At 36.0% G+C, this 72,089-nt stretch overlaps 4 protein-coding genes, 1 non-coding gene and 2 pseudogenes across 5 annotated transcripts; 5 read left to right on the top strand and 2 right to left on the bottom strand.

The window, feature by feature from the left end:
• The first annotated feature begins 20,973 nt into the window (after positions 1 to 20,973).
• On the top strand, positions 20,974 to 21,081 carry LOC112745888 (small nucleolar RNA R71). The gene has a single exon (XR_003173795.1). It is a non-coding gene; the product is annotated as a small nucleolar RNA R71 (small nucleolar RNA).
• Positions 21,082 to 35,475: 14,394 nt separating this feature from the next.
• LOC112742226 (peroxidase 4-like) lies at positions 35,476 to 36,465 on the top strand (annotated as a pseudogene).
• A 2,045-nt stretch (positions 36,466 to 38,510) lies between these two features.
• On the top strand, positions 38,511 to 39,502 carry LOC112742225 (peroxidase 4-like). The gene is made up of 4 exons (XM_025791463.1): positions 38,511 to 38,729; positions 38,811 to 39,002; positions 39,088 to 39,253; positions 39,372 to 39,502. Exons 1-4 carry the CDS (start codon positions 38,511 to 38,513, stop codon positions 39,500 to 39,502), a joined length of 708 nt encoding a protein of 235 aa, XP_025647248.1.
• A 2,056-nt stretch (positions 39,503 to 41,558) lies between these two features.
• LOC112742224 (peroxidase 53-like) lies at positions 41,559 to 42,545 on the top strand. The gene is made up of 4 exons (XM_025791462.1): positions 41,559 to 41,778; positions 41,858 to 42,051; positions 42,137 to 42,302; positions 42,415 to 42,545. Exons 1-4 carry the CDS (start codon positions 41,559 to 41,561, stop codon positions 42,543 to 42,545), a joined length of 711 nt encoding a protein of 236 aa, XP_025647247.1.
• A 2,058-nt stretch (positions 42,546 to 44,603) lies between these two features.
• LOC112742222 (peroxidase A2-like) lies at positions 44,604 to 46,944 on the top strand (annotated as a pseudogene).
• A 2,445-nt stretch (positions 46,945 to 49,389) lies between these two features.
• LOC114925183 (protein FAR1-RELATED SEQUENCE 5-like) lies at positions 49,390 to 50,592 on the bottom strand. The gene is made up of 4 exons (XM_029292431.1): positions 50,340 to 50,592; positions 50,105 to 50,148; positions 49,749 to 50,034; positions 49,390 to 49,625 (listed from the first exon to the last, which is right to left on the bottom strand). Exons 1-4 carry the CDS (start codon positions 50,590 to 50,592, stop codon positions 49,390 to 49,392), a joined length of 819 nt encoding a protein of 272 aa, XP_029148264.1.
• A 7,985-nt stretch (positions 50,593 to 58,577) lies between these two features.
• On the bottom strand, positions 58,578 to 59,083 carry LOC112742220 (protein FAR1-RELATED SEQUENCE 8-like). The gene is made up of 2 exons (XM_025791460.1): positions 59,027 to 59,083; positions 58,578 to 58,937 (listed from the first exon to the last, which is right to left on the bottom strand). The coding sequence occupies exons 1-2, from the start codon at positions 59,081 to 59,083 to the stop codon at positions 58,578 to 58,580; spliced, it is 417 nt and encodes a 138-aa protein (XP_025647245.1).
• Between the last annotated feature and the right edge of the window lie 13,006 nt (positions 59,084 to 72,089).

The following is a 72,089-nucleotide window of genomic DNA, read 5'->3' as shown; positions in this document are numbered from 1 at the left end:
GCGGGAAGTCGGGGCACACGGCTCGAGACTGTCCACACAGGAAACGCCGGAATGTAACCGAAACCGATTCTCAGACCCGAGGTAACCATGAATTAGCCATTGAATTTTGAACTTCCTTACATATCATTAATATATGATATTTATTCGTTATGTGTGACGCGCGTTGGTAATTGTAAAGCCCAAGTCGATGATTGGTCGAAGGTTATTAGTTGTTAAGACGGAGTAATGTTTAGTTAACTTAGAAGGGTGAATCGGTTTAGAGTGGCGTTAGGTTTAAAATAGATAAGGGTTAGAGATGAAGATATTCCAAAAAATGTTTTCAGGACGCGTTATGATCATTATGAGTATACAGTGATGTCTTTCGGATTAACTTGATGCTCCAGCAGTATTTATGGATTATATGAACAGGATTTTCCGACCGTATTTGGACAAGTTTGTTATTGTCTTTATTGATGATATTCTTGTTTATTCTAAGATTGAAGAAGAGCATGCTGATCACTTGCAAATTGTGCTATAAATTCTAAGAAACAGGAAGTTATACGCTAAGTTATCTAAATGCGAGTTTTGGAAGAGTGAGGTAAAGTTTCTCGGTCACGTGGTGAGTAAGCAAGGAATAGCCATGGATCCTGCTAAGGTAGAAGCAGTGATGAAATGGGAGTGATTAACTTCAGTAATAGAGATTAGGAGTTTCCTAAGTTTGGCGGGATAGTATCGGAGATTCATTAAGGGACTTTCATAGCTCTCCTTACTTTTAACTAAGTTGACTAGGAAGGATACGCTTTTTATTTGGACCCAGACTGTGAAGAGAGTTTTTGAGCATTAAAGCACAGATTGACTACTGCACCCGTGTTGGTGTTGTCTGAACCAAGTGAGCCGTTTGAAGTGTACTGTGATGCATTGCTGAAGGGCTTGGGGTGCGTTCTGATGCAGCACCAGAATGTTGTAGCATATGCCTCACGGCAATTAAGGCCGCATGAAATGAACTATCCGACACATGATTTGAAACTTGCTGCTGTTGTGTTTGCTTTAAAGATCTGGAGGCACTACCTCTATGGCATTAAGTTTCATGTTTTCTCAGACCATAAGAGTTTGAAGTATTTTTTTGAGCAGAAAGAGTTGAATATGCGTCAGATGAGGTGGATGGAACTTCTGAAAGATTATGATTTTAAATTGAATTATTATCCAGGAAAAGTGAACGTTGTGGCGGACACTTTAAATCGGAAGTCTTTATATGCAGCTTGGATGATGCTACGGGAGGAAGAGTTACTGAAAGGCATTTCAAGGTTTGAACTTGGAAGTTAGAGAAGAATCTGGAATCCTGTGTTTGAGTCAGTTGCAGATTTCAAGCGATTTTAAATTAGAACTTCTGAAGGCTCGTCGGGATAGTAAAGCGTTACGTAGGGTATTACCAGCAGTTGAACAGGAAAAACAATGGAGAGCGTCAGAAGGTCAGGATAGTTTGTGGAGGTTCAAGAATCGAATTGTTGTGCCAGATGTTGGAGACATGCGACAGAGTATCTTGAAGGAAGCTCATAAGAGCGGGTTCTCAATTCATCCAGGAAGTACTAAAATGTATCAGGATCTGAAAACAATGTTCTGGTGGCCAGGCATGAAGAATGATGTGGCATTGCATGTATCTAAATATTTAACGTGTCAAAAGGTTAAGATTGAGCATCAGAGACCAACAGGGACCCTTCAGCCTTTGGAGATTCCACAATGGAAATGGGAAAGTATCGCAATGGATTTTGTGATAGGGTTGCCTAGAACCCGATCTGGTTGTGACGCTATTTGGGTGGTTGTGGTTCGACTGACGAAATCAGCTCACTTTCTTCCTATCCGAATAAGTTGTACAATGGAAGAATTAGCTCGAATATATATTAAAGAGATTGTCAGGTTGCATGGCGTGCCTTCTACCATTATATCTGACCGGGATCCTCGCTTTACATCAAGATTCTGGGGAGCTTTTCAGCGCGCATTTGGGACTCAGTTAAGCTTGAGTACTCTCAGACAGATGGTCAGTCAGAGAGAACTATTAAGACTTTGGAGGATATGCTAAGGGCTTGTGTTTTGGACCAGCCGGCGAGCTGGGATCGGTATATGCCATTAATAGAGTTTTCTTATAATAATAGCTATCATGCGAGCATCGGAGTGGCTCCATATGAGGCTCTGTATGGAAGGAAATGTCAATCTCCATTGTATTGGTATGAAACTGGAGAAATGAGTTTATTAGGGCCTGAGATGATAGCTGAAACGACTGAGCAGATAAAGAAGATTCGTAGTCGAATGCTTATAGCCCAGAGCCGCCAGAAGAGCTATGCTGACTAAAGGCGGAAGCCTTTGGAGTTTGAAGAAGGAGAGCATGTCTTTCTGAAGGTTACACCAACCACTGGAGTGGGAAGAGCTATTAAGACTAAGAAACTGAATCCCTGTTATATTGAACCGTATGAGATCCTGAAGAGAATTGGACCAGTGGCTTATAGAATTGCCTAACCGCCGTATCTTTCGAATCATGTGTTCTATGTTTCACAGCTTCAGAAGTATACTCCTGATGCAAGTCGTGTTCTAGAACCATAACCAATCCAAGTAAGAGAAGATCTAACACTTCCAGTAGTTCCGGTGAGAATTAATGACACTAGTGTTAAACGATTACGCGGAAAGGAAGTATCATTGGTAAAAGTAGCTTGGAGTCGAGCTGGTATCGAGGAACATACTTGGAAGCTCGAATCAGATTTGCGAAAGGACTATCCACATCTCTTTTCAGGTAACTAGATTTGAATTTTGAGGGCAAAATTCTTTATTAGGTGGGTAGGATGTAAACCCCGGTTAAATTAGTAGATAATTAGTCAATAAATTAGATTTTAATAAGGAAGATTAGAAATGTGAATATTATATCAAATTAGGATAGAGCTCATCGAAACGAGAATTTTGACACCAATTTCGAAGAAAACGGTCCAAGATTGGACCAAACGGGCCGAACCGGTTGAACTGGACCCAAACCGGGCCATCACATTAAATGAGCCCAACAGCTCTTCTCTCCCAAATTTTCACCTGAATGTAGCGTGAAGCACCCAGGGAAGAGAAGTAGCGTCAAACCCTTACGACAATCTTCCGTACGCCGTAACTTCTCCGTCCGAGCTCCGATTGCCGCACCGTTTGCGGCCACGCGTTCACCGCGTTGAGCTCTACGTTTCTATTGGAACAATTTTATAGGATCCAATTAGCTTGAGGTAAACATTCACTCTTGCTTATGTGAAGCTTGGGTAAGGTTGTGAATAAATAATTAGAGCTTGAAATTGTGAATACTGGAACTTGGAGGAAGCTGATTAGTTGAGGTTTTGAGGGCTGTGTTCTTTAGGAAAATTATCTTGGAATAATACTTGGGAATCGGCTAAGGTATGGTTTAGCTTTCTTGCATTTAATATATAATGTTCTGTGAAAACTTAGGCTAGATGACCACATGATAAGTTGGAATGCAGGTGTATATTTAATGTTTAGTAATGGGTTAATGAATATGCTTGCTTTGGTTTGGTGATTTGTTTGTAAGATGATATTGCTGCTAGTTAGATCTTTGAAAGGATATGTGATTGAATTGTTGATTATATGGCTATATTTTGGTTTGGTTGAATGATGATTGATGAAAAGATATGGAGCTTGTTGAGGATTATTATTGGCAATTTGGATTGGTGGTAATAGGTTTGAAAATAATTGGAATGGAGGGGTATTCTGCTAAAAATTTCTCTAAGTTAAAAGCTGCAGAATTCACAAATTAAACCCCCAATTTTCCAACGGACATAACTTCATCGTTTTAAAACGTTTTTTGTTCGTTCTTTGAATGGCATAACCACCTCGAATCCAATTTCTGTTTTAAATAGATTTGGCACAAAATGGATATCCGGATTTCAAGTTACGTCCCAACAAAGTATGCCCAAAAACCACATTTTCATTCAAAACCACAAAGTGCCATTTTCAAAACAAGCCATTTGCAACCCTTTTCAAAATCAACCAAAACATGCCAATTTCATCCCTTTTTGAAATCAATCAAAATATACCAAAATCAACATCAAGCCATCCTCAAATCACACATGAACCCTTTACCAAAAATTCCCAAAACCACCATCCAACCATTTTAACACTTCTCAATCAAATGGCTAAAGGACAAACACAATAATATGTCATACATCCTTCCTCATCCCAATTTCCAATAATACCATTTCCAATCAACCATCATTATACATAATCAATATCATACTCACCATCAACATAGTTCCACCCACCAATTCAACCTCAATCATTCATCAAGCATATATCACAACATGCATTTTCTCATACATCACACAATCAAGGCATCAATATTCATAATTACATATATGACCACATCATATATCTCAACCATTCCACAATATCAATAATTCAATGCCTATCTTAGGGCCTCTAGCCTAAGTATTTCCTACCACATTACATTTTAGATACGAGAAACCGAGACCATACCTTAGCCGATTTTCCAAGCTCAATCGGAGCACTTCCAAATCACTTGTCCACAAGCTCTCAAGGTCTCAACACCTCCAAGAACAGATTTTTACCACCAAAATCCTTTTTCAAGCTTTTCAAAGTCTCAATCAAGCTCCAATATTCATATATACACAACCTAAGCCACAATCATCATACCCATACACAACATCTCAATACCCAAACATCATAGAACAACAAATTACACTAAAATTGAGAATCTTACCACACCAAGGTCCAAAGAGACAAGATTAATCTTCTCCTTCAAGAGAGTTGGGTCCTATAACATCAAAGAGCCCAAAATCTCAACACTTTTGTTCATGAAACTCGAAAACAAGGGCTGAAATTTCGAAGAGCAAAACGTGGCTTACCTCAATATTGATTGTATGGGTTTTGTAGAGCTTTCCGCAGTGAACACGTGGCCGCAAACAATGCGGCAATCGGAGCTCTAGATCAAAAGTTATGGTGGTTTGAAGATCAAAGGAGAGAAAGAACTTGAGAAAGTGTTCTTCCCCCTTTCCCTTCCATTTTTAGCGTGAATAGTGTATTGTGAGGAGAGAGAGTGCTGAAAATTAGGGTTTTGGTTTAGTTAGGTTGGGCCAAGGGCCCAATATGGGTCCGGTTGGCCCAATTTGGTCCGTTCGGTCCAATCTTGGTCCGATTTCTACAAAATTAGTACCGAAATTCTCGTCTCAATCTCCTCTATCATATTTAGCCATAAAAATCACATTTTTGGCTTTCTAGAATAAATTCTCATTTATGGGTTAATTAGCCGTTAATTAACCGGGTTTTACATTCTACCCACCTAATTGGAAATTTGCCCACAAAATTCAAATTCAATTACCTAAGAATAAGTGCGGATAATCCATTCGCATCTCCAACTCCAACAAGCCTTTCTCTCCCGCTTTATACCAGCAAAGCGGAGATTAACATTTCCTCCCATACAAAGCCTCATATGGAGTCATTCCGATGCTTGCATGGTAGCTATTATTGTATGCAAACTCCACTAACGGCATATATCGATCCCAACTCGCCGGTTGGTCCAAAACACAAGCTCTCAACATATCCTCTAGTGTTTGGATCATCCTCTCGGATTGACCATCTGTTTGAGGATGGTAAGCCGTACGCAAGCTTAGTCGGGTCCCGAAAGCCTTCTGAAATACATCCCAAAACCTCGAAGTGAAGCGAGGATCTCTATTAGAGATTATAGTAGCCGGTACACAGTGAAGTCTCACAATCTCTTTTATATACAGCCGTGCTAGCTCCTCAAGGGTGTAAGTCATCCGAATGGGTAAAAAGTGAGCTGACTTCTTGAGTCGGTCCACAATCACCCAGACAGCATCAAAATTGCCCCTAGTCCTTTGCAATCCAGACACAAAGTCCATCGCAATGCTTTCTCACTTCCATTGCGGAACCTCCAAAGGTTGCAACATCTCGGAAGGTCTTTGATGTTCAATCTTTACCTTTTGACAAGTTAAACACTTCGAGACATACTCCGCCACATCATTCTTCATACCCGGCCACCAAAACATCGCTTTTAGGTCATGGTACGTCTTAGTACTCCCCGGGTGAATAGAAAATCCGCTCTTGTGTGCTTTTTTTAGGATATCTTGCCTCAAAGTGCCAACATCCGATACAATAATCCTATCCTTGAATCTCCATAGTCCGTCCTTATCCTCCGACACTCTCCACCGTTTCCCTTGCTCAATAGCTGGTAACACCTTCCATAACGCGTCATCATCTTCATGAGCCTTTAGGAGTTCGGATTTAAAGTCACTTGAGATTTCTAATCGACTCAAACACAGGGTTCCAGATACTTCCTGAGCACCAATCTTCAGGCTCTCGAATCCCTTGAGTAACTTCTCTTCTTGAAGCATCATCCAAGCTGCATACAACGACTTCCTACTTAACGCATCCGCCACTACATTCGCCTTTCCTGGATGGTAATTTAACTCAAAGTCGTAGTCCTTCAGTAATTCCATCCACCTTCTCTGCCGCATATTGAGCTCTTTCTGATCAAAGGGGTATTTCAAGCTCTTGTGATCTGAGAAAACTTGGAACTTAACCCCATAGAGATAATGCCTCCATACCTTCAAGGCAAACACAACGCAGCAAGTTCCAAATCGTGTGTAGGGTAGTTAACTTCATGAGGTCTCAACTGCCGTGAGGCATACGCCACCACATTATGATGCTGCATCAGCATGCACCCTAGACCCTTTAGTGAGGCATCACAGTACACCTCAAATGGTTCGTTCAGCTCAGGTAACATCAACACAGGTGCAGTGGTCAACTTTTTCTTCAACGCCTGAAAGCTTTCCTCACACTCAGGAGTCCAAATAAATGGCGCATCCTTCCGGGTTAACTTTGTCAATGGCAAAGCTAATTGCGAAAAGCCTTTGATGAATCTTCGGTAATAGCCAGCTAAGCCTAGAAAACTCCTTATCTCAGTTACTGTGGTTGGTTGCTTCCATTCCATCACTGCCTCCACCTTAGATGGATCAACTGCTATCCCTTGTTTACTCACCACGTGACCCAAAACTTCACCTCACTCTTCCAGAATTCACATTTAGACAGTTTTGCATACAGTTTCTTTTCCTTCAGTATTTGCAACACGGTCCTTAAGTGTTCCGCATGCTCCTCTTCGGTGTTGGAATAAATCAGTATGTCATCAATGAAGACAACAACGAATTTATCCAGAAACGGATGGAAGACTCTATTCATATAATCCATAAACACCGCAGGAGCGTTTGTCAACCCAAAAGACATTACAGTGTGCTCGTAATGACCATAACGAGTCCTGAAAGCGGTCTTAGGGATATTCTCTCCCCTCACCCTATCTGGTGATAACCGGATCGCAAATCGATCTTGGAGAAAACCCCAGCTCCTTGTAACTGATCCATGAGATCATCAATTCTCAGCAACGGGTACTTATTCTTTATTGTGACCTTGTTCAGCTGCCTGTAATCCACACAGAGCTGCATACTCCCGTCCTTCTTCTTTACCAGTAACACTGGCGCACCCCACGGAGAAACACTTGGTCGGATAAAATTCTTACCCAACAGATCCTCTAACTAAGACTTTAGCTCGGCCATTTCCAGTGGTGACATCCTATAAGGAGCACTCGAGATTGGTCCAGCCCCAGGCACCAACTCGATAGCAAACTCAACCTCTCGGTTAGGTGGAAATTCATCAATATCATCGGAAAACACTTCCAGAAACTCACACACAACCGGAATTTGTTCCAATCTTTGATCATCACCCGAAACACCCACGGTCAACAACAGAATACCCTGATATTTGGTCCCAGAGCAATTCACCGTCATGGAATTCAAGTAGTAACTATTCGCCACAACCGGCCTTTCCGTATCTTCCGGCATGAAAGACACTGTTTTTGTAGAACAGTCGAGCAGGACATGGTTCTTAGATAACCAGTCCAAATCCAGGATAAGATCAAGACCGATCATTGGCAAGCAGATTAAATTATGGACAAAATCATGCTGCTTGAACCTAAAGGAAACTTGCGGGTATCCTAGCCTAGTTACCATGGCTTCATGGGTGGCATTATACACCTTTAGGTCATAACCTAAGGTTACAATCTTCAATCCTAACTCATGGGCTTTTTCAAATGCAATGAATGAATAAAGCATTTAAAGTTTGACTAGCCATTTCACAGTTACCTCGGATAAGTGCCTCAGATCCCTCAGCATCTATAGCTGAAGTGGTGAATACCCGACTAGTCTGCTGTGCCTTCCCGGCACCTTGTTTTTGCTTCTCTGGACAATTCGCGGCCTTATGTCCCACCTTACCACAAGAATAGCACAAACCCCACCCGGCCTTGCACGGGACTCCCGAATGGTGACTTCCGCACCTAGTACATGCTTGCTCACTCTGAGGCTGCTTCCCAAATCTCTTTCCTTGGGAGTTGTTGTTGTTGGACTTCCTGAAGGAGCCTCCCCGCTTGAAAGGCAGACCTCTGGGTGCAAAGTTCTTCCCTCAATTCTGTGGGAATGATCCCTTGTGACTTCCCCTCTCAGCGGCTGCCTTCTTCACACACTCTTCAGCAACCCTACACTTGTTCACCAATTCGGAGAAAGTCCTGATCTCCATTGGTCCCACTGAGCTAAAGATATCGCTCTGGAGTCCTCCTTCGTACTTAACGCACTTCCATTCCTCATAGTCTCTCGGAGTCCCCTGCCACATACGGGAGAACCTGAACAGCTCCTCAAACTTGTCAGTATACTCAGATACGGACATAGTGCCCTGCTTCAGCTGCAGCAACTCAAGTTCCTTGGCCGTCCTAGCAGAAGTCGGAAAGTACTTCTTATAGAACTCCTTCCGAAAGACATCCCAAGTGATATAGTCATCACCCTGCTGCAGGAGACGTCGGATTCCCTGCCACCAGTGCGATGCTTCACCAGTGAGCAAATAGGTAGCAAACTCAACACGTTGCCCCTCAAGTACCACCTGCGCTTGCAGTGCTCGCTCCATAGCCTAAAACCAGGTATCGGCTTCAGTCAGGCTCGTAGTTCCCTTGAACTTAGGTGGATTAACCTTCAAAAAGTTTGCCAGTGTCATCGAGCCCTGAGCTCCGCCTCCGTCATTGCCATGGTGGTTCATTTGTTGCCCAAGAGCTTTAGTAGTAGCCTGCATAGCACCAGCCATGTTCTCCAACGTAGCCATAAAGTTCACCAGGTCATTAAGGTTAACCTCCGGTGCACGAGCATTAGTACGACCTCTCCCACGGCCTCTACCACGTCCATGAGTCGCCATCTGGTTCCTATACACACCAAACAATCGATATTAAGTTGATCAGTCTCAATATCAGAAGTCTAGTGCTTCAAAGTCCCAAATGCATGCTCATGAACGTTTATGCCAGTTATATCAAGTAGATATACTAATAGCACATAACACACATACAGAGAATGCACAGAAGCATAGTCAGTCCATCCCTCAGGCTCTATAGGAACGAACTGCTCTGATACCATAATGTAACACCCTATCATACAGATTTTTATGCTTAAGTCATAATTCAGCAAGGTATTACAACCTTTAAAAATTAAAATTTAGTACATATAGTAGTGTGAATAAAGATTATAACTAGGAGCCTTTGAAGAAAAAGGGGTAAAACAAAATCGCAACTCGAAAGCGCAACACTCCGATTGGAAACGTGACGAACAAGGATAAACCAACGCGAGATTATATATATACAAAGGAGTGTCAAAAACAGGAATATCAAAACTCCTAATCCGGTTGCGAAGATAACCGGTCCGAGCATAGCAATATATACAAGTAAATAAAATAGGAAACCCCAAAGGAACCAAAGGGACATAAATACGAGAAAAACCTATTCTCTAAAATCCCCTCTAGAAGGAGTCATCACAGTTGTATTATTCAGTGGAGATAAAAGTATCTAATCAAAATATATAAACCAAAACAGAGTCCCAAGAAAAAAGGATCTTCGCTAATCCAGAAGTCTCTAGCATGCTTCAGCGAGAAGCCTCACGTCCTGCATCTGAAAACCACAAAATCCGCATGGGTGAGAACCAGAGGTTCCCAGCATGGTAACAGTTCCCACATATATAACATGTAATATCAGAGGAAAGGCGAAGGCAATCCTAGAACTTCCTCCAGATAAGATCAAAGCTTATAAACAAGCTAAACCATAAATGGCATCTGACTAAAGATCCTTCAATCTAACTAATACTTCCCATTCCAAATCCTTCAGACCTCCCAACCACCAACAGGAGTATAATATGGAAAACACAGTTATATCAGACAAGAGATATTCAAATAGGAATAGATACGGCATTTAGACAATTAGCAGGTAATATGCAGTCAAATAGGCAATCTCAAACAATTCACATAATATGCATATGATGAATGCCTGTCCCTACTGGCTGATGATATCATCTGTCGGTTATATAGCCAACCCGATAAGTCCAAGTAGCTAACCATTGGACTGTCCCTCTGTCGTGCATCCCCTACTCGAGTTATACTCAACATAATCGTGATCATAATCATGATCCATATCCAACACCCTCACTAGTGTATATTCACGCGGGCGAGCTCATCCAGGGCTTTCACAGTGCCCGGCCACCCTTACGATATAGGGTCAACAGAGTCTCGAGTCTCCACCTGGAGCACGTGGTAGCTAGCCACTGCTTTCTTCCAGGAAAAATCGTGTCTCAGATAGTAGAAGTGCATCATTCACATTTCATTCAATAGCATATATGCATTTCATACTTGGCCATAATCAATAATGGCACCGCCATAACACGGCAATAACTCAGCCATCCGGCTCATGGTTAAATCCATAACCAGCCAATTTATCAATAAATACAGCCCTTCAGCTCATGGCATACACAACACTTCCACCGCCATCCTCCGTATCTCAATATAATCATCTTGATCATCATTGATCATAAGTTTTCCCCTTGCTTCATCCGCAAGTTACCACATCACCTAGCTCCTTTCTCATTGCTAGGCATATCATAATGATTTAAGACATATGGGGTGAGATCGAAGGCTTAAAAGTATGAGATTTGGCTTTTAAAACTCAAAAATCAACTTTGGGATGAAAACAGGGCCACGCGTACGCGTCCTCTACGCGCACGCGTGGATGGCCAAAAAGTCACATTGACGCGTATGCGTCGCCCACGTGCACGCGTGGATGGGAAAACAGTCAAGGGACGCCTACGCGTCAGCCACGCGTACGCGTAGGTGTGTTTGTGCCCCACGCACACAACTCACACAGTGCTCGTGCAACTCTCGTAAAATCTGGCTGGGCAACCATTTTAGCACATCGACGTGTACGCGTGAGCCACGTGCACGCGTGGATGGCAATTTTTCAAAAATGACGAGCACGCGTCAAGAACTCCTACGTGTGGAGGGGTATTCTGCTAAAAATTTCTCTAAGTTAAAAGGTGTAGAATTCACAAAATAAACCCCCAATTTTCCAACGGACATAACTTCATCGTTTTAAAACGTTTTTCGTCCGTTTTTTGAACGGCATAACCACCTCGGATCCAGTTTCAGTTTCAAACATATTTGGCACAAAACGGAGATCTGGATTTCAAGTTACTTCCCATCAAAGTATGCCCAAAAACCACATTTTCATTCAAAACCACAGAGTGCCATTTTCAAAACAAGCCATTTGCAACCCTTTTCAAAATCAACCAAAACATGCCAATTTCATCCCTTTTTGAAATCAATCAAAATATACCAAAATTAACATCAAGCCATCCTCAACTTACACATTAACACTTTACCAAAAATTCCCAAAATCACCATCTAAGCATTTTAACACTTCTCCATCAAATGGCTAAAGGACAAACACAATAACATGTCATACATCCTTCCTCATCCCAATTTTCAATAATACCATTTCCAATCAACCATCATTATACATAATCAATATCATACTCACCATCAACATGGTTCCACCCACCAATTCAACCTCAATCATTCATCAAGAATATATCACAACATGCATTTTCTCATACATCACACAATCAAGGCATCAATATTCATAATCACATATATGACCACATCATATATCTCAACCATTCCATAACATCAACAATTCAATGCCTATCTTAGGGCCTCTAGCCTAAGTATTTCCTACCACATTACATTTTAAATACGAGAAACCGAGACCATACCTTAGCCGATTTTCCAAGCTCAACCGGAGCACTTCCAAATCACTTGTCCACAAGCTCTCAAGGTCTCAACACCTCCAAGAACATATTTTTACCACCAAAATCCCTTTTCAAGCTTTTCAAAGTCTCAATCAAGCTCCAATATTCATATATACACAACCTAAGCCACAATCATCATACCCATACACAACATCTCAATATCCAAACATCATAGAACAACAAATTATACTAGGATTGAGAATGTTACCACACCCAAGGTCCAACGGGACAAGATTAATCTTCTCCTTCAAGAGAGTTGGGTCCTATAACATCAAAGAGCCCAAAATCTCAACACTTTTGTTCATGAAACTCGAAAACAAGGGATGGAGTTTTGAAGAGAAAAACGTGGCTTACCTCAATATTGATTGTATGGGTTTTGTAGAGCTCTCCGTGGTGAACACGTGGCCACAAACGGTGCGGCAATCGGAGCTCTAGATCAAAAGTTATGGTGGTTTGAAGATTAAAGGAGAGAAAGAAACCCAAGAAAGGGATGCATCATGGACAAGCCCAGGAAGGGAAAAAAACCCAAGGAAGCAGCTAGTAGTAAGCAAGATAACGAATAAGCAAGGTGTAAACGGCCTCGCAAGGACTCCGAACAAGCACCATCTACCCGGTGCAGGACTAAACTTCAGCAAAGAGATATGGATGCGCAGAAGGTGATCTCATTTCATTAAAATTACTCGTGTTATTATCATGGATGCTTATTTTAGTATGTATCCAACTGGTTATTATTTTGTTAGTACATTTCTCCTTGTGTGGTGTGCAACGTGTTGTGATGTGCATGTAATTGTTAATTCTTGGGTCATGCCAGCAGTCTGGCAAGGTCAGCGATGGAAGTAAACGGCTGCGCAAGGACTCCGAACAAGCGCCATCTACTTAGAGCAAGACCAAATCTCAACATAGGGATATGGATGCGTAGAAGGTGATATCGGTTCATTAAAATTACTTGTGTTATTATCATGGATGTTTATTTTAGTAAGTATGCGACTGGTTTGGGTATTTATCATGCATATGACGATATCTGGGAATATAGACGCGACTGTAGTTATAAATATTATTCCTCTCCTCTCCAGTATGATAAAGTGTTTTATATATGTTGTTTTTCATATCCTGCTGTGTTGCTTATATCTCTTGATCTATTCAATGTCTACACCATAGGAATGCAGGCCTGGTACGAGGAGAAAGTTGCCCATTCCAGAAGCCGATCAAGCAACGGCATAAAAATAGCACGTCCAACAGAGACTGTCCCAAAAATCAAGGGGACACTTATGGTTGTCTCGGACTCTGATGATGAAGATAACGTGCCACTTGTTAGAAGAAGGCAACGATTATTCCAACAAGAGCCTCCACCACAGGATGTCCATCAAGCAGAGCCTGTGGTCATGGACGATCATGAATGTGCTCAAGAAGATCACTCTGGCCACAAGAAAGCATCTCCACGTACGCCGTATGCGGCACTTGTCCAGCTTACCGAGTACAATTTTGACAGGTAAGTTGTTTGTGGCTTACTTTGCTGTCTCTTTTTCTTTTTTATCTTTTTTTTCCTGTGTGGTGATTAGCGGTCCTGGTAAGCATAACTGGTCAATTTAGCTAACGTCATATGGCATTTGTTTGCAGTGAATTTGATGTCTTCATCGTACAGTGTCTTGAATTTGAACAAGTGCTGGCAAATATTGAATAAGGGCGGCACACAAGGCCCATAAGCATGTGGCCCCTGCAAACGGTGAAGCCAAAGAATTCATGCTACCATACACCGAGTCCAAGAAGATCCAGCTTTTCACTAGGTTTAACTCAGTTTGAAAAGAGCCCAACCTCGTCCTTTATCCATTCAATTCATCGAGGCTTAGGAATATAAAGAAGGGAGAGAATAATTACACTACAAGAAAAAGTAATATTTGTAACAAAAAAAAAATTGTTACAAAAAATCGAAATTTTGAAACAAAAGAATTTTGTGACAAAAAAGGGGCCGTTGCAGTATGTCCCGTTACAAAAAGTTTTTGTAACAAAAAAACGAAACTGTTACAATTCAAAATGATATTTTGTAACAAATTTTTGTGATACAAAAAACCAGAAGCCATTACAAAAGTGGTAACAAATTTTGATCTTCAAGGTATTTTTGGTGACAATCTATTTTTTCCTATCATAAAATTTTTGTTACAAAATGTAACTTAATTTTGTAACATTTTTTTCTTTAGTTACAAAACACTATTTATTTTGTAATAATTTTTTAATACAAATTACACACATAATTTATCAGATTATATTATTTTTTTAATTAAAAAATATATTAACTAATTTACTCAACAAGTCAACATTTATATAATATATAATAACATAGATAGTTCAAATATCTTTCATTAACTAAGATTGTTTTATAAATCTTCAACATATAAACTTTAAAGTACAAACTAACAAGACACATTGAAGAACCCTAATGAACTAGATAGATACATAGGACAAGAAAAACAAGGAATTATAAATCTCCAAAATGTAAACTACAAATTACAAACTCCATCATATTCATACAGCTCCTTTCTCATTTCTCATGGAGAAGTTCTAATAAGTGCCACACACCTGAAAATCTGAAATAAAAAAATAATAATATAAATTGTCTAAGAAAATCTTAAATAAATTGAAGTGCCATACAAGAACAGGAAAATCTTAAATAATGCAAACTCACTCTAAGAAGTAATTAAGAACTTAGTATTTAGAAAGGGAACGAATACATTGTATTGCAAATATGAGTTTAGATATAGTGTCAAGTATTGAAACCGAACTGCATGCATGAAGAAACAGAAATCCAGCACAAAGTATGAAGGTACATGAAACTAAAATCCATCCAATAACTACTAGGCTGCAACCACCATAGAATTTAACACAATCATGATTTGAAATGCAACAAAAAAAAGTAGCTCAATATAATATAATGACTAACAGTCAATGAACTTACAAGTATACAAGGCACTGCATCCCAAGTAAGGAACATTCTGCATATTCAAAAGGAATTTCTGAATCAAGCTAGGAAGAAGCACCCAACTTCAATATATAACTGGTATGCGAAATTGTTACTCAGGTTGTAAAATTTGTTGTTCGTTCTCTCCCTGGCAATGGCGCCAAAACCTGGTGCACAATACCATGGTCCAAACATAACTTCACAACTTCGCACAACTAACCAGCAAGTGCACTGGGTCGTCCAAGTAATAAGCCTTACGTGAGTAAGAGTCGATCCCACGGAGATTGTTGGTATGAAGCAAGCTATGGTCATCTTGTAAATCTCAGTCAGGCGGATATTAAATGTTATGGAGTTTTCGAATAATAATAATAAATAAACAGAAAATAAAGATAGAGATACTTATGTAAATCATTGGTGAGAATTTCAGATAAGCGTATAGAGATGCTTTCGTTCCTCTGAACCTCTGTTTTCCTGCTGTCTTCATCCAATCAGTCCTACTCCTTTCCATGGCAAGCTTTGTGTAGGGCATCACCGTTGTCAATGGCTACTTCCCATCCTCTCTGTGAAAATGGTCCGATGCGCTGTCACTGCATGGCTAATCATCTGGAGGTTCTCGATCATACTGGAATAGGATTCACCCTCCTTTTGCGTCTGTCACTACGCCCAGCACTCGCGAGTTTGAAGTTCGTCACAGCCATCCCTTCCCAGATCCTACTCGGAATACCACAGACAAGGTTTAGACTTTCCGGATCTCAAGAATGGCCATCCATGGGTTCTAACTTATACCACGAAGATTCTAATATCTCGGACTCAGTCCTCTGTATTAGATATCTAAGAGATACTCATTCTAGCTTGTTTGCATGTAGAACGGAAGTGTTTGTCAGGCACGCGTTCATAAGTGAGAATGATGATGAGCGTCACATAATCATCACATTCATCATGTTCTTGGGTGCGAATGGATATCTTAGAATAGGAATAAGCTTGAAGTGAATAGAAAAACAGTAGTACTTTGCATTAATTCATGAGGAACAGCAGAGCTCCACACCTTAATCTATGGAGTGCAGAAACTCTACCGTTGAAAATACATAAGTGATGAAGGTCCAGGCATGGCCGAATGGCCAGCCCCCAAACGTGATCTAGAATAGCATAAAACTGATCAAAGATCGATCCGAAGATGGATCCGAAGATGAAAATACAATAGTAAAAGGTTCTATTTATACTAGACTAGCTACTAGGGTTTACAGAAGTGAGTAATTGATGCAGAAATCTACTTCCGGGGCCCACTTGGTGTGTGCTTGGGCTGAACTTGAAGTTTACACGTGGAGAAGTCATTCTTGGAGTTGAACTTCAGTTTGTAACGTGTTTCTGGCGTTGAACTCCACTTTGCAACTTGTTTCTGGCGCTGAACGCCAGACTGTAACATGAAACTGGCGTTAAATGCCAGTTTGTGTCATCTAAACTCGGGCAAAGTATAGACTATTATATATTTATGGAAAGCCCTGGATGTCTACTTTCCAACGCAATTGGAAGCGCGTCATTTGGAGTTTTGTAGCTCCAGAAAATCCACTTTGAGTGCAAAGAGGTCAGAATCCAATAGCATCTGCAGTCATTTTTCAACCTCTGAATCTGATTTTTGCTCAAGTCCCTCAATTTCAGCCAGAAAATACCTGAAATCACAGAAAAACACACAAACTCATAGTAAAGTCCAGAAATATAAATTTATCATAAAAACTAATAAAAACATCCCTAAAAGTAACTAGATCCTACTAAAAACATACTAAAAATAATGTCAAAAAGCGTATAAATTATCCGCTCATCACAACACCAAACTTAAATTGTTGCTTGTCCCCAAGCAACTGAAAATTAAATAGGATAAAAAGAAGAGAATATACTATAAATTCCAAACTATCAATGAAACTTAGCTCCAATCAGATGAGCGGGACTTGTAGCTTTTTACCTCTTGAATAGTTTTGGCATCTCACTTTATCCATTGAAGTTCAGAATGATTGGCATCTATAGGAACTTAGAATTCAGATAGTGTTATTGATTCTCCTAGTTCAGTATGTTGATTCTTGAACACAGCTACTTTATGAGTCTTGGCCGTGGCCCTAAGCACTTTGTTTTCCAGTATTACCACCGGATACATAAATGTCACGGACACATAACTGGGTGAACCTTTTCAGATTGTGACTTAGCTTTGCTAAAGCCCCCAATTAGAGGTGTCCAGGGTTCTTAAGCACACTCTTCTTTCTGCTTTAGACCTTGACTTTAACCGCTCAGTCTCAAATTTTCACTTGACACCTTCACGCCACAAGCACATGGTTAGGGACAGCTTGGTTTAGCCGCTTAGGCCAGGATTTTATTCCTTTAAGCCCTCCTATCCACTGATGCTCAAAGCCTTGGATTCTTTTTATTACCCTTGCCTTTTAGTTTTAAGGACTATTGGCTTTTTGCTCTTGCCTTTTGGTTTAAAGAGCTTTTGGCTTTTTCTGCTTGCTTTCTTTTTCTTTTATTTTCGCCATTTTTTCTCTTTTTTTCGCATTTTTTCTGCAAGCTTTGTATTCACTGCTTTTTCTTGCTTCAAGAATCATTTTTATGATTTTTCAAATTATCTAATAACATGTCTGCTGTTCATCATTCTTTCAAGAGCCAACATATTTAACATTCTAAAACACCAACTTCAAAAAGACATATGCACTGTTCAAGCATTCATTCAGAAAACAAAAAGTATTGTCACCACATCAATATAATTAAACTAAGTTCAAGGATAAATTCGAAACTCATGTACTTCTTGTTCTTTTGAATTAAAACATTTTTCATTTAAGAGAGGTGATAGATTCATAGGACATTCATAACTTTAAGACATAGTTACTAAATACTAATGATCATGTAATAAGACACAAACATAGATAAGCACTTAACATAAAGAAAACGAAAAACAGAAAATTTAAGAACAAGGAATGAGTCCACCTTAGTGATGGTGGCATTTCCTTCTTGAGGAACCAATGATGTCCTTGAGCTCTTCTATGTCTCTTCCTTGTCTTTGCTGCTCCTCCCTCATTGCTCTTTGATCTTCTCTAATTTCATGGAGAATGATGGAGTGTTCTTGATGTTCCACCCTTAATTGCTCCCAATAATTGTGTGGAGGAAAATGTATCCCCTGAGGTATCTCAGGGATCTCTTGATTTGCAGTCAAATGTTCTACCACTGAGCTATAGACCCTTGAGATGAATCTCTCCATCTCCTATGACTCGGAGGTGGAAGCTTTTGTCTTCCCTTTCCTCTTTCTAGAGGTTTCTCTGCCCTTAGGTGCCATTAATGGTTATGGAAAAACAAAAAAAAGATATGCTTTTACCACATCAAACTTAGAATGTTACTCGCCCTCGAGCAAAAGAAGAAAGAATAGTAGAAGAAGAAGAAGATATGGAGGAGATGGAGGGATGTGTGTATTCGGCTATATGGGTGGGCTTGGGTGGTAAAGAGATTTTGAATTTTGAAGGTAGGTGGGGTGTATGGATGTGAATGGTGAATGGAAAACAGAAGGGATGACCGTGAATGAAGAGAGAGAAGGTGAGGTAGGTGGGGATCCTGTGAGGTCCACAGATCCTGAGGTGTCAAGAATTTACATCCCTGCACCAATTAGGCGTGTAAAACGCCTTTGCATGAAATTCTGGCGTTTAAACGCCGAATTGATGCTTGTTCTGGGCGTTCAACGCCCAGATGCAGCATGTTTCTGGCGTTGAACGCCAGTTCTATGCTTGTTTCTGGCGTTCAGCGCCAGCTCTTCTCAGGGTGCATTCCTGGCATCTGAACGCCAGGATGTTGCTTGTTTCTGGCATTCAACGCCAGATCCATGCTCTGTTCTGGCGTTGAACGCCAGCCAGATGCTCCTTACTGGCGTTTAAACGCCAGTAAGTCCTTCCTCCAGGGTGTGATTTTTCTTCTGCTGTTTTTGATTCTGTTTTTAATTTTTGTATTTATTTTGTGACTCCACATTATCATGAACCTAATAAAACATGAAAGAACAATAAAAATAAAAATAAAATTAGATAAATAAAAATTGGGTTGCCTCCCAACAAGCACTTCTTTAATGTCAATAGCTTGACAGTGAGCTCTCATGGAGCCTCACAGATGTTCAGAGCATTGTTGAGACTTCCCAACACCAAACTTAGAGTTTGGATATGGGAGTTCAACACCAAACTTAGAGTTTGGTTGTGGCTTCCCAACACAAAACTTAGAGTTTGACTGTGGGGGTTCTGGTTGACTCTGTAGTGAGAGAAGTTTTTCATGCTTCCTCTCCATGGTTACAGAGAGAGATCCTTGAGTTTTAAACACAAGGTTGTCCTCATTTAGTTGAAGGATCAATTCTCCTCTGTAAACATCAATCACAGCTCTTGCTGTGGCTAGGAAGGGTCTTCCAAGGATGATGGATTCATCCTCATCCTTCCCAGTGTCTAGGATTATGAAATCAGAAGGGATGTAAAGGCCTTCAACCTTTACTAGCACATCCTCTACTTGTCCATAAGCCTGTTTTCTTGAATTATCTGCCATCTCTAATGAGATTCTGGCAGCTTTTACCTCAGAGATTCCCAGTTTCTCCATTACAGAGAGTGGCATGAGGTTTATTCCTGACCCAAGGTCACATAGAGCCTTCTCAAAGGTCATGGTGCCTATGGTACAAGGTATTAGGAACTTTCCAGGATTCTGTTTCTTCTGAGGCAATCTTAGTTGATCCAATGCATTTAGTTCATTAGTGAACAGGGGAAGTTCATCTCCCCAAGTCTCGTTACCAAATAAATTGGCATTCAGCTTCATGATTGCACCAAGGTACTTGGCAACTTGCTCTTCAGTAACATCCTCATTCTCTTCAGAAGAAGAATACTCATCAGAGCTCATGAAGGGCATAAGGAGGTTCAATAGAATCTCTATGGTCTCTAGATGAGCCTCGGATTCTTTTGGTTCCTCAAAGGAAAACTCCTTGTTGATTACTGGATGTCCCAGGAGGTCTTCCTCACTGGGATTCACGTCCTTCTCCTCCCTTGTAGGTTCGGCCATGATGGTTATATCAATGGCCTTGCACTCTCTCTTTGGATTCTCTTCTGTATTGCTTGGGAGAGTACTAGGAGGGGTTTCAGTGATCTTCTTGCTCAGCTGGCCCACTTGTGCCTCCAAATTTTTAATGGAGGACCTTGTTTCATTCATGAAACTCAGAGTGGCCTTAGATAGATCAGAGACTAAATTTGATAAGCTAGATGGATTCTGCTCAGAGCTCTCTGTCTGTTGCTGAGTGGATGATGGAAAAGGTTTACTATTGTTAAACATGTTTCTTCCACCATTATTAAAGCCTTGTTGAGGCTTTTGTTGATTCTTCCATGAGAAATTTGGGTGATTTCTCCATGAGGGGTTATAGGTGTTCCCATAGGGTTCACCCATGTAATTCACCTCTGCTATTGCAGGGTTCTCAGGATCATAAGCCTCTTCTTCAGAAGATGCCTCTTGAGTACTGTTGGATGCAGCTTGCATTCCATTCAGACTCTGAGAAATCATATTGACCTGCTGAGTCAATAGTTTGTTCTGAGCCAATATGGCATTCAGAGCATCAATTTCAAGAACTCCCTTCCTTTGAGGTGTCCCATTACTTACAGGATTCCTCTCAGAAGTGTACATAAAGTGGTTCTTAGCAACCATGTCAATAAGTTCTTGAGCTTCTGCAGGCGTTTTCTTTAGGTGAATAGATCCACCTGCAGAGTGGTCCAGTGACATCTTTGATAGCTCAGACAGACCATCATAGAATATATCTAGGATGGTCCATTATGAAAGCATGTTAGAAGGACACTTTTTGGTCAGTTGATTGTATCTCTCCCAAGCTTCATAGAGGGATTCACCTTCCTTCTGTCTGAAGGTTTGAACATCCACTCTAAGCTTACTAAGCTTTTGAGGAGGAAAGAACTTGGCTAAGAAAGCCGTGACAAGCTTATCCCAAGAGTTCAGGCTATCTTTAGGTTGAGAATCCAACCATATTCTAGCTCTGTCTCTCACAGTAAACGGGAAAAGCATGAGCCTGTAGACCTCGGGTTCGACCCCATTGGTCTTAACAGTATCACATATCTGCAAGAATTCAGTTAAGAACTGAAAAGGATCTTCAGATGGAAGTCCATGAAACTTGCAGTTTTGTTGCATCAGAGAAACTAGTTGAGGCTTAAGCTCAAAATTGTTTGCTCCAATGGTAGGGATGGAGATGCTTCTTCCATGTAAATTGGAATTTGGTGCAGTAAAGTCACCAAGCATCTTCCTTGCATTGTTATTATTTTCGGCTGCCATTTCCTCTTCCTTTTCAAAAATTTCTGTAAGGTTGTCTCTGGATTGTTGTATTTTAGCTTCTCTCAGTTTCCTCTTCAGAGTCCTTTCAGGTTCAGGATCTGCTTCAATAAGAATGTTCTTGTCCTTGCTCCTGCTCATATGAAAAAGAAGGGAACAGAAAATAATAATAGGGATCCTTTTTGCCACAGTATAAAGGTTCCCTTGTGTGAGTAGATGAAAAGGAGAAAAAGAATGAAGAAGAGAAGGATTCGAACTCAGAGGAGAAGAAGGGGTTCAAATTTTGGGTGAGGAGAAGTGTTAGTAGATGAATAAATAAATAGAAGGAGATGAGGGAGAGAAAATTTCGAAAATAAATTTTGAAAAAGGTTAGTAATTTTCAAAAATTAGGAATGAAATAAAATTAAAAATAAAAATTAAAATAATTAGTTAATTAAAAGAATTTTGAAAAAGAGGAAGGTAATTTTCGAAAATTTAGAGAGAAAAGATTAGTTAGGTGGTTTTGAAAAAGATAAGAGATAGTAAATAAGTAAAGTGGTTAGTTGAAAAAGATTTGAAAATCAAATTTGAAAAGATAAGAAGATAAGAAGTTAGAAGAGATATTTTAAAATCAAATTTTTGAAAAAGATATGATTTAAAAGATATGATGGAAATATATAATTAAAATTAGTTTTGAAAAAGATTTGATTTTTAAAATCAAAATTAATGACTTGACTCACAAGTAATCACAAGATATGATTCTAGAACTTAAAGTTTGAATCTTTCTTAACAAGAAAGTAACAAACTTGAAATTTTTGAATCAAAACATTAATTGTTGATAATATTTTCGAAAATTATGAGATAAAATTAAGAAAAAGATTTTTGAAAAATATTTTTAAAATTTTCGAAAATGAATAAGAAAAATGAAAAAGATTTGATTTTTGAAAAAGATTTTGAAAAAGATAAGATTTTCAAATTGAAAATTTGATTTGACTTATAAGAAACAACTAGATTTTAAAATTTTTGAAAGAGTCAATCCAAATTTTTGAAATTTATGAGTGAAAAAGGGAAAGATATTTCTTTTTATTTTTGAATTTTTATGATGAGAGAGAAAAACAACAAAAATACTCAATGCATGAAAATTTTGGATCAAAACAATGAATGCATGCAAGAATGCTATGAATGTCAAGATGAACACCAAGAACACTTTGAAGATCATGATGAACATCAAGAACATATTTTTTAAAAAAAAAAATTTATGCAAAGAAAACATGCAAGACACCAAACTTAGAAAATTTTAATGTTTAGACACCATGAATGCAAAAATGCACATGTAAAACAAGAAAAGACACAAAACAAGAAAACATCAAGATCAAACAAGAAGATTTACCAAGAACAACTTGAAGATCATGAAGAGCACTATGAATGCATGAATTTTCGAAAAATACATAAATTTTTTTAAAAATGCAATTGACACCAAACTTAAAAATTGACTCAAGACTCAGACAAGAAACACAAAATATTTTTGATTTTTATGATTTTATTATTTTTTTTTTATTTTTCAAAAATTAATTTGAAAAAGAAAAATAAGGATTTCAAGATTTTTAATATGAATTCCAGGAATCTTGCACTGTTAGTCTAAAGCTCCAGTCCAGGAATTAGACATGGCTCACTAACCAGCCAAGCTTTCAATGAAAGCTCCGGTCCAAAACACTAGACATGGCCAATGGCCAGCCAAGCTTTAGAATACAAATCAGTCATACAACAGCAAATTTGATTAGCAATAACTAGCTTGCTCTTGTGATGATGGTTTGGAAGCCTCAGTCCAAATGAATTTAGACATGGCTTTCCAGCCAGCCAGGCTTCAACATTTTTCATGAAACTCTAGAATTCATTCTTAAAAATTCTGAAGAACGTAAATATTTTTTTTCGAAATTAAAAAGCTTTAAAAATAAAATAAAATAAAATTACCTAATCTGAACAACAAGATGAAATATCAGTTGTCCAAACTCGAACAATCTCCGGCAACGGCGCCAAAAACTTGGTATGCGAAATTGTTACTCAGGTTGTAAAATTTGTTGTTCGTTCTCTCCCTGGCAATGGTGCCAAAACCTGGTGCACAATACCATGGTCCAAACATAACTTCACAACTTCGCACAACTAACCAGCAAGTGCACTGGGTCGTCCAAGTAATAAACCTTACGTGAGTAAGGGTCGATCCCACGGAGATTGTTGGTATGAAGCAAGCTATGGTCATCTTGTAAATCTCAGTCAGGCGGATATTAAATGTTATGGAGTTTTCGAATAATAATAATAAATAAACAGAAAATAAAGATAGAGATACTTATGTAAATCATTGGTGAGAATTTCAGATAAGCGTATAGAGATGCTTTCGTTCCTCTGAACCTCTGTTTTCCTGCTGTCTTCATCCAATCAGTCCTACTCCTTTCCATGGCAAGCTTTGTGTAGGGCATCACCGTTTTCAATAGCTACTTCCCATCCTCTCTGTGAAAATGGTCCGATGCACTGTCACTGCATGGCTAATCATCTGGAGGTTCTCGATCATACTGGAATAGGATTCACCCTCCTTTTGCGTCTGTCACTACGCCCAGCACTCGCGAGTTTGAAGTTCGTCACAGCCATCCCTTCCCAGATCCTACTCGGAATACCACAGACAAGGTTTAGACTTTCCGGATCTCAAGAATGGCCATCCATGGGTTCTAACTTATACCACGAAGATTCTAATATCTCGGACTCGGTCCTCTGTATTAGATATCTAAGAGATACTCATTCTAGCTTGTTTGCATGTAGAACGGAAGTGTTTGTCAGGCACGCGTTCATAAGTGAGAATGATGATGAGCGTCACATAATCATCACATTCATCATGTTCTTGGGTGTGAATGGATATCTTAGAATAGGAATAAGCTTGAAGTGAATAGAAAAATAGTAGTACTTTGCATTAATTCATGAGGAACAACAGAGCTCCACACCTTAATCTATGGAGTGCAGAAACTCTACCGTTGAAAATACATAAGTGATGAAGGTCCAGGCATGGCCGAATGGCCAGCCCCCAAACATGATCTAGAATAGCATAAAAATGATCAAAGATCCATCCGAAGATGGATCCGAAGATGAAAATACAATAGTAAAAATTTCTATTTATACTAGACTAGCTACTAGGGTTTACAGAAGTGAGTAATTGATGCAGAAATCCACTTCCGAGACCCACTTGGTGTGTGCTTGGGCTGAGCTTGAAGTTTACACGTGGAGAGGTCATTCTTGGAGTTGAACTCCAGTTTGTAACGTGTTTCTGGCGTTGAACTCCACTTTGCAACTTGTTTCTGGCGCTGAACGCCGGACTGCAACATGGAACTGGCGTTCAACGCCAGTTTGCGTTATCTAAACTCGGGCAAAATATGGACTATTATATATTGCTGGAAAGCCCTAGATGTCTACCTTCCAACGCAATTGGAAGCGCACCATTTGAAGTTCTGTAGCTCCAGAAAATCCACTTTGAGTGCAGGAAGGTCATAATCCAACAGCATCTGCAGTCCTTCTTCAATCTCTGAATCTGATTTTTGCTCAAGTCCCTCAATTTCAGCCAGAAAATACCTGAAATCACAGAAAAATACACAAACTCATAGTAAAGTCCAGAAATGTGAATTTATCATAAAAACTAATAAAAGCATCCCTAAAAGTAACTAGATCCTACTAAAAACATACTAAAAACAATGCCAAAAAGCGTATAAATTATCCGCTCATCAATAACAGAACTAACACTTTTCTCCCAATGTTACCAATTCATGAGAGATACAAAGAATCTTCAACAAAAGTAATCAAAACACGCTAGTGTCAGTGGATGGTGCTACTATATGCTCCTTTATTAGTTCAAAGTTTTAACACTTTATAATAGGTTTAACTAAACCTCAATCTTCTTTTAATTATAAGTTGATAGTTTCTATATATAAAGCAGTCAATAATTAATGTGCCAGAAATATGATATTAATTAAAAATAATAGTAATAAAAAGAAGTGATGCACTCATCACAAGGACACTTGCAGATTTTTATTTTATTATTATTTTTTTCTAAATGGCATGTAACACATTTTCTTTCTAAAAAAAAATAGTTTAAGCTTTTAAAAGAATTGGCCCATACCAAGTGTGTTTTTCCCACCTTGTAGTTCACAAAAAATTTCAAATAAAGAATAAGCAAACAGAACAGTAGTAATTGAGTTAGTAAAACATTAATCTTTAAAATTTTCCTTTCTTTGATTGCGGGGGGTGTTTTAAGTGATGGATTTCCTTTCTTTAGAATGGATAATTATAAATATATAATCCTCCAAGACTTATGGTACTTTAAAATGTTCATACAAATGGATAGTTAGATAGGAGTTTGGAGGATCACATTAAAAAAGCCCTCACTATCTAATCCCCAGACTTCCAAATAAGATAATGGTTTATTATATGTAGATGCAGATTTTGATCAAATGTACTCCCACCAAAAGATAAATCTAGAAAAGTTAAGCTATTGTAATTCATCAAAAGAAGCAAACACCCGTTTCCATTGAAGTTTCATATCCATTAATGCTAAATTACTAAATTACAAGTAATAATTTAAAGTTCCAATAATACTAAATTACTAATCAGAACAAGTAAAAAAAATAAGTAACAAATCAGAAAAAAAAACTACACAGAACAATAAACAACAGCCCTAATATTCACAAGTTCTGATAATCAAAAACAATATCCCTAATCAGAAGTTCTAATAAATTAAATCCTAGACTTCCATGGCATTCATAAATTAAAATAGTTAATTTCAAAATAAAATTTCCTACCTCAATTAGCCAAAACTCGGTAATTAAATGCAACAAACCATTCGTTTGTTTTTAATTCCTAGTAGCAACAACTTTTCTCTTGGAGCAACAGCAACAATGATCTCAGCACCAATCATAATTGTTTAGGAGATAAATTAGCAACACTAGAATAAAATATGCTAACATAATTCGGACAGAAATATGACAGAGGAACAAAATGGTAACAAAGCAAGGAAGAAAATGTTACAGGTCTCACAAACGAAGGAATTGGAACTAGAACGGGAACAGTGCTACCGGCAACAACGGCAGTGACATCCCCTTTATCACAACCAGCTAAACATAGAATTTTCCAGCATTCTCAAACATTTAAGAAATCAAGCACATGTTCATAATAGTTCATCAGCTACCAACCAAGTTTTCAAGCATATCCTTATCATCATCAAATCACATAACCAATAAAAACCATCCTCAAACACAGCAACAAATCAATCTTATCACAATAAATCATATTCGCTATTACCAACAATTCTGACTTTCATCAATTAGCCATACATAACATTTATAAGTTATTTGCATTACTGAATAAAATCTTTGAGCATTCTTAATTTAAAAGCTTTCATTTTACAAACGGACCCCCTACCTCGATGTCGCAATAGCAAGATTTGACGCAGGAATCCCCTTTATCCCCAATTCGTGGCAGCAGCAGCGATTCTAGTAATATTCTCGCAGCAGAAACATTCAATAGCTCTAAGCAAGGGTGGCAACACCGAACAATGACAATAATGACTCTGAAAAACTAAATGAATCAGAAATAATTGTAGAGCAAGGTGATACAGGGCAGAAACAGAGAAATTTCTTCATAAGCTTACCAAAACGGAAGGTAATAGAAATAATGTCTCCAATTTGGTCATAGCTTGGTGGCTGGCTGGCGATGGAGGAACGCCTCCTTCCGCCTCTGGTTCGTGATTCCAATGACGATGAGGGACTTGGGCAGAATCAGAATCGGCAACGTCATCTCCTCCCCCCACATGCAATGGTGACGGTAGGGGCTCCGGTGGCTAGGGCTCCGATCGGAGGCAGCAGTGGTGGCAGAACACCGCGGTGGTGAAACCCTTTTTCCTTCCCTTCGTCGATCGCGTCTTCCCTCTCTCACGCGCCTCTGGTTCTCACAGCTGAGCCTTTCTCAGCTTCTCCTTCTCACCCACATGATGGCAATGGCGGTGGCTGAACGGAACGGACGCGGTCTGGGCGGCGATGGCGCGGCGCAGGATGCGACGGAGCTGGCAGCGGCCGAGCGCGACGGCTCCTCTCCTTTCTTGCGTTGTCCCTGGCTCGCAGCACTCTCTCCTCTCCGATCGCAACCTTCTTTCTCTCGTCTCCCTTAATCCCCGTTTTCTTTTCTTTCCTTTTTGGTTTGCTAAGGCTGTGTTGTGCGTATATGGGGGAGAGGGACTGGTAGTGGGTGAGTGAGTAACGAGGGCTAGGGTTAGATGAGTGGAGTTAGGATTTAATTTGGTTAAATTTCAGGTTTGGATTTAATTTAGGAATTAGAGTTTAATTTGGGACAAAAAGTAAAATTAGGAATTTTGGGTAAATTAATTTTTGGATTTATCTGAAAACTAATTAAATATATAAAATTATTCTAAAATATTATTTATTGTATCAAAATATTAATTAATTTAAAATCAAATACTCTAATTAAAATTATAAGATAATATAATTAATTTTTTATTTATAAAAATATTAGTATTAAATTTTGAAATCTCAATTATTTAAACCGAATCGTATAAAATTCTGCTTATTATTTTACATTTGCTAAATTTTATAATTTAAATATAGAAAATAATTCGAAAATTATTAAATTAGATAAAACTTTAAATTATTTTAAATTCAATTAATCAAAATTTGATTTAATTATCTTTAATAAAAAAATTTCAGGGATTAAAATACTTAATGATAAATAAATCTAAATTAGCTCTTAATAAGATCTTCTAAAATTTCTAGATCTTACACAAAGTCTTACATTTAGTATGTTGAAACAAAATTTTTTATTAGTTACAAAAATCTTTGAATTTTGTGACAAATAAATAACTTGTTACAAAAATATTGTATTTTGTGACAAATAGATATTTTGTTACAAATATTTAGAACTTTTGAAACAAATAGATATTTTGTTACAAAATATTTTGAATTTTTGCAACAATATAATCTTTTGTTACAAAACATTATAACATTTTGTAACAAAACAACAATTCGATACGAAGGCTAACATAATTTGCAACAAAATAAATCAAGTTGTTACAAAATATTGAAATATTTTGTAACGAATTTTTTTATTGTTACAAAATATTCTTATTTTGTAACAATAACTAATTATTGTTATAAAAAAAACTATAATTTGTAACAATTTTAAATTTGATACAAATTTTTTGTTACAAATGTTTCATTTTCTTGTAGTAAGGAGAAACAAATAAGAGCATGGATACTTAACTCGTCCTTGGACAAAGAGCAACATTTGGCAGCCTATGAAGGTCGGGAGCAACTAGTACTATGAAAGAAGGACTTATGGACGCTGAAAGCCTGTAGTTGGGTCAACGGCACGGTAAGTATCTGAACTTAATCATGCATTTTAATTCGCTACCTTTTTACCGGTGTTAAGTTTGTACTTGCTTACTCTATCGTGTAGATCATTCGATGGATGTGCTACACTTTCAACGACACCCAATCATCTAGATTCAAGCGAGATATTTATTGTGTGTCCAAAAATATTGGTAATTATACTCTACTGATAACAATATGTTTCAGATTGTGTTAGGATTCTTACTGGTTGTGGGTTTCCAGGAATCAGTCACACGAGATGATAATCTAGCATCATTCATTGACGGTGCAAGTCTGGTGTATGTGGGGCTAGGTCCAAGCTTTGGTGAGGATAATAGGTTCTTTGACAAAGTCAAAGCTGCAAAGAGAAAATGGGTCAGTTGTAATCTTTTTCAACTAGTCTGCATTTTCGCATGTATTAGACAACTTGTAAAATATCGAACATGCTTGTTCTGTTTTTCCTGGTTATTTTCCCTGTGTTGCATGTGATTATTTTGTTACCAGAAATAGCACCACTCTCTCTTATTGTATTCAAAATATACTTATCAAGATCTTCATGCTGGATGTTTACTTTAACATGGACCAGGATGGTCAGTTTGTGTAAGAACTGGAGTTTTCACGAATAAAATTATTTAAATACCCAAATTAGATTCTGGAGTGTTAGAATGAGAATTTAGAGATTTAAATATGATTTTTGGACTCAGTAGGTCTTTCCGAGTCAGAAAATGTGTTTTCTGTAAAAAACCGTAAAAAACTGCGAACCGGCAGTTGAATCGGCCGAACCGGTTTAAGTCTGTCCGGTACTATGAGAGGAAAGGTGAAAACAGTCGAAAACCTTAAAAAAATATTAGGAATGGAAAACCGGGCGTTAGTGTTAAAGGTTTGGCCCAAAGTTGGGCCGAACGAGCTAAAAACGCTAACGGGTTGGACCGGACCAAAACTGGGCCCAAGGTCCAACATATATAAGCTCATTTAATGAGCTTTGAGTTCATTTTCATTCCAAAAAGAGAGAGCCACGCGGTTTTGAGAGAGGAGAAGAGAAGGGGTGGTGTTACTATTTACCTCCACCTTCGGGGAGCGATATCTTGAGCTACGAAGCTCTGATTGACGAGCCGTTTACGGCCACGCGAAGCTCTTGATGAGCTCTTCCTTTCTATCTAAAGAAATCTGGTAATAGTTCGCATCTTACTCCCCAGTTTTCTGCCCTAAGTTTCTGCACAATTTTGGTTATGGGTTTTGAGTAGATTTTGTGATTTTGCTTGTTTAGGTGATCTCTAGTAGCGGGTAATTGTTGGATTTTATCCCTAATCACGTTGGATAAGGTAAGATTTCACTAAACCCTTGTGTTTAGTTGTTTTATGTATATTAGGTTTTGATTTTGGTGATATATGTGTTAGTTTGAGCTTTGGTGTTTGTTGGAGTTCGTTGAGGCTTTGGACCAAGTTTGGTGGTTTCGTTTTGGTGTTTGGAGCGTTTGGGAATAGGCCAAGGTATGGTTTCGATTTCCTTTATGTAATATGTAATGTTTCTGGACACTTAGGCTAGTGGATCCTAAGATAGGATTGAATATATTGATGTTTGCGATATATGTTTGATGATGAGATTGAGGGAAATCTATGTGTTGGAGTATGATGTGTGATGAATATGGATGAGAATTATTGTTGATGTTGTTAAAAATATTGATTATTGATGAGTGTGTGAATTATTGTATTTGAGGAGTGTTGTTGTCATTGTGGACGAATAATGATGGATATTAATGTGGTAGTAGTGTTGTGTAGAAAGAATTGGAATAATAATGATAACGATTATATGAAGGTTGATGATGAATGTTGAGATTTGTGTTGATTGTTGAGGTTGTGGCTGGTTGATGATGATTATGAGTGTGAATTTATGATTAAGTTGGAAATTATGAATTTGGTAGTGAGATATGGTATAATGGTTGAGTAATTTAAGTGAAATTAAGGAGAATGATATGAAGAGGTAAGGTGTTATGTATGGTAGTGGTTTGTGATGATTGGGAAGGTTTTGATTTGGTTTTGAATGGAAAGTTGGTTCAAAATTGAGGTTATGAGGTTTTGGGTAAAAGTGGAATTTTGATGAACTTTGCTTGATCATAACTTTTGCCTCGGTTTCCAAAATTGGTTGCAAATGGTTTAAAATTAAAGATCTTTGAAAACCCTTTTAAATCGATTTAAATTTTGGGAAATTTAGAATTTTGTAGAGGAAGTTATGATCATTCAAAATCTGGTGTTGAAAACTGGAAATTCTGCAAAGTTGCAGAATTCTGAGTTTTCTGATATGTGCGGACGCACAGCCTTGTGCGCACGCACACCCTGCGAGAATTTTGACCTGTGCGGACGCACATAAACTTGTATGCACGCACAGGCAGGGAAGTGTGTTCTGATGGCAGCACTAGCACAGCTGGTGCGCGCGCATATCTAAGGAAGAATTTCAACCTGTGCGGACGCACACGTTGAGGAGAACTGTCTGTTGGGGGCACTGGCACAGGTTGTGCGAGTGAACAGACCTTTTGTGTTTTGGCACTTGTGCGTACGCACACCCCTGTCCGGACACGCCCGCCCTGTTTTTCAAATTTTACTTTGTTTTCAACTATTTCACCTTCCTAACAAGGTTGTGAGCTTCTATAACACCATTTTAAAGCTTTTGGGCCTACTTTTGAGTATGGGAATATGGGAAAGGTCCTAGGGGTTTAAGTTGGGTTTTCTTTTGAAAGGATAGAAAATAGAGGTTTAGGTTTCTGGTGTATTGAGGATGAGTTAGTTGGGAGACAAGGAAAAGTGGTGAACTGGGTGATTGATGATAACGAATTGAGAGATTGATGAACTAAGAGTTCGGAATGGAACTTATGACTTGATGATGGATGTGAGGAGTATGAGTGGAAGTGTTAAGAGGAGTGGCCTCTGAGAATGAATATGTGATTACAATTTGTATTGTTCTCCGTCGTAGGGGTTGTGGCAGTATCCCGCCTACGTTCGGATGTGAGAGTTGAAGCTAGGCTTCTCACTCATATTTCTCGCAACCAGAGGAAGGTGGTAGGGCACTCTCCCTCGGAACATTTTCCTCTGACAGGAGAAGGTCGTTGGGCACTCATCCCTCGGAATTATTCCTCCTGAAAATGCGATTTCTCTCAAATTGCAAGGTGGTAGGGCACTAATCCACGGAATCATGCGACAACCAGAGGAAGGTGGTAGGGCACGCTCCCTCGGAATATTTCTCTCTGAAAGGAGAAGGTGGTAGGGCACTCTCCCTCGGAATTTTCCTCTTTATGCGCAATAGAGAGACTAATTCGGGAGTTGTCGACCGGATTTTCTGTCGGGTCTGGCATTAACCGACATGTGATATCACAGCCAATAGGACAGACATTTATCTTGTGCATCTTCTATATGCTTGCTTGCTTTGTTTACTTGAGTTTGCCTAATTGTATAACATGCCTACTTGCTCCTTGAACTACTTGTTGTATATGAAAATTATTATCTAGGTTTTACCTGTTTGCATTAATTGTGTTTGTCTGGAGCTGAGGAGGTTAGGTAGGCGGGGGCTAAGGGATTGCGTGGAGATTAGATTGGTGAGGGCTGTGGGATACAGCGGTGTGATTAGTATTAGTTAGAATTCCCCTAAGTTTAGATAACCCGGTTTATGGTTTAAGTTCGTTATATATTTATTTATTTTGTTCTAAGCTTGAATATCCATATGTGGTGTGAAGTTCTAGGATTGCCTTCGGCATCCCAGAGCCTTACATATTACATCATTGGGCACTGTTACCATACTGAGAACCTCCAATTCTCATTCCATACGTTGTTGTTGTTTTTCAGATGCAGGACGCGACCCACCGCAGTGCGTTGGGTGATGGTAGCAGAGCGGAGGATCTTATTCTATTTTTTTGTCTTCTTAGTTATTTTATCTTGTACTCTCACTTTTGTATTTTGTTCTGCCTAGAGGATTTTATTTGAGAGAACAAAACTTGTATAAGCCCTTTTGAACTACAGTCTTCTTGTTGTCTATATATGGCTAGCCGGCTTAAACTCCGCAAGTCATGGCTAGATTCTTATTATATTATACTATTATATTTTGATACATCTTATCTGTACCTTGTGTTTTATGTTATTAGCTTTGCTAGCACGATATGCGCTTTCCAAATCCTATTTTTGAGCTAAATGCTTCATCAGGCTTCTAGAATATACTATTTCTTTCTATATAAATATGTATAAGCCTTAGAATTGTCGTAACCTCTGATTAACCTTTGCCTTACGGCTAGAGGTACGGCTTAGGGTAATTGGGGTGTTACAGTTTGACTCTTAGAGACTCCTATTTTGTCTTACAATATTTATAGCCTGTTTGAATCAGGTGCTGGTTTATGCGTGTCCTTTTTTTAGCTAAGATTTAGGTAAGAATATGTGAATCAAATATTTATTCTATGGTTCATATGAAACGGATGGTTACTATTTCATACTATTAAGATGGTTGTTTTTATCTGTATATATTGCTCTTCAGGTGTGCCATGTTATTGCGTTGATTGAATCTACTCTTCTTTGCTGGTGGTTACATTCATAGTGGGTTGGGTGGGTCTCCTATACCTAGTAAATAGTTGCTTAAGACATCCTGTGTCTTCATGATCAGTAAACTAGGTTTTTTATTCATATTTTTCTTGGTACAAACAACAAAGTAGAAAATGTGCAAAAAAAATTGGGTTAATCAAGTGTATCACTCGATAATATGTTTAAATAATTGTTGGAGTTCGATCGCACAGAATTATGTTATGACTGTCATCTGATTCGATGATGTTCATGTTCTTTCATGGTCCAGGTAGTTGACTTGTTTTTTCTAGGAGACATATTCAATCTTGTGTACTATTTGCTGCAATGGTTAATTCCTAATTTTTGGAGGGGCCATTGGTGGGAGTATGCATTTTATCTCTTTCGTATTTCAAATTTGACTTGAATATGTTAAGTGTTGACATCATGATCACTGGTGTTGACACAAGATCCAGTGATTCATTTCGAATGCATGCTACACGTAGTATAGGTTCAATTACCCGAAGAATAACCATCTAGAAATACTGAGAAAATGAACATCCAATATCATACGAAAACGAACATCCAATGTAACTATGTAAAAATAACAATGTAATTACATTCTAAAACGACCAGCTACATACCAAATGACCATGTAAAATAACATTTTGAAACTTGTAACAAATTTGATAACCATGATAGTCAGATAAAGCATAACCAGCAAGCATCAAATAGTACTAAGCACCCAAGTATAACCATCCACGTTCACAACAAAAGTGAACATCCAATCACATACAGAAATGAACATCCAACGTATCTGAATAAAGATAACCATGTAGTCACTATCTAAAACGACCAGCTATGTACCGAATGACTATGTAGTATAGCATAAAGTAATTTGAAACAAATTTAATAACCTTACCTGTAAGATAAAGAATAACCATCATGTATATTCATTATGCATTCAATTCATTGAAATTAATAAACTAAAATGGTTTATTCCGGCAAAAGTAAAATGGTTCATTGGAATTAATCAAGTATAGACTCTTACAACAACTGCAGACAAACCTTAAAACTATATATTTATAACATAAACTCACCCTCTTCATCTAATCTTGATAATAAATGAATATCAATCGGAACCCTATATACATGGAAATAAAAAATAAACGCAAGCACACCCATGTCCAACATATTCTAACTTTTGTCGAAGGAGCTTAACAAAGACATGAAGCCACCAACTTGTTGGGGCTCATTCATGGCCAACAACATCACCGAAGTTTATATCTTGAGATGCTTCCGGACGAACCACCTGCTAAACAACACAAAAAATGACAACAATTAACTTCTTGCACAGAACTATACCAAGTAAACGTGCAAGGTCGAGATTGATACATACCAAATATGGTACCTTAAGATATGTGATAACTATTACTTAAAAAAATATCAGGTATATAATAAACAAACAAAAGATATATATTATTCAAATTATTCTAATACTCTGCATTATTGCAAGTATACGTACATCTATACGTATATCCAATAACCTTCATTATTTTGTTTTTGTTACTATTAATTACTGTTACTTTAATGTTATGTGTTGATGGCTATGAGTGGAATGCATGTTACTAATAGTTACACACATAAAAACTAATATAATAATTAAACATATTTTAAACAGCTAATTGAATTATTTCAAAACCAACTACAAGCTTATTTTATTTGAATTAATCCTATCTAAAATGAAATTATACTTCTTAATATATTATAATTAATCGTTCTCAAACTTGCACATGTATATTAGAATTTGTAAAATAATATTCATTAAACAAAGTTGCATATTAATTTCTATAAGGGATCTATGTCTTTTTAGCCACAATTATCGTACAATGATACTTCTAGAATTTTAGTCATACAAGGGTCTTTTGGTTTTTTCTAACTTAACACCTAATGTTTATTTCACTCTTTATACGAACGTATTATTTATAATTAAAACTGTTAAAATTTCCAAATTCTCTTTAATTAATTGGCAAACATTCTATATAAGAGCAAGCACGCAAACATTCTATATCATATACATGATGAAGTTCCTCTGTATTTTCCTATTTTCTCTGGTTCTCTGTGTTGTGCCTCCTACTCTTAGAGCACAATTAGATCCTCCTTTTTATAAACATACTTGTCCTCCCCTTCATTCAACTATTCATTAAGTTCTTCACAATGTCTCCAAAGGGCCTGTAAAAGATAAGCGGTTGTTTGCTAGTTTGATCAGACTTTACTTCCATGATTGTTTTATACAAGTAAGTATACAATTTTATTTATTTCTATGTTATTACTATAAATTATTGGGGAACCATTCTAATGCATGTATATGTATATATGTAGGGATGTGATGCTTCAATTCTATTGAATGATACAGCTGCCATAAAGGGTGAACAACTTGCACCTCCAAATATCAACTCCATCCGAAGATTGGATGTTGTGAATTTGATTAAGAAAAAGATTGAAAAAATTTGTCCTCGTGTTGTTTCCTGTGTTGACATTCTTGCACTTATAACCGAAATGTCTTCTGAGATGGTAAATTTTCTTTCTCATTTGCATGTGCATCTGACTTGATTATTGTGCAAAATTCATTTCTCTTTTAACTATATTTATTTGGCAGTCAAAAGGTCCAAATTGGCAAGATCCATTAGGAAGAAAGGATAGTATAACAACAAACTTCGACCTGGAAACTTCAAATATTCCAGGTCCAACCTCCAACCTCCCTCAACTGAATTCCAAATTTGAGAAGAAGGGTCTCGATGTTAATGATTTAGTAGCACTCTCAGGTCCATCTTTAAACCTTTCTTTTGAATTTTGAAATTTGATTATGGTAATGAGCTTGTGACTGTTTTAATTATTTGTTAGTTTATGTTTCTAATATATTTTTTTTCACTTCAGGTGCTCATATAATTGACCAAGTACGATGTGTACTTTTCCACCTTCCAAACTGCACAAATGATGGGTCACCTGGGAAAAATATCACAAACTTGGACCCGATAACCCCTACTGTATTTGATAATAATTATTAATAAATATTCAATGTGGTAATGCACGATTTAATAGCGATGAAGTACTGTTCAACACAAGGGATGCTCCAACAATTAATGCAGTCAATCTCTTGGCTTCCAATCAGACACTTTTCTTTGAGGCTTTTAAAGCCTCAATGATCAAGATGAGTATGATCGAAGTCCTTGCTGGTTAACAATGAATTATAAGAAATCATTGTAATTTTCTTAATATTTAGAAAAACTAAGTAAATGTAAATAAAAATGCCAAGTGTTAGTTTAACTTTGCAAAGTGTAATAAGGAAAAATATTATCATATCAATATAATATTTTTTTTAATTTGTTTTTGTTTACAGTCAAATTATCATTATCATTTATCAATTTATAGTGGGTTGGGTGGGTCTCCTAGACCTAGTAAATAGTTACTTAAGACATTCCGTGTCTTCATAATCAGTAAACTAGGTTTTTTATGCATATTTTTTTAGTACAAACAACAAAGTAGAAAATGTGCAAACCAAATTGGGTTAATCAAGTGTATCACTCGATAATATGTTTAAATAATTATTGGAGTTCGATTGCCTAGAATTGTGTTGTGACTGTTATCTGATTCGATGATGTTCTCGTTCTTTCATGGTCGAGGTAGTTGACTTGTTTTTTCTAAGAGACATATTCAATCTTGCGTATAGTTTGCTGCATTGGTTAATTCCTAATTTTTGGAGGGTCCATTGGTGGGTGTATGCATTTGAGGTGAATGCGAAGTGCCTAATGATAATCGACAGTTTGCATTCAATACCACAAGATGATGAACGGGATAAACTCGACGCATATGTGGTAACACAATATATTCCCTTTCCCGATAGACAGTTATAATAGCTAATTCTATAGCATAAAGTAATTTGTAACAAATTTAATAACCTTGTAAGATAAAGAATAACCATCATGTATAATCATTATGCAATCAGTTCATTGAAATTAATAAATTAAAATGGTTTATTCCAGTAAAAGTAAAATGGTTCATTGGAATTAATCAAGTATAGACTCTTACATCAACTGCATACAAACTTTAAAACTAAATATTTGTAACATAAACTCACCCTCTTCATCTAATCTTGATAATAAATGAATACCAATCGGAACCCTATATACGTGGAAATCAAAAATAAACGCAACCACACCCATGTCCATCATATTCTAACTTTTGCCGAAGGAGTTTAACAAAGACATGAAGCCACCAACTTGTTAGGGCTCATTCCGGCCAACAACATCACTGAAGTTTACATCTTGAGATGCTTCCAGACGAACCACCGGCTAAACAACACAAAAAATGACAACAATTCACTTATGGCATAGTACTATACCAAATAATCGTGCAAGGTCGAGATTGATACATACCAAATATGGTACCTTAAGATATGTGATAACTATTACTTAAAAAAATATCAGGTATATAATAAACAAACAAAAGATATATTATTGGAATTATTCTAATACTCTGCATTATTGCAAGTATACGTACATCTATACGTATATCCAATAATCTTCATTATTTTGTTTTTGTTACTATTAATTACTGTTACTTTAATGTTATATGTTGATGGCTATGAGTAGAATGCATGTTACTAATAGTTACACACATAAAAACTAATATACTAATTAAACATATTTTAAACAGTTAAATTGAATTGTTTCAAAACCAACTACAAGCTTATTTTATTTGAATTAATCCTATATAAAATGAAATTCTACTTCTTAATATATTATAATTAAACGTTCTCAAACTTACACACGTATATAGACTTTGTAAAATAATATTCATTAAACGAAGTTGCATATTAATTTCTATAAGGGATCTATGTCTTTTTAGCCACAGTTATCGTACAATGATACTTCTAGAATTTTAGTCATACAAGGGTCTTTTGGTTTTCTCTAACTTAACACCTAATGTTTATTTCACTATTTATACGAAGGTATTATTTATAATTAAACATGTTAAAATTTCCAAATCCTCTTTAATTAATTGGCAAACATTCTAGATCAGAGCAAGCACGCAAACATTCTATATCATATACATGATGAAGTTCCTCTGTGTTTTCTTATTGTCTCTGGTTCTCTGTGTTGTGCCTTCTACTCTTAGAGCACAATTAGATCCTCTTTTTTATAAACATACTTGTCCTCCCCTTCATTCAGCTGTTCATCAAGTTCTTCACCATGTTTCCAAAGGGCCTGCAAAAGATAAGCGGTTGTTTGCGAGTTTGATCAGACTTCACTTCCATGATTGTTTTGTACAAGTAAGTATACCATTTTCTTTATTTCAATGTTATTACTATAAATTATCGGGGAACCATTCTAATGCATGTATATGTATGTATGGATGTGATGCTTCAATTCTATTGAATGATACAGCTGCCATAAAGTGTGAACAACTTGCACTTCCAACTATCAACTCCATCCGAAGATTGGATGTTGTGAATTTGATTAAGAAAAAGATTGAAAAAATTTGTCCTGGTGTTGTTTCCTGTGTTGACATTCTTGCACTTGCAACTGAAATGTCTTCTGAGATGGTAAAATTTTTTTCTAATTTGCATGTGCATCTGAATAGATTATTGTGCAGTATTTATTTTTCTTTTAACTATATTTATTTGGCAGTCAAAAGGTCCAAATTGGCAAGTTTCATTAGGAAGAAGGGATAGTATAACAACAAACTTTGACCTTGCAACTTCGAATATTCCAGGTCAAACCTCCAACCTCCCTCAGCTGATTTCCAAATTTGAGAAGAAGGGTTTCGATGTTAATGATTTAGTGGCACTCTCAGGTCCAACCTTCAACCTTTCTTTTGAATTTTGAAATTTGAAATTTGATTATGGTAATGAGCTTGTGACTATTTTAATTGTTTGTTAGTTTATGTTTCTAATATTTTTTTTCTACTTCAGGTGCTCATATAATCGACCAAGTACGATGTGTACTTTCCGACCTTCCAAACTGCACAAATGATGGGTCACTTGGGAAAAATATCGCAAACTTGGACCCGATAACTCCTACTACGTTTGATAATAATTATTAATAAATATTCAACGCAGTAGTACACGATTTAACATTGATGAAGTGCTGTTCAACACAAGAGGTGCCCCAACAATTAATGCAGTCAATCTCTTGGCTTCCAATCAGACACTTTTCTTTAAGGCTTTTAAAGCCTCAACGATCAAGATGAGCATGATCGAAGTCCTTGTTGGTTAACAACGAATTATAAGAATTCATTATAATTTTCTTAATACTTAGAAAAACTAAGTAAATGTAAATAAAAAATGCAAAGTGTTAGTTTAACTTTGCAAAGTGTAATAAGAAAAAATATTATCATAACAATATAATATTTTTTTAATTTTTTTTTGCTTTCAATCAAATCAGCATTAGTATTCATCAATTTATAGTAGGTTGGGTGGGTCTTCTAGACCTATTAAATAGTTGCTTAAGGCATTCCGAGTCTTCATAATCAGTAAACTAGGTTTATTATTCATATTTTTCTTGGTACAAACAACAAAGTAGAAAATGTGCAAACCAAATTGGGTTAATCAAGTGTATCACTCGATAATATGTTTAAATAATTCTTGGAGTTCGATTGCACAGAATTACGTTGTGACTGTTTTCTGACTCGATGATGTTCTCGTTCTTTCATGGTCGAGGTAGTTGACTTGTTTTTTCTAAGAGACATATTCAATCTTGCGTATAGTTTGATGCAGTGGTTAATTCCTAATTTTTGGAGAGGCCATTGGTGGGTGTATGCATTTGAGGTGAATGCAAAGCGCCTAGTGATAATCGACAGTTTGCATTCTATACCACAAGATTATGAACGGGATAAACTCAATGCATATGTGATAACATAATATATTCCATTTTCCCGATAGACAGTTATAATAACAAATTCTATTGCATAAAGTAATTTGTAACAAATTTAATAACCTTACTTGTAAGATAAAGAATAACCTTCATGTATAATCGTTATGTATTCAGTTCATTGAAATTAATAAATTAAAATGGTTTATTCCAGCAAAAGTAAAATGGTTCATTGGAATTAATCAAATATAGACTCTTACAACAACTGCATACAAACTTTAAAACTAAATATTTATAACATAAACCCACCCTCTTCATCTAATCTTGATAATAAATGAATACCAATCGGAAGCCTATATACGTGGAAATCAAAAATAAACGCAAGCACACCCATGTCCAACATATTCTAACTTTTGCCGAAGGAGCTTAACAAAGACATGAAACCACCAACTTGTTAGGGCTCATTCCGGCCAACAACATCACCGAAGTTTATATCTTGAGATTCCTTCAAACGACCCACCTGCTAAACAACACAAAAAATGACAACAATTAACTTCTTACATAGTACTATATTAAATAAACGTGCAAGATCGAGATTGATACATACCAAATATGGTACCTTACGATATGTGATAACTATTACTTAAAAAAATATCAGGTATATAATAAACAAACAAAAGATATATATTATTGGAATTATTCTAATACTCTGCATTATTGCAAGTATACGTACATCTATACGTATATCCAATAATCTTCATTATTTTTTTTTGTTACTATTAATTACTGTTACTTTAATGTTATGTGTTGATGGCTATGAGTGGAATGCATGTTACTAATAGTTACACATATAAAAACTAATATAATAATTAAACATATTTTAAACAGCTAAATTGAATTGTTTCAAAACCAACTACAAGCTTATTTTATTTGAATTAATCCTATCTAAAATGAAATTCTACTTCTTAATATATTATAATTAAACGTTCTCAAACTTAGACACGTATATTAGACTTTGTAAAATAATATTCATTAAACGAAGTTGCATATTAATTTCTATAAGGGATCTATGTCATTTTAGCCACAATAATCATACAATGATACTTTTAGAATTTTACTCATACAATGGTCTTTTGGTTTTCTCTAACTTAACACCTAATGTTTATTTCACTCTTTATATGAAGGTATTATTTATAATTAAACCTGTTAAAATTTTCAAATCCTCTTTAATTAATTGGCAAACATTCTATATCAGAGCAAGCACGCAAACATTCTATATCATATACCTTATGAAGTTCCTTTGTGTTTTCTTATTGTCTCTGGTTCTCTGTGTTGTATCTTCTACTCTTATAGCACAACTAGGTCCTCTTTTTTATAAACATACTTGTCTTCCCCTTCATTCAACTGTTCATCAAGTTCTTCACCATATTTCCAAAGGGCCTGCAAAAGATAAGCGGTTGTTTGCGAGTTTGATCAGACTTCACTTCCATGATTGTTTTGTACAAGTAAGTATACCATTTTCTTTATTTCAATTTTATTACTATAAATTATTGGGGAACCATTCTAATGCATGTATATGTATGTATAGATGGATGTGATGCTTCAATTCTATTGAATGATACAGCTGCCATAAAGTGTGAACAACTTGCACCTCCAACTATCAACTCCATCCGAAGATTGGATGTTGTGAATTTGATTAAGAAAAAGATTGAGAAAATTTGTCCTGGTGTTGTTTCCTGTGTTGACATTCTTGCACTTGCAACCGAAATGTCTTCTGAGATGGTAAAATTTTTTTCTAATTTGCATGTGCATCTGAATAGATTATTGTGTAGTATTTATTTCTCTTTTAACTATATTTATTTGGCAGTCAAAAGGTCCAAATTGGCAAGTTCCATTAGGAAGAAAGGATAGTATAACAACAAACTTTGACCTAGCAACTTCGAATATTCTAGGTCCAACCTCCAACCTCCCTCAACTGATTTCCAAATTTGAGAAGAAGGGACTCGATGTTAATGATTTAGTGGCACTCTCAGGTCCAACCTTCAACCTTTTTTTTGAATTTTAAAATTTGATTATGGTAATGAGCTTGTGACTGTTTTAATTGTTTGTTAGTTTATATTTCTAATATATTTTTTTCCACTTCAGGTGCTCATATAATCGACCAAGGACGATGTGTACTTTTTCGCCTTCCAAATTACACAAATGATGGGTCACCTAGGAAAAATATCACAAACTTGGACTCGATAACCCCTATTGCATTTGATAATAATTATTAATAAATATTCAATGTGGTAATGCACGATTTAACAGCGATGAAGTGCTTTTCAACACAAGGGGTGCCCCAATAATTAATGCAGTCAATCTCTTGGCTTCCAATCAGATACTTTTCTTTGAGGCTTTTAAAGCCACAATGATCAAGATGAGTATGATCGAAATCCTTGTTGGTTAACAACGAATTATAAGAAATCATTGTAATTTTCTTAATATTTAGAAAAACTAAGTAAATGTAAATAAAAATACCAAGTGTTAGTTTAACTTTGCAAAGTGTAATAAGGAAAAATATTATCATATCAATATAATATTTTTTTTAATTTGTTTTTGTTTACAGTCAAATTATCATTATCATTTATCAATTTATAGTGGGTTGGGTGGGTCTCCTAGACCTAATAAATAGTTACTTAAGACATTCCGTGTCTTCATAATCAGTAAACTAGGTTTTTTATTCATATTTTTCTTGGTACAAAAAACAAAGTAGAAAATGTACAAACCAAATTGGGTTAATCAAGTGTATCACTCGATAATATGTTTAAATAATTGTTGGAGTTCGATTGCACAAAATTATGTTGTGACTGTTATCTGATTCGATGATGTTCTCGTTCTTTCATGGTCGAGGTAGTTGAATTGTTTTTTCTAAGAGACATATTCAATCTTGCATATAGTTTTGTTGCAGTGGTTAATTCCTAATTTTTGGAGGGGCCATTGGTGGGTGTATGCATTTGAGGTGAAAGTGAAGCGCCTAATGATAATCGACAATTTGCATTCTGTACCACAAAATGATGAACGGGATAAACTCGATGCATATGTGGTAACACAATATATTCCCTTTCCCAATAGACAGTTATAATAGCTAATTCTATAGCATAAAGTAATTTGTAACAAATTTAATAACCTTACTTGTAAGATAAAGAATAACCATCATGTATAATCATTATGCATTCAGTTCATTGAAATTAATAAACTAAAATGGTTTATTCTGGCAAAAGTTATATGGTTCATTAGAATTAATCAAGTATAGACTCTTACAACAACTGCATACAAACTTTAAAACTAAATATTTATAACATAAACCCACCCTCTTCATCTAATCTTTATAATAAATGAATACCAATCGAAACCCTATATACGTGGAAATAAAAAATAAACGCAAGCACACCCATGTCCAAAATATTCTAACTTTTGCCGAAGAAGCTTAACAAAAACAAGAAGCCACCAACTTGTTGGGGCTCATTCCGGCCAACAACATCACCGAAGTTTATATCTTGAGATGCCTTCAAATGAACCACCTGCTAAACAACACAAAGAATGACAACATTTAACTTCTTGCATAGTACTATACCAAATAAACGTGCAAGGTCGAGATTGATACATACCAAATATGGTACCTTAAGATATGTGATAACTATTACTTAAAAAAATATCATGTATATAATAAACAAACAAAATATATATATATTATTGAAATTATTCTAATACTCTGCATTATTGCAAGTATACGTACATCTATACGTATATCCAATAATCTTCATTATTTTGTTTTTGTTACTATTAATTACTGTTATTTTAATGTTATGTGTTGATGGCTATGAGTGGAATGCATGTTACTAATAGTTACAAATATAAAAACTAATATAATAATTAAACATATTTTAAACAGGTATATTGAATTGTTTCAAAACCAACTATAAGCTTATTTTATTTGAATTAATCCTATCTAAAATGAAATTCTATTTCTTAATATATTATAATTAAACGTTCTCAAACTTACACACGTATATAGACTTTGTAAAATAATATTCATTAAATGAAGTTGCATATTAATTTCTATAAGGGATCTATGTCTTTTTAGCTTCAATTATCGTACAATGATACTTCTAGAATTTTAGTCATACAAGGGTCTTTTGGTTTTCTCTAACTTAACACCTAATGTTTATTTCACTATTTATACGAAGGTATTATTTATAATTAAACCTGTTAAAATTTCCAAATCCTCTTTAATTAATTGGCAAACATTCTATATCAGAGCAAGCACGCAAACATTCTATATCATATACACGATGAAGCTCCTCTATGTTTTCTTATTGTCTCTGGTTCTCTGTATTGTGCCTCCAACTCTTAGAGCACAATTAGATTCTCTTTTCTATAAACGTACTTGTTCTTCTCTTCATTCAATTGTTCATCAAGTTCTTTACAATGTCTCCAAAGGGCCTGCAAAAGATAAGCGATTGTTTGCTAGTTTGATCAGACTTGCCTACCATGATTGTTTTGTACAAGTAAGTATACAATTTTGTTTATTTCTATGTTATTACTATAAATAATTGGGGAACCATTCTAATGCATGTATATGTATGTATGTAGGGATGTGATGCTTCAATTCTATTGAATGATACAGCTGCCATAAGGAGTGAACAACTTGCACCTCCAAATATCAACTCCGTTCGAAGATTGGATGTTGTGAATTTGATTAAGAAAAAGATTGAAAAAACTTGTCCTGGTGTTGTTTCCTGTGTTGACATTCTTGCACTTGCAGCCGAAATATCTTCTGAGATAGTAAAATTTCTTTCTAATTTGCATGTGCATCTGAATTGATTATTGTGCAAAATTCATTTCTCTTTTAACTATATTTATTTGGCAGTTTAAAGTTCCAAATTTGCAAGTTCCATTAGGAAAAAGGGATAATATAACAGCAAACTTCGACCTGACAACTTCGGATATTCTGGGTCCAACCTCCAACCTCCCTCAACTGATTTACAAATTTGAGAAGAAAGATCTCGATGTTAATGATTTAGTGGCACTCTCAGGTCCATCATTCATCCTTTCTTTTGAATTTTGAAATTTGATTATGGTTATGAGCTTGTAACTGTTTTAATTATTTGTTAGTTTATGTTTCTAATATATTTTTTTCCACTTCAGTGCTCATACAATCGGTCAAGGACGATGTGTACTTTCCCGCCTTCCAAACTGCACAAATGATGGGTCACCTGGGGAAAATATTACAAACTTGGACCCGATAACCCCTACTGCGTTTAATAATAATTATTAATAAATATTCAACGTGGTAATGCACAATTTAACAGCGATGAAGTGCTATTCAATACAAGGGGTGCCCCAACAACTAATGTAGTTAATTTCTTAGCTTCCAATCAGACACTTTTCTTTGAGGCTTTTAAAGCCTCAATGATCAAGATGAGTATGATCGAAGTCCTTGTTGTTTAACAATGAATTATAAAAAATCATTATAATTTTCTTAATATTTAGAAAAACTAAATGTAAATAAAAATGCAAAGTGTTAGTTTAACTTTGTAAAGTGTAATAAGAAAAAATATTATCATATCAATAAAATATTTTTTTTTAATTTGTTTTTGTTTTCACTCAAATCAGCATTATCATTTATCAATTTTTAGTGGGTTGGGTAGGTCTCCTAGACCTAGTAAATAGTTGCTTAAGGCATTACGTGTCTTCGTAATTAGTTAACTAGGTTTTTTATTCATATTTTTCTTGGTACAAACAACAAAGTAGAAAATGAGAAAACCAAATTGGGATAATCACGTGTATCACTCGATAATATGTTTAAATAATTGTTGGAGTTCGATTGCACAAAATTATGTTGTGACTGTTATCTGATTCGATGATGTTCTCGTTCTTTCATGGTCGAGGTAGTTGACTTGTTTTTTCTAAGAGACATATTCAATCTTGCGTACAGTTTGCTGCAGTGGTTAATTCCTAGTTTTTGGAGGGGCCATTGGTGGGTGTATGCATTTGAGGTGAATGCAAATCGCCTAGTGATAATCGACAGTTTTCATTCCGTACCACAAGGTGATGAACATGATAAACTCGATGCATATGTGATAACATAATATATTTCCTTTCCCGATAGACAGTTATAATAGCTAATTCTATAGCACATTATTCTACTATATCGTTCCTTGATTTCCAGGGGAGACTGTTTGAGGACATGGCGAAAGTTGCAATTCCCGCATACATCCGGACTACAGACGGCCTATCTCGTTCTTACGCCAATGTTCTAAAACAGCCAAACAAGTGAGATAAAATTACAACTCAGCTTTTGTGTCTTTTTTTTTTGTCATGTGGAATACCCTATGTAAAATTCTTGTCATCCCAATTGCATAAATGTTTTATTTGCCTGTAGCTCCGATTATGGCATCTATGTTATTAAGTTCATGGAAAGTTATACTGAAAGTCATACTCTTGATGAATGGAACGAGGTTACTTTAATAAACTTTTGCGCATATATCACGCGTAAATTTGAACATATATAATTGTAACGGTTCTTACTCCTAACTCGTTTGGTAAATCAATATACAGGATATACTCATATCATACAGGATGGAGTTTGATGTTAGACATTGTCTGTGGGCCACAAAATGCATTGGTTGATCAGGTTTTTTCATTATTGAAGGACAAAGCTGAACCTGTACGGTGCAATAAACCACAAAACAAGAGAAAGGAAGTTAGATCACCATTCCCTGCACCTAGCACGAGGACGTTAATAGAACGTGCGGAAGGATTACCAAATGGGAGAATAATCAAAGGGAGGAAGAAGTTTGCATTCTGTACCACAAGAAGATGAACGGGATAAACTCGATGCATATGTGGTAACATAATATATTCCGTTTCCCGATAAACAGTTATAATAACAAATTCTATTGCATAAAGTAATTTGTAACAAATTTAATAACCTTATTTGTAAGATAAAGAATAACCATCATGTATAATCATTATGTATTCAGTTCATTGAAATTAATAAATTAAAATGGTTTATTTCAGCAAAAGTAAAATGGTTCATTGGAATTAATCAAATATAGACTCTTACAACAACTGCATACAAACTTTAAAACTAAATATTTATAACATAAACCCACCCTCTTCATCTAATCTTGATAATAAATGAATACCAATCGGAACCCTATATACGTGGAAATAAAAAATAAACGCAAGCACACCCATGTCCAACATATTCTAACTTTTGCCGAAGGAGCTTAACAAAGACATGAAGCCACCAACTTGTTAGGGCTCATTCCGGCCAACATCACCGAAGTTTATATCTTGAGATTCCTCCAGACGAACCACCTGCTAAACAACACAAAAAATGACAACAATTAACTTCTTATATAGTACTATACCAAATAAACGTGCAAGGTTGAGATTGATACATACCAAATATGGTACCTTAAGATATGTGATAACTATTACTTAAAAAAATATCAGGTATATAATAAACAAACAAAAGATATATATTATTGGAATTATTCTAATACTCTGCACTATTGCAAGTATACGTACATCTATACGTATATCCAATAATCTTCATTATTTTTTTTGTTACTATTAATTACTGTTACTTTAATGTTATGTGTTGATGGCTATGAGTGGAATGCATGTTACTAATAGTTACACATATAAAAACTAATATAATAATTAAACATATTTTAAACAGCTAAATTGAATTGTTTCAAAACCAACTACAAGCTTATTTTATTTGAATTAATCCTATCTAAAATGAAATTCTACTTCTTAATATATTATAATTAAATGTTCTCAAACTTACACACGTATATTAGACTTTGTAAAATAATATTCATTAAACGAAGTTGCATATTAATTTCTATAAGGGATCTATGTATAAAGAATAACCATCATGTATAATCATTATGAATTTAGTTCATTGAAATTAATAAACTAAAATGGTTTATTCCAGTAAAAGTAAAATGGTTCACTGAAATTAATTAAGTATAGACTCTTGCAACAACTGCATACAAACCTTAAAACTATATATTTATAACATAAACCCACCCTCTTCATCTAATCTTGATAATAAATGAATACCAATCAAAACCCTATATACATGGAGATTAAAAATAAACGCAAGCACACCCGTGTCCAACATATTCTAACTTTTGCCGAAGGAGCTTAACAAAGACATGAAGCCACCAACTTGTTGGGGCTCATTCCGGCCAACAACAGCACCAAAGTTTATATCTTGAGATGCCTCCGGACGAACCACCTGCTAAACAACACAAAAAATGACAAAAATTAACTTCTTGTATAATACTATACTAAATAAACGTGCAAGGTCGATATTGATACAAACTTGTACCGAGGAGGCATTCTTGTTTTTCCTCCGAGCAGATTTCTTGAAGGACTTCTCCAGGGCAGTGCCGAGCCCCTCACTCTTTGGGCGTCCCTTTGTGGTGACCTTTGATGGGCCTTGGATGTTGACTACACCAACAACATTCGAACCCTGTGAGCCAATGCTGGTGTGGATGTCCGCCATGCTCTCGGACCTTTTCTTGGCACAGTGCAAGGTCAGCTTGGCCCTTGTTTCTTCCAGAGCAGCATGCAGCAATGCTGTTTCATCGTCGTCATTGACAAACTCTTGAGCAATATTGTAGAAGTGTGCACATAATCCCCTGAATGCAGTATGACTCTCATCCGACTGACTGACGTCGTGACTACTCTTGACATAAGTATGTTTGCGCTTTATGTTCTTGCTCCAGCGAGGGAGAACATAATAGGTAGGTACTTTATACACTATATTTGAATGGAAAACTGCAAGACAGTGATAGCACAACACACCTGAACTCTCAAAAAGATTACACTCACAACGAACCTCCTGTGTGGAACGGTCAAAGTGGACGTCGTATAGAACGCAAAGAATAGTATCGTTGACTAATTTTTCCTCTTCCACCTTCATGTATACCGATGGCCCCTCTTCAGCAACTACAGAGACTCTGCAATCAGCCTTCTTCACAAACTCAGTTTGCACATTCTTAAACATGCTGGTAGTGTATTACTGCTGAAATTGTCTCTCCATAGGCGAGCTCATTGCACAAGGGATAACCCCCTTGAGTCTGCTGCATCATCCTCCAATTCCCCCTGCTCCTTGATTCCAAGCACATTGTTATATTCGTTAACAAATTGGACCAAGCTAGTCCCGCTGTGTAAGAATCCACCGTAGAATGCGTGCATGCACTCACTCATTTGCGTACTCCTCATGGCAGCCCAAAATTCACCCTTGAAGAATATGGGGACCCACATGCGTCGATCATCATAAAGGTCTACAGAAAAAAAATGTTCTTAGCATAGAAACCTTAAACTGAACTTATTACTACAAAATAGATAAAGCCAGCTACCAAATAATTGTCAATTAAAGCGCGTAAAGTAATTGTACACTAACGGACCTGATAGCCGCCTGTTGTTATGTAAGTTGTACTCAGCTACAAATTCAGACCAGTTATCCTTAAATAACTCCACCATCCGAGCGTTCCACACAATGTTATTGAGGTCAGCATACAACTTTCTGTACCAGCGATAATCTCCAAGCTTGTGCAGTAACTTCTTCATAATGTGCAAGATGCACCAACAGTGGCGAGTATCAAGTAACGCCTTTCTAATTGCACCGCACATGGATCTACATTGATCGGTGATGATCCCTGTGGAGCAGTTCCCATGCACTTTACCCATTAGCTGAAAACTCACTCATAACTTGGGATTTCCTCATTTCCCAACAAAGCACAACCGAGAAGGGCTGACTTACCATGGTGGTTGACACCGATAAATGACGCAAACAGTAATGCATGCCTACACGCAAAAACAACCACATATAAGAAATCCCAGTCACGACCATACAAATAAAAAAATAGAAAAAAACACCAACATAACTATGTCATACCTGTTTGTACTGTACGGGCTATCAAATGACTCGACGTCTCTGTAATATTCATATGATGCCCTGCACCTTGCGTCCACTTATACTACACTCCTAAATTTACACTCCTCGTCTAAATTCGCCGCGTAGAAGAAGTTTAGATTGATGTCCTTCATTCTCATGAAGTAGTTCATCATCTCCGTAACATCCGCATTCACGTCGCTGGTTTGAAGTCTTGCTGCAATATAGTTTCTTAAATCCTTTTCTGAGAATCCCAGGTTCGACGGGCCCCCAGCCTCATTTGCCAAAGCTAGGAATGTCTTGTTTGGTCGAATCCCAGCCTCATCATTATCCTCGATCACGCACTTCGCATGCATGGTCAGCTCCCTATACTCATGGTAGTGCACCACCTTTTTCGCTGAACATGGGTGCGAGTGTGTAACACCCTACCATACAGAGTCTTATGCTTAAGTCATAAAGCTGAGGTGGTAAGGTATTACGACCTCTAAAAGTAATATATATATATATATATATATAATAATAATAATAATAATAATAGTTAGGAGCCTCGAAAAATAGGTAAAATAAAATCGCAAAATCAAAAAGCGCTACCCTCAGAAAATGTGGTTACTTGCGTGAGAAGAAAACTAAAGCTCAACAACAAATATATATAGATGACACGAGTAGAGGATCAGTAATATAAAATAACCAGCTCTTAACTCAGCCTGCGAAGCCAAGGCTGGCCGGAGAATATATACGTACATATATATACATAGTAATAACCCAAAAGAACATGTTCAAAACCCTAGTTCTCCATAAAACCTCTAAGAGGTATATAAACAAAGTATTCTTACATACAAGAGGAAAAACTATACATATATATACATCAAAGTAACAAAAGGGGATCCCAAAGTAAACCACTTCGTGTAACACCCTAATACTCAAATCCTTATGCTCGAGTCATAAGTCAATGATATTACGGTGGTACGACTCTCAGGTGGATTTTTAATATATAAATATAGGTAATTTCGAAAAGAGTATTAATCGAGAAGCCTGAAAAGAGTAGAAATAAAATCGCGAAGGCGTATCACTCACGTTTCGACAACGAAAAGTTAAACTGCTAAGCCAAACGCGATATACGGACAAGGCATAAAGGAGATTAAGAGATAGATATATATAACATAAGTAAATAGCCACTAGTCGCGACCTGCGAAGTTTAGGTCGGCTAGGGTACAGTATGAAAGTAGATGATAACAGCATATCCTAATCTCTCCCAAAGGAAACATAAGAGACTCTATAGGCAAGTTCCGAAAGAGTTCAATACATAATATAATCTTTTCAAAACAAAGGTGGAGAGATTTTAATCAAAACACAAAGTAGAGGAAATAAAGATCTTTGCCGTCTCTCAGACGACCCACAACTCACTTCTGAGCACCTGGACCTGTATCTGAAAAACAAGAGATATATACGGAATGAGAACCCCGGGCCCATGGGTTCCCAGTACGGTAAAAGTGCCAAATAGATACAATGCACTGCAATAAAAACTCACTAAGCATCCTAAACTTCTTCACCAAATATTCATCCTAGGTTCTCGCTAATCCATGAATAGGCAACTGTCATAAGGGAGTGCTAAATCTAATTCATGTTTCACATATTTCCCAACTCGCTGACTCTTCCACGAATCAGACTCAGAATTATAAGCAAAACCATCACCAGTTGTTCTGCCTCAGCAATTCTATATCAATACATCATACCCTCGCCTGGAGCTAGTGGAACTACATCACTGCGTCTACCCAGGGAGCTCCGATTATCTCATTCAATAATCATCATCATCATGCAATCGCATCATCAGTTCATCCCATCAAGAACAGCCCTCACACCCACCGACACCAGCATGAGGGCATCTCAGTTGTACAAACACAAGCAATTCAGGCAAGTAATACACAAATATGGTACAAGTAGAACAAGTAGCATATAGTCAGGTAACATGGCATATATGATGTAGAAATCCAAAACAAATGGCAAACCCAAACAATTCAAACATATGCAAATGATGAATGCCTGCCCTATGGCTGATGATATCATCTGTCGGTTATCAAGCCAACCCGACATGTCCGGTAGCTAACCCGGGCACAGTCTCTCTGTTGCGTATTAATATCATTAGAGGGAATATATGCCCTGTCACCATTAGAGGGTATCTGCGCCCTGTCGCCATTAGAGGGTATCTGCGCCCTGTCGCCATTAGAGGGTATCGGTGCCCTGTCACCCTTACAACCAGAGAGAAAACACAAGCATGCTTACATTTGACATTTTTCATCATTATTCATTCAATCTCAATTCATATTATAAATCCTCATTGTTATCAAATCTCAAACATTAACCTGGAGCAAGTGGGACGAACCACAACCCTTACTACTACCTAGGTATCACAAATACATTCATTCAAAACTCCATAATTAAACTCATTTATCATAAACATCCTTTTCCGTCTCATAACCGGAGCAAGTGGACAACGCCACTGCCTACTACCCGGGGTCACACATCACATTTCAACATTTTCCATTATTATCCATTTAACACATTCATTCATTAATCGTATATGCATTTATACTCAGCCATAAACATTAATGGCTTTGCCGTAACCCGACAATAACTCAGCCATCCGGCCCATGGTTCAATCAAGAACCGGCCATTTATCAATAATTATAGCCTTTCGGCTCATGGCTTACACGGTACTTCCACCGTCATCCTCCATATCTCATATAATCATATCTGATCATCATTGATCATAACCTTTTTCCCTTGCTTCACTCGCAAGTTACCACATCCCCTAGCTCCTTCCTTATTGCTAGGCATACCATAATGATTTAATACATAAGGGGTGAGATCGGAGGCTTAAAAGTATGAGGTTTGGCTTTAAAACTCAAAAATCAACTTTGGCATGAAAACAGAGCCACGCGCACGCATACTCCACGCGCACACGTAGATGGCCAAAAACTCATCGACGCGCAAGCGTTATACGCGCGAACGCGCGGGTTGAAAAATATCCAAACGGCGCGCAAGCGTCGGCCACGTGTACGCGTGGGTGCTCTTGCGCCCAGGCACAAAACTGGCACAACTCTGGCACAACTCTCTGGAAAATGGCTGGGCATTTGGTACAGCGCATCGACGCGCCTGCGCACACCACGCGCACGCGTGGATGGTGCTTTCTGGAAGAATGGCGCGCACGCGCCAGGTGCGCCTACGCGCGTAGGGTCGTTCTGCTAAAAATTTTCCAAGTTAAAAGCTGCAGAATTTACAGATTCAACCCCCAATCTTCCGACGGACATAACTCTCTCATTTTAAATCGTTTTTCACCCGTTCTTCGAACGGCATGGACATCTCGGATCCAATTTCATTTCTAAACAGATTTGGCAGAAAACAAAGATCCGTAGTCCAGGTTATGTCCCGTCAAAGTATGCCCAAAAATCATGTTTTCATACAAAACCACAAAGTGCCATTTTCAAAACAAGCCATTTTCAACTCTTTTCAAAATCAATCAAAACATGCCAATTTCAGCCTTTTCTTTGAAATCAATCAAAATATACCAAAATCAACATCAAGCCTCCTCAACTCGCACGTTGACACTTTCTCAAACTCAAACACATTTACATATCATATACTCTTTCTCATGCCAAATTTCAACAACACTATTTCCAATCAACCATCATTATACATAATCAATATTGTACTCACTATCACGCGGCTTCACCCACAAATCAACATTAATCATTCCTCAAGCATATATCACGACATACATATCTCTAGTGCATCATCATACCATCAAGGCATCAATAATCATAATCACATATATGACCATATAATATATCTCAACCAAAACCAAATATACCTCATCTATATAATTGCACCCAAATTTACCAAATCCCACACCTCAACTCCTCAAACCTTATTATTCAATAAGCAACCCAATCATTCATATATTCATTATCTGAAATTCATCCAATCACTTGTGTCATCATACAATGCACACATCAACTTACCTTTCTTGCCTTTTTCCGGCCTCCGGCCCAAAATTCACGGCCTCCGGCCCAATTTCATAATTTAAATGCGTAAACCACAAATCAATACTCATTACCCAGTACATCAAATTCTCAATACACCAAGTATACAAGGCCACACAGTTCTCAACCCAAATCATTAATTCACATTACATACCAACTATGCATATTAGCACCAACTATTTACACAATCCAAACTTAATCCTAGGGGCATCTAGCCTAGGAATTCTCATCACAACACACGGTACTTAAATGAAACTTAAACCGTACCTCTTGTAGCCAAACCAATTGAGCCTCTTCTATGGAAGTCTTCACCAACCTTAGCTCCAAGCCTCACCAAAGCTCCTCAAGCAATACCAATCTCCCAATTGTGCACCAACATCACCAAATACACTAACATAACCAATATCACATACATACATCAACCTAGGGCTCATAAAAATGACAAATCACAAGGGTTTGAGCACTTCTTACCTCAGCCCATATGAAGTAGGGATAGAACCCACTTAGAATCCATGTTGGAGTATCCCTAAACACCCAAAATCACAAGATTTCAACACTAATTACCCAAAAACGTGTAACAGTGGGGAATTTCGAAAACTGGGTAGAGATGAATGGAATACTCACCAAAAAACTTAGATAGAATTGTAGAGAATGAGAAGAGCGACGCGTGGCCGCAAACGGCTCGTCAATCGGAGCTCCGTAGCTCAAGTTATGGTGGTTTGAAGATCAAAGAGAGTTAGGTTTTCTCTCTTCTCTTCTCTCTTCTCAAATCAGCGCCCAACACCCCTTCTTTAGGGAAAAATGAGCTGAAATACTCATAACTAATGTTTATATATGTTGGGTCTTGGGCCCACTTAGGCCCGGTTCACTTATTTTTGTCCGTTGGCCCAATTTTGGACCAAAACCTTTAAGATTAGCGCTCTAAATCGCACTTCAAATATTTCTACCTTCCCTAATTATAATTCCTCATTTCTTAATCTTATTTACTCATAATCAATTTTCTCAGCTATAGTACCAGACAGATCTCAGCCGATACTGCCGGTCAAAATTTCACTGCGCGCTTTTGCGCAGAAAAGTATATTTTCCGACTCGGAAAAATTCACTGAATCCAAATATCATATTTAAATCATCAAATTCCAATTGCCAAATCTTCCAACCATATTCGCTCTCATTTAACTTATTATTTAATTAATTTCGGTTAGACCGGGTATTACACTTCGCCGCAGAAACTTCAGACGCCTACCGAGGTGCCGTTCGACCTGCATCTGAAAATAACAACATAGTGTGGGATGAGAACCGGAGGTTCTCAGCATGGTAAAGGTGCCACGCATATAATATATAAGGTCTTGGGAATACCAGAGGCAATCCTAGAATGCCGACTCTCAAATTGTAAAGCTTAAATTACTAAACAAAAATCATAAAAAGGGTGGTCTTCTAGGGAATTCTAAACCTAGCTTAAACTTTAGCCTTAATTCTAACCTATCCATCTTTCCCCGTACCTACATCTCCGATGATTCGCATAGACAAAACAAACAGACAAGGCAAGTACAGGTAGAAAACAAGTAGTTCAAGTAACAATTACAACAATAAGCAGAATATAATCAATTAGGCATTCCCAATTAAGGCATAGCAAACAAAGCACACATATGCATATGATGAATGTCTATCCTACTGGCCGTGAGCTCACGTGTCGGTTACTTTGCCAGAACCCGACACATCTGGTAGCTAACCCAGACATTGGTCTCTAGGTTGCGCATCTCCAGGAGGATCATAAATGAAGGAGAGTGCCTTTCCACCTTCTCCTAGAGGTTTCACGAAGGAGAGTGCCTTTCTACATCGAAGGAGTGTGCCTTTTCACCTTGCAACCAGAGAAGAATGTGGGGGAAACAATACGAAGGAGAGTGCCTTTCCACCTTCCCCACATCTGCATCACGACAAGAAAGGAAACTTCCGTCCTCAACTTGCCATATCGAGCATTTCGGCCACACATAGTCATTCCCAAATCTCATCATTTATCATCATCATTTCCTTACATTCGTTCTTTATAGCCATAGCAGCATGTATTCATTTAGCTTTCACATCATTCTCTTATAATTCATCACGTTTACGGTTTACCCTTTCTGGGTCCCGACTAAACCATTTATCAAACTCTTCTCAACCTTTTTAGTATCGAATAATTTTAAAATCAAACCAATTCTAACATTAAATTAATCACATAACACGAAGATTAATCTTTGACTTTTCGGACCCATGGCTATCACTAAAACATCCTCGACACTCTATTTTCTTTTCTGTTTTTAATATAACAAATGAACTCGAAATTCGGCAAACTTTATGTCCAGACGTTCAGCTCGGAATATATATTTTAACAAAAGAAAAATCACAATTTTTTGATTTAACTAGCCTCAGAAACAGAGGAGAAACGCTGACTGCTCTGCAATGCTTAGAAACCAGAAAACAGCATCAACATACGATATCTAAAATTCCATATAAAATTCAAATTAAATCCAATAGCCTTCAAAAATAATATGGTTCAACTTAACATATCTAGGTTTCTTTTCCAATTGGTTTCAGGTCAAAGCCATTTTTAATGAAGTAGTTATGTAACTTGGAAGTTGAGTAACTTTCTGCATAATTCTGTTTTAAAAGCCAAGAAACATGTCCTCTTCCAAGTCCTATAACTCACTCATTAAAACATGGACAGCCCTGAAATTTAAATCACATCTGCTAAACATAATTAATTTTCATCTCCAATTGGTTGCACCCGAATATCCATCCATAATCAGAAGTTATAAACTCTCAAAGTTGCTGATCTAAGAAAACAGAATCTGGCTTTTATTGCATAACGCATCGTATTTCAAAAATTCATATCTTTAAAACCACAAGTCCAACCATTCTAAAATTTTGCGATGTTAAAATAATAGGACCAAAGCTTCATTTAAAATTAGTTCCATTTCAAAATTCATTTTGAAACATTCACAGCAGAGCCAACAAGTTACTACTATTCTAAGAATTCTGCAGTAAAAATCAGATTCCACGACTACAATTTAAAAAATTCACCATAAATCATTTATTTAACGAAAAGATCCCAAATTCTCCAGTTCAGTTCCAAATATTCCGAAGTTTAACCAGGACTTAGTTCCATGCAATTTCAAGCATCACAGAATTAGTTACAACATATGCAATACCACCACAACATAACTCTACATCCTTCCATCATCCATCATACCTCAATTCTAAAAAATTCTCATGCATAATTCCACAACTATATCATGAAGACCTTCAACAATTCATTATCTATACACATTCATTAACCTCATTTTATCATCCATCATTAAATCATCATTCAACATTCAAATTTCCATTCTCAACATTAAATAACAAATCTATACTCAACTTGGTTCATAGTTATCAACAAGGCACTAAGCAATTTACACCCTTATACATTCATTCTTATCCTATGGTCATCTAGCCTAAGTTTTCGCAGGACATTATATATTAAATACACGAAACCTAAACCATACCTTGGCTGATTTTCGCGTATTTATCCAAGGTACCCTACACGGCAAAGTTGTAAGTCTCAACCGCCAAAAATCCAGCAACTAGAACTCTCACCGAGCTTCCAATTAAGCTTCCAACATCTCCAATTGCCTCATATCACATATTTACATGCACCTAACATAGTTATCACAACATATTCCCAAAATTCAATACCCAAAATACCAAATTAATAAATCAACTAGAGTTCTAGGATTCTCAGCTTACCAACAAAAAATTAGGACAAGACCTGGCAAGTCCACCAAGTTAATTTGATCCTAAACATCGAAATTGAACAATTCTCAACATAATTGCTCATGGACTTTCAAAACTGAAACAGAGGAAATTGGGAAAGAAAACGTGGTTTCCTTACCTTATAATGTACTGGCCTTTGTACAGCTCGACGCCGCGGTCGCGTGGGTACAAACAGATCGTCAATCGGAGCTCCGGATCAAAAGTTATGGCAATTTGATTAGCAAGTGAGGGTTTGGTGTTTTGGAATTGTTCTTCCTTCTCCCATGGCTGCTTTCTGCGTTTCTCAGCATGCAAAATGAAGAGAGAGGGATCTGAGCTGACTTTATTAAGTGAGTGAGTTGGGCCCACGGGCCCGGTTCGGGTCCGATTCGATCGGTTCGGTCCGTTCGGCCCAATTTTGGGCCGAATTCTTTGAAATTGGTGTCAAAATTTTCGTTTTAATGAGCTCTATCTTATTTTAATATTAGATTTACCTTTTTAATTTTCCATATTAAAATTTAACTTATTGACTAATTATTCGCTAATTTTTCAGGATTTACAGAGTGCCTCAACTCAACCTTGAAGAAAACCCACTCTTGCTTCTCTTTATCAAACTTCACATATATCCTTGCCTTGCACCCAGTGACTGAAATTGTATTCTTCCACGTTGGTGCTTTGACACGAGACCTGCGAAACCTTTTCCGATTACAGTGGATAGCTTGGTTAACGGGTTCCTTTGTGATCTTGTCACATGTTGTCGTCCTTATCTTAGTTGCAAATCCTACTTTCTTTGCGTAGGTAACATAGAATTCATGAGCCAGTTGCAACTGCACAAACCGTATTCCAACTCTTGGTATTTCGTCTTCCTGAAGGCAACTGTGATCCGGTAACTACGTTTCAGATAAAAAGAATCAATACCATTAATTATCAAAACAAACATGCGGATCATGACTACACAAAATTAAACTAGAGTCCAAACCTCGTAACCAAGATCCATCTCTTCACTTTCAACCTCAGTAACATCCGACAGTTGCATGCGCTACAATTCTAAAATAAACGCAGAAATGCAAAAAAAAAAATAATAAGATAAATCCTTAGTAAATATTATGTGTATAAAACCTCACTAACCAGCACAAAAAATGCGATAAAAAATAGAAATCAAGTCAATCATCGTACCCATTTTAGCTTAGAAACAAATGCATGAAAATGACAATGATAATAATTGAATTAATTATTTCATTTTACCTATTATATAAGTATTGTAACTACTATCTATTCTCTTTCACAATGACATTGCACATCACATAGCTGAACATGCAGTAGATACAACTACCATACACATAGTTCAGTCCTTGGTTTCAGAGCCAATGGTAACTAGAGTTACTTTTTTTTATTCATTCAATATCCATCATGTATAATTATATACATATATTCTAATCTAAACATGCAGAAAGCAGATTAAGTATCCAATCAGTTGATAACTCTTGCCTTTTTAATTTTCATTTTCAAATATATTCTTCATAATAATAATACCATTAGCTATAACTCAAATTCAATATACATCACTACTAAGGTTATAGGGGACCTATGGACATCATGCACAGGAACATGGGTGATTACTTATTAAGTAGCAAGGTCTCCAAATGTAGTCAACTCTCATGCTTATACATGCAATTTAAATTTGGTTATATAACTTTATATATTCATAAAAGATAGTCCAAAAAAGACCTAGTTTTATCCAGCGACAAATCAATATGCCAAGATTACTTAATTTATGCAAATTTCCCATACATATAAGCATACCATCAATATAAAACCATCACAAATTTTGTTGATGCATCTGGGTAAGCATTAAACATAAAATTAAACACGCCACTTACATTGAGTATAAACATCTAAATTATTTGAAAAATAACCATCCATTATCAATGTTTTGAACGTAAGTTGCTCACCTTATTCGATTGTTCACCCTCGACGACAAAATGGTTGGCTACGTTTTCATGTGGATTTGATGAATTCTCATTACCGCTAGAAGAGGGAATACAACACAGCAGTTCAACCACATTGCACTCCAATAAGAAACTTCGGCGGGGTGATGGGCGTGAAAGAGGAAGCACATTGAGACCCTTTATCTTGCGACGTCGACATCGGGAAGAAGGCACACACCGGCTGTGCCCTGTCCTTGCTGGACATCCAGGTTGCTGCAGTGCCACGAAGTTCGACCCACACGATAGGAACGTGGTGCTGGGCGGTGGCTTGTACGGACGATAGTGTCAATCAGAACAGAGTCAGCGCTATGTCAGACGGCGGCTGGTGACCGTGGCGGCGCTGCACCGGCGAGATTCGAGGAGAAATGGAGAGAAGGAGGTCACACCATATTGAGAGAGGGAAGTCGTTTTTTTATTCTATAACTGACGGTAATCCTAATTTATTTCAAATTTCAAATTAGAATCTATTCAAAATTAATTAATTGCCCATAATTTAATTTTTTTAACCCCATTGTACACATTGTTCAATGCATATATTGACTTCTCATACTTTCTCAAAAATAAGACCTATGAAAAAATCAAGCAAACCCAAAATTACTCTTGCTTTATAGGAAATGTTAAAAATATAATCATTCATGTTTCATTTTTTATCGGATTAAACTTTTGAGAAAAGTAATTTCATGTCAAACTTCACTTATTTGCAATTATTATACATGAGTTAATTGCTTATATAATATTTTGGTAGATAATAAATAATAAATAGATTTGTTCACTTGGAATATTATTTGTAAATATCCTCCTCTCTCTTTATTATTGTCATTACCATTGCTACCATCATCATTATATTCTCTTTGACTTGACTCTCAATTTCTGGCTTAACTCCTGTTCAATGCCTTTGTTTTTTAGCGTCTGTTATTCTGTATTGTCTCTTTCCTCTACGTGTTCTACGTACTTGGCTCATAAAAAATTGTGAACAAGTTAAAATCATTATAAACAAATAAAAAAAATAATAAATATTTAGTGAGATGAAGGAGAAAATAAGACCTGTAGAAATATTAAACAAATCTAAAAGAAACTCTTTGCTTAAGGAGAAATGTTAGAGATACAATTATTCATGTTCCTTTTTTCTATCGGATTCATCTTTTGGAAAAAGAAACTTCATGTCAAACTTCACTTATTTGCAATTGTTATACATGAGTTAATTGTTTATATAACATTTTGATAGATAATAAATAACAAATAGATATGTTCTTTTGGAATATTTTTTGTAAATATTCTCTCTCTTTATTTTTGTCATTACCATTACTACCACTATCATTTATATTCTCTTTTACTGGTCCTCAATTCTTGGCTCAACACCCACATTTTTTTGCATCCGTTATTCTGTATTATCTCTTTCCTTTACCTGTTTTATGTACTTGGCTCATGGCAAATTGTGGACAAGTTAAATTTATCATAGACAAATAAAACTAAATTATTTTGTATTATTTAATGAGATAAAAAAAGAAAGTACATAAAAGATGAAGTGGGAGAAAAAATTAAGGGTGAATGTATATCCATGTAGAATACATTTGAAAAGATTAAGAAAATGACATGCATGATTCTTGAAAATTTAGGCTGGTTAGCCATATTAATCATTGGTCATTAAATAAGTTTAGTTAAAAAAATCAATAAAAATAAAAAAATAATAGTACAAATTGATCAAATTAATATGATATTTTTAACTGTTGATTAATTTAAAATAATAAAATATAATTTTTTTAAAAAAAATATAGCACATATAAATATATTAATTTTTTTATATCTAATTTACCTCCAATTAAATTTTAGTTAAATCTTTAATTTTTTTAATATTTAATTCAAATAAACTTCAGTTGAATTTTCAAAACCTTGACCATAAAAAATGTTGTTTTTAGAAAAAGTGATATTGGATATTAGAAGACAAAATGATTTAAGAGTAATGGAAGATTCAAAATATTATTATTTTTACTATTTAATTCCAATAAAGTTATATCAAAATTTATTATTGTTGTAGAAAAATTGTTACTCTTCATTCTAAGTTGAGTATGGAGTCAATGCAACATAAATGTCATGATAAGAATTTTATTTTGTGCCACTCACCAAGAACATCAGTCAAATTATAGACCTCTTTTTTTTCTGTACCATTCCCTTATTAATTTGAAAATTCCACCTCATGCAAGTCAAGGATTCTTTCTTCCTGTATTTTATGTGCAGGCTTCTCTCTATGTAATCATAAATGCTGCTCATTTATTGTGCCATTCTCATCATAATTTTTGCCTCATCTTCTATTGCCAATTTCTATCGGGTTAAGCTTTTGAGAGAAGCGGGATAATTTCATGTCAAACTTCACTTATTTGTAATTATTATGCATGAGTTAATTGTTTATATAACATTTTGGTAAATAATAGGGTCAAACAAGGATGCATATGAATAGAGAAATAGGGTTGAAAATCCAAACTACTTTCCAAAAGAAAAGAGCAACAAGAACTTTAAGATAGGCTAGGAAGGAACAAGTTGACTCCAACAGAATTTCAAGACACATACTGAGTAATCTCGAGAAATAGTCTCTAACGTTCCCAAAACCCGTAAATCGTATTACCTATTACTCGTATATCGTCTACAACAACCCATTAGTGCTCCCATGTATATAATTCACTAGTATTAATCCGGCCAAACTTAATATCAGGAATTATGTAATGGAAGACTAATGACATTAATCAATAGACCGTCATGTGCATAAAGTTCTAATTCTCGTCATTCGACAAGACCTAATACATGACAAATGCTCAGAGTATACAATTGAAGTATAGTCGGTCCTTTCCTCAGGCTCTACAGGAATGACCGCTCTGATACCATAATGTAACACCCTAACTATCAAAATGTCACGCTTCCGGCTGTGTCACTCTGATAGCTCGGACAGTACGACGACTCTTATAATATTTAATACTAAAATATGAGCCTGTTTAAAACTTAGACCGAATCTTTCGAAAACATACATTCATACTTACAATATAAATTACAATACCCACAGGAAATATATATATATATATATATATATTTACAAGCATCTCATATCAAAATCATATCCTTCTTACAAAACTTGCAAAGTTAAAGGTGAGGAAAACATAAATACTAATATATATATATATATATATATACACATATTAATTTACAAGCATCTCATATCAAAATCCTATCCTTCTTACAAAACTTGCAAAGTTAAAGGTGAGGAAAACATAAATACTAAAACAATACAGAAATATCGTCTAACAGAAAAGAAATAAGCTCTTCTGAACTTCGTCATCCGTAACCTGAAAAAGAAAAGACCTGTAGGGGAGTGAGAACATCATCCTCGGAAGGGTTCTCACTATAGGGTTGTAGAATTACTATAATAGGATACGCGAGATAAAATCATTTCAGTGATTAATAACCGCCTTATGCATCTTTTCAAAAGCAAATGTTTACTATAAAGAAAAATCTAAAATCTTTTCTGAAAGAGGAAACTGTTCATTTCTTAAAAATTCAAAAGCCTTTCAAAAGGTTTATCTATGCAGAACCAGATTAGTTTTTCATACTTTTCTAAACCAGAAACATCAACCGAACACGGCCTTCGGCCCACCTCATGATCAACTACGGCCTTAGGCCCAAACAGTCTACAAAACAACCAATCACCACGATCCAACAGAATCCCAGTCGCAAACACAAGTAGGAAACTTCAAGCACAAACAAACAATTACTTCAAGTAGAACAATTAGCAGTTAACCACAATTAATCACAAAGGCAAACCAAGTACAATATGCACACTCAAACAATGTCGCATAGATGCATATGATGAATGCCTATCTTAGTGGCTGATGAGTCACATCTATCAGTTATAAAGCCAACCTGACAAGTCCTGGTAGCTAACCATTGGACTGTCCCTCTGTCGTGCATCCCCAACTTGAGTTATTCACAATCATAATCATAATTCACATCCAACACCCTCACTGGTGTATATTCACGGGGGCGAGCTCATCCGGAACTTTCACAGTATCCAGCCACACTTACGACATAGGGTCAGCAGAGTATCGAGTCTCCACCTGGAGCACGTGGTGGCTAGCCACTGCTTTTCCCCAGGGAAACTCGTATCTCAGATAGGTGAAATGCAACAATCACAATATCAATATCTCAGCATATATGCATTTATTCTCAGCCATAAATCAACATTCATCTCAGCCATCCGGCTTAAATTCATGATTCATAGTCAGCCATCCGGCTCATAACATATTTCGCAATCAGCCATAATTCATTATCATACACAGCCATTCCGGCTCATAACATAATAGCACTTCCACCATCCAACATCCTCAAACTCATAATATCATCATTCAAGCCATAAATCACTTTTTCTCAATTCACTTCACTTTGAAGTCAAAAATCAATTCTTTTCAATCTTGGCTTTAAAGTTTCCATTTCTCAAATCATTTCAGGCTCATAAGCCACTTTTACTCAAAGTAGGTTCCATTTTTAAAACAAAGCCACCCTCGACATCCTCTTTCCAAAACTTCCAAAACCATGGCAAATTAAAAATATCTTTTGAAATATTCAAAATCATCCATCCAAAAACAGGATTTTGTAACAAAAGTTCTTCGGCAGATTCTCAAATTCATTCAAAATCTTTAAAACCTTGGCTTCCTGATTTGAGTAATAAGAATAGAATATAAGTCAAGCTGAGCCGTGTAATCAATTACTCCAACTACATTTTCAAAGTATTTTCTTTGGTCTATACTAAAACCAATTTCAACCCCATGTTTAAAAATTTGAAGCGTTTCCAACGGCTCGGAAATCATTTTAGTTTTGCTAAACCAGAACTCAAAGAATACTTTAAACCTTCCCTAAAACATCGAAAATTGAAATTTATAAATCAAAATCTAAGTTCTTTCAAAGTCACTAAAACTTCTATAACTGAAACCTTTAAGTCAAATTCAAACAACATAAACCGTGTTTAAGTCAAATCCAAGGAAACCTAAAGTCCTTCCACCCCTTAAACAGCCTTAAAAACATAATTCTCTTCCAAATGACTTGCACCCAAAATTAGAGTGTTTTTCTTAGGAAACAAAGCTAAGGTGTAATCGTCTTTTCCAAGATTCCTTTCAAAACATAATTTTATCACTTTTATAAATAATTCAAGTGAAGAAAATAAAAGTCTTAAATTCACAATTCTCCAAGTGAAATAGTAAAGGCCTTAAATTCATAATTTTCCAAATAACGTTTCCAATTAAAGTCCCGGATTTTATAGAAATTTCGACAGCACCTCCCCTAAAACTTTAATTTTGCCACCCTTTCCGGGTCCCAACTAAACCATTCCGCAACCTTCTTCAAGGGGTTCAAAACCAAATCAATTCAAAATCAAGCTGTTTCCAAAGGTGCATCATATTCAGATTTCAAGAACACCAAATCAATTTCAAATCAATTTCTAACAGGATAAACTCGATTTCAAAGCTTTTACAAATTAACCTTAAAGAAGCATTTCAAGAATTGTCCGTTTCACGAAACCGAACAATAACCCAGCCAATCAAGCATTCATATTCATCCAAGACAACTAACAATTACATAAGACTTATACAATCACTCAAAGATATATTTTCTCATGTCAATATCCATATATAATAATTTTAATTCATAAAATGTGATTTTCTGAAAAGGCCCCTACTTCGACAAATTGAAACCATAACCCAAAAGCCTCTCAGACAGCCTTTCGTCTCGACCAAAAATCAACGGCAGCTTCAAAGCACAGCCCCACACACTTTTGTAGCAACATAAACAGCTCTAAATCTCAACAAGCAACCTCGGTTACTAAATCCTAAGAACATTAATATCGTAAAGGCTTTAATACACGTACAGAACACTAACAGGGGATTTTCGAAACATAAATACCTACTGAAATGACAAAACGAGGCAGTTGCAAACTCCGAGCATGGAATGCAAGCACGAATACACAACCCTATGATGGACAACACCGCAATGCCTCAGCATAAGTTTACAGAGTAGCGACAAAAGGCCTTTTGACTCAGAAATGCTTAACAAAACAGAGGACTCGGCGGCTGTTCCTGGTGACAGAGGCGGCGGAGGCAAGGTGCGGCGACACCCAATGGCTCTTCCTCCCTCCACGCGACCCAGGTGGCGGCTGCAGCAATATTCAGTGACTACAGTATTTCCAGAATTCAAAAAGGACCAAGGATAATAACAAGACTCTTACCGGAAGTGGTTTGCCGACGACGCAGCGGTATTCTCCGGCGGTAGAGGCGGTGCAGCAGCTCAAAACGCAAGTAGCAGCGGCAGCCTGAACCCTTTTCTGACGGTGGTTTGGCTCACCATCATCAACAGCAGCGAGCTCAGATGGTGGCAGTGGCGAGCCCTATCGTCAGCGACCACCACGGTGATAGTAGCGATGGCAGCAACGCTGCTTTTCCCTCTGGCTGTCGCGTTCTCTCTGCGAGCTCCCTCTCACTCTTTGAATTCTTCTCAAGCGACGGCGGCGTCCTCCATCAATGGCGTCAGCCGTCAGGGCACGACGGCAACGCCAGGTTGAAACGGAACGGTGATGGCGACGATGAAGACCTCGATGGCGGTGACAAAGCGGGCTCCGACAACGCACGGTCTCCTTCTTCCTCCTCTCTTCAATCGCGTTGCTTCCTCTCTCCGCGGTGACAGCACGTGTGGCAGTTCAATGGCAGACCGACTGCAAGGTGCGGCTCCACGAAGCGGCGATGCATGCGATGGCGGTGGTGGCGAGGCAGTAGTCCCTCCACCTTCTCCTCTGCTGTCTCGGACCCCTCTCTTCCTCTCTGTCTCTCTCTCCCTTTCTGCTTCTGTTTCTTTCTTCCGTGGTGAAGGAAACTATGTATGTGTTGCTGCTGCTGAGTTTTGGGGGAGAGGGTAACCGGTTAGGGTTTTCCAATTTGGGAATTAGGGTTAGGTAAAATTAGGTTTAAGGGTAGTTTTGTAATTTCAAATAAAAATAGGGATAATACAGTAATTAGAAATAAATTTTAACCAAACAATCATAATGTATAAAAATACTATTTGTTCATCAATTTTACAAATTATTTTCAATAAAATGTTCAAATCCAAATATTAGAAATAATATAATTAATTTCTTTATTTTTCAAAATAGCAGTATTAATATTTTAAAATATTAATCATTTAGTCCAAATCATATAAAATTCTTATTATTTCATATCTACCAACTTTATAATTTAAATATAGAAAATAATTCAATAATTATAAAATTGGATAATAATCTTAATTTATTTTAAATTCAATTAATCAAAACTTGCTTTAATTATCTTTAATAAAGAAATTTCTGAAATTAAAGTTACAAAAATATTGAATTTGAAATTAGCTCATGATAGCCCTTTTTCAAAAGTTCTGGGTCTTACACTTATGGGCGGATTAACAAAACATACGCCAATTACAAGCCAAGGGAAGGAAGTGACTCTAATAAAAAATCTAATCTAGTAAAAGTGTTCGTATCTTCCTCCTCAATGTGTTGGCATCACTTTTGTTCGGTAGAAGTTGACAGTGATGTGGCTCCTCTTCTTCTTGAGTTCGGCCAACTGGAGTTCTAGGAGGCACAGATGATTTCTGACACTTTTCTCTTCAGTAGCTCGGTCAGAAAATTTTTTTGGAGCTTTCGTTGATTTTGATTTCATACGGAAGTAGGGGGTTTCATTTTTAAAATTACAAGTTTTTAATTTAAGAATGCCAAAAAGCTTATTGAGTAATTACAAATAATTTACACGTGTTTTGTGTGTCTATCTAATTGATGAGAATTGATTGTAATTGTGAGTGTTGGTCAATTTGGTGTTGCTTGTTAAATTGAAATGTGATTTGAGTTTATGAATTGAATTTGAATTAAGACTGTGTTTGATGCTGGAATTTATGGTTATGGAAGTGGATGGTAACTGATTTTGGTATTAGTATGATGGTGAATAGGTGCTGACGAAGGGCTGGTAAAAATATGCAAAAATGTGATTTTGGGTAGTATTAAATGTTAAACGAGTATGGTCGGAGGAATTTGTAAAGTCTAAATAAAGAAATGAATTTCCTTTAATTTCAAAAGCAAAAGATTTGAAATGGGCTAATTTTATTGAAATAGAAAGAGGCTTAGCTTTAAAGAAAATGATTTGATACTATTTGATATTTTAAAAAGGGTTTGAAAGGTGGTTAGGTTGGGACCCTTGAAGGGTGGCAAAGCCCGAATTTTAGAGGAAATGTTGCCAAATTTTTATAAAACTCTAAGACTTTATTTAAAGTGTTATTTAAAAGCAAATCTAATTTAAGAATATTACTTGATTTCGATTTATTACGAAAATAGTTTTGTTTTCAAACCGATTTATTAAGAAAAGTATAATATTTTAAACTCAATCTTTTGAGAAGGGATTTTGCTTGAAGTTATGTTTTGAGTTCGGTTTGATAAGAAAGAAAAGAAGAAGAAGAACGAAAAGTAAAGGGAAGAAAGATAATTAAAGGAATCTCTGCCACAGGAGAGTAGAGAATAAAGATTAAAGGAATATATTAATTAATGAAATGACTACCACAGGAGAGCAGATGTAACATTGTTTGGGACTTAGTGCTAAATGTAAATTGGGGACGCCCACACACTGAGAACTGTTTTCCAGATGTACGCTTATTAATTTGGAAAGTCACACTGTATGCGGCCTAGCCATACGACTTAAAGTCACACTGTATGCGGCCTAGCCGTACGACTTATAAGCACACTGTATGCATCTGGAAAGTCATATCTGGGACTCGTGCCCGGGTAATGTCGGGAGCAGATAGGCAACCGACACATGAGCTCATGGCCTGCGTTAGGAATAGACATGCATCATGTTTGCACATTTGTATTTGGTTGTGTTTGCTTGTATTACTTCTCTGTGATTGTGCTATTTGACTTGTTTTTATGTTGGTTTGAATCCCTTACTTGTGCTATTAGTTCACGGATGTATTGAGGTGAGATGCTGTGGTTGAAATATGATTATGTGGCTGAGAGATTATTAGTATGACTAATTTTGTGATTAAAATCTTTTTTGAGTTTATAAATTTAAAGAAAAATAATTATTTATCTAAAGTAGAAATAAAAGTATTTCCAAAGGTTTAATAAAATAGTTTTACTAAGTAAGTTAATTATTTGCATTAAATTCATTACTTTTATGGCATTCCCATTCCCTATTGAGAACGTGTGGTTTGTTCTCACCCCAAAATCTTCTACCCTTTTAGTGACAGGTTTGAAGATTTAGTATGAAGCTGCAGACGATTAGTAGATTTACTTGTGATACCTGTTGTTTTTATAGAGTTCCCTCGTCCTTGTTGCTTTAGCTTTTATTTTATCCAGAGTAATAGGTATTGTCTTCAAATTTTATATCGAATTCATTTGTATAGCATTTATTATTATTAATAATTGTGTGATTTTAATTACTAAAAATAATTTTCTAGTATTTTCTTATAAACTGAAATGCGATATCAATGTAAAGGCTCAATATTAAATAGATAATATAGGAAATCAGGTCCGTAACGCTTTACTTTTGGTACGATCATGACGTGCTAAAAGTTAGGGTGTTACAGAGTTAAACTTTTAAAAAAAGTGATTTCGTATTTTTAATAATTGACTAATTTAAAATAATAAAACATAAATTTTTTTTAAACATACATATCACATATAAATATATTTTTTTAATATACCTAATTTATCTCCAATTAAATTTTAATTAAACTTTTAATTTTTTTAACATCTAATTCAAATAAATTTCACTTAGATTTTCACAACCATGATCACAAAATAAATTGTTTTTAGAAAAAATTATATTGCGTATTGAGAGACAAAATGACATAAAGAAAAGGCGAATTTAGAATATTATTATTTTTACCATTTAATTCTAATGAAGTTATATCAAAATTTATTATTATTATAGAAAAATTATTACTCTTCATTCTAAGTTGAATATGAAATCAATACAACATAAATATCATAATGATGGCTTTATTATGTGTCGTTCGTAAAAAATATTAGTCAAATTAAAGACCTTTTTTTTTATATATCTACCCCTCGCTAATCCAATCATTTTTACCATTCCTACTGCTTCTTTCTACACACACTATTTTTTATTTTCTGATTTTTCTCTATCTAGTTATCACTTTCTTTTTTAACAAACTCTTATTGTCTACTTTCCACTGCATTTGCCATCATTTATATATAGTATACAATAATTTTATATTAATATTTTCTTAACTACTAATATGTATTCTCTTTATATATTTAGTGTGTAAAAAGTATTATTCGAAAATGAATATTTCTTAAATCTTTTATACCGCTATTAATCTTTAAACAATAATATTAGGTGTATATTAAAATAAGTGATTAGTATAAAATATATATTAAAATATAAAATATAAGTTAAACAAAATATATATATATATATATATATATATATATATATATATATATATTGATTTTGATGAATAATTTTAATATGCGCATAATATTTTTATTAAAATATTCAATTTTAATCACACACATCACTTAAAAAATTAAAATTATTAAAATAATAAATTTAAAATTATATAAGTATATTTGACAAGAAACTAAAATTATACCTTTAAGGCTTTAATCTCTCACTCTTGTCATTAATTTTTTATTGTATAAAAAAGAGAAAATTATTACAAGGGAATGTTAGAAAGATTTAATTATTAAAAAAAAAATTAATATTAAAATTATTTAGAAGGACTAATTTTATAATATTTAAAAAAAATTAAATTTTTTTTATAAAAAGATAAATATATCCTTAGATTATTTTTTTATTTTTTTTAAATATATTTTTTTTAATTATCTATTATATTTAAATTCTTATTCTTTATCTATAACTCAAAGACATTTGTTACTGCCAATCACAAAATGCAAGACCTAGGAATACCTAGGAGTATACTAATGTCTTACTATTATCTTATATAGAGTAGTTAATAATGAGCATCAAATAAATCATTCAAAATTTGTGGAATTTGTCTCTGAGAGATCTCTTTCTTCAATTATTCAAGGCTTAGCCCTTGAATCAAATGCAATAATCGGTGTTGATCTAATTGGTCTCTGGCGTGAAATATTTGTATACCTTTGTGATAGACACCCGACTCCTGGCAAGTAAATTGATTTTCCAATGCTGCATTTAGTATACCCTTGCAGAAACATTGCTATTGAGTAATGTGTTTCTTTCAAATTTGTCTTTAGATTTTAATGTTTTTAGATTCTTCAAAAGCAAGCAAGTCCTGAGGGGTAATAGAGGTTTACTGATCAATAGTACCAATTATTGCATTTGATTCAAGGGCTAAGCTTTGAATAATTGAAGGAAGAAATCTTTCGCAGACAAATTTTACAAGTTTTAAATGATTTATTTGATGTTTATTGTTGACTACTCTATATATAATAATAATAATAATAGTATGACATTGACAATAACAAATGTCTTTATAAGTTATAGATGAAGAATAAGAAATTGAGTATAATAGATAATTAAAAAAAATATGTTTATAAAAAAAGAAATAAATAAAAAAATAATCTAAGAATATATTTGTCTCTTTATAAAAAAGATTTGATTTTTTTTAAATATTATAAAATTAGTCCTTCTAAATAATTTTAATATTAAAAGTATTTTTTAATAATTAAATTTTCTTAACAGTCCTTTATAATAATTTTTTCTATAAAAAAGATTGAAAAGTTTTAGTACACAAATTTATTTTTTTAAAATATCATTCTTTATATATATAAACTTGTTATACTATACACTACTTTTATTTAATAAATAAGATGGTGGATTAATAAATATGTACTAAGTACTAACATTAATTATTATAAAAATATAATATTACAATAGGAAGAAAATAATTAATATGGTCTAATTTAAAAAATTTACAATTTTTTTCTTTAACTTAATTGCATTTAAGTAAAATGGAAGAGCACATATGCAACACGTGATGCTCACGTGGTTTTAGTATATCTTAAGA

Source organism: Arachis hypogaea, chromosome 14, assembly GCF_003086295.3.
Source record: "Arachis hypogaea cultivar Tifrunner chromosome 14, arahy.Tifrunner.gnm2.J5K5, whole genome shotgun sequence".
Classification (NCBI taxonomy): Eukaryota; Viridiplantae; Streptophyta; class Magnoliopsida; order Fabales; family Fabaceae; genus Arachis; species Arachis hypogaea.
This window is presented reverse-complemented; position numbering and strand designations above follow the sequence as displayed.

What these genes read in the sequence shown, in the direction of transcription:
- LOC112742224 (XM_025791462.1), top strand. Translation starts at nt 41,559, where the DNA reads ATGAAGTTCCTTTGTGTTTTCTTATTGTCTCTGGTTCTCTGTGTTGTA. An exon ending in TGATTGTTTTGTACAAGTAA is followed by an intron (nt 41,779 to 41,857) that starts GTATACCATTTT and finishes ATGTATGTATAG; the next exon opens with ATGGATGTGATGCTTCAATT. An exon ending in TGATTTAGTGGCACTCTCAG is followed by an intron (nt 42,303 to 42,414) that starts GTCCAACCTTCA and finishes TTTCCACTTCAG; the next exon opens with GTGCTCATATAATCGACCAA.
- LOC112742220 (XM_025791460.1), bottom strand. Translation starts at nt 59,083, where the DNA reads ATGCAACTGTCGGATGTTACTGAGGTTGAAAGTGAAGAGATGGATCTT. An exon ending in AGATGGATCTTGGTTACGAG is followed by an intron (nt 58,938 to 59,026) that starts GTTTGGACTCTA and finishes TCTGAAACGTAG; the next exon opens with TTACCGGATCACAGTTGCCT.
- LOC114925183 (XM_029292431.1), bottom strand. Translation starts at nt 50,592, where the DNA reads ATGCATGCGAAGTGCGTGATCGAGGATAATGATGAGGCTGGGATTCGA. An exon ending in GGCGAATTTAGACGAGGAGT is followed by an intron (nt 50,149 to 50,339) that starts GTAAATTTAGGA and finishes TTTTGCGTGTAG; the next exon opens with GCATGCATTACTGTTTGCGT. An exon ending in TATCGGTGTCAACCACCATG is followed by an intron (nt 50,035 to 50,104) that starts GTAAGTCAGCCC and finishes GTGAGTTTTCAG; the next exon opens with CTAATGGGTAAAGTGCATGG.
- LOC112742225 (XM_025791463.1), top strand. Translation starts at nt 38,511, where the DNA reads ATGATGAAGTTCCTCTGTGTTTTCTTATTGTCTCTGGTTCTCTGTGTT. An exon ending in TCCATGATTGTTTTGTACAA is followed by an intron (nt 38,730 to 38,810) that starts GTAAGTATACCA and finishes ATATGTATGTAT; the next exon opens with GGATGTGATGCTTCAATTCT. An exon ending in TGATTTAGTGGCACTCTCAG is followed by an intron (nt 39,254 to 39,371) that starts GTCCAACCTTCA and finishes TTTCTACTTCAG; the next exon opens with GTGCTCATATAATCGACCAA.